Source organism: Triplophysa dalaica, unplaced genomic scaffold, assembly GCF_015846415.1.
Source record: "Triplophysa dalaica isolate WHDGS20190420 unplaced genomic scaffold, ASM1584641v1 Contig7, whole genome shotgun sequence".
NCBI lineage: Eukaryota > Metazoa > Chordata > Actinopteri > Cypriniformes > Nemacheilidae > Triplophysa > Triplophysa dalaica.
In genome coordinates, this window is record NW_026622641.1 from 291422 (window position 1) to 361341 (window position 69920).

Here is a 69920-nt window from a genome sequence, read left to right on the forward strand (position 1 = left end):
AGTCTCCTGAAGTCTGTGATTGTGTGGTTTCTTTTCACTAAGTTGTAGCATTCCATCAGGTAAACATGTATGTCTTGTTTATTGAATGACAACAGGACACTTTGGATCAGTGCCCAACTGAAGTCGGTTTTTCTGAGTTTTCATATTTTTGTTACAGTCTGATGTAACCAGAAAGAAACATTTGGGATTGTGTGGTCATTTGATATTATTTCAGACCAGTGGCGGCTGCTGATCTTTTAAAGGGGGGAAGCTCATTTTCGGCCTAAATCATAAAAATTGTCCATTTATTTATATGTAAATTCTGCCCTACGTTCCTTTTCAAGAAAATGCTCTGTAACCCTGTCATACCAACTAGGCGTCTTTTCCAGTGACTTGACCAGTGTCCTCTCAATGGCCAGCAGAGCTAGGCTGCTTAAACGGCCTTGGGCCATTGTGTTATCGTTTGTTCATTAAGTCATATAGTTCATATAGAAAATGAGCTTCCCCTCTTTAGAAGATCAGCAGCAACGGGAGGAAATGCTAATTATGTTAAACTGAAACAATGAATGTGGTGTGAAATATACGATGAAGGTTGCAGCAGTTTGTCTTTCGACTACATGTTGGAAATGGAGACACAGAGTGATACGCGTCATAATCTGAAGACCACGCACACACCAACCGTCTCTTTGCATTGCGAGAAGCTGCCGCCTCCTTGTCATTTATGATTTATAACAAAAAAAAAATGTCTAAAAGCTGATATGTGACAATGTGTATAGCAAACAAGCTAAATCATGATCATGTACATAAAATCATTTTTGAAAACTCTCTGCCTGCCTTCCTCTGATTTACAATGTTAATGTTATAATAGTGATTGATATATTGAGCTGTACGCTTATGTGTGAAATTTAACATCAGTCGACTTCAACCCATATGAAAATAAATACATAAAGTAAACTGCACCTTCATTTTTTAAACAGAGATGTCGCCAGAGATGCAAAAAATTTACAAATATGTATCCATTTTGTCTTGGTTTCATACACGTTTAATTGAGTTTTAACAGTTAACTTTATAGAATTAAGCTGCAGAATCACATCCTATTACACTCACAACTGTAGGCTATATAAAGAAAAGACCAAAAATGCAAATACTTTGAAATAATATAAAACATTTTTTAAATCCATTTATTTGTCTTATTTCATCATATATTATTATGTCATCATATCATTCTAACACATAGTTTCTTTGTTGTAAAGTCCATGGTATCTGCCTTTGTACTTCCATCTTGTTACTCTTAATAGGTTATTAGACCTCTTCAGACCTCTTGAATCATTTAGGAGCTGAGACCTAATCTTAACACTTATGAACCTTTATGAATAACTCTTAAGTGTAAGAATAACAGCAAAATTACGTCATTTATGTGAAGCATTTTGACAGACTTAAGAGTGGAATTTTACTCTGACGCGCTTTATATTCCTTGTCTCTATTTTCTATGTATTTCTGTAGAGAGAAACAGTGAATTCACGAGTTCACGTCACAGATAATGAAGTGGGACAGACAGTATGTGTGTTTGTCGAGCTCTGAGCTCAGTGTGTGTCCAGATCATACCCCCCGGTGCTGAAGTAAAGACGGGCTCGTGGTGTGGAGGAGGGATGTGGTGAAACCAGAGAATGGAGGTGAGGGGGCTTGACTTCTTTTAGGCTGTTCAGATGATTGAAGTGATTGATTATGGAGAGCCAGACGAGTTCATGTGTGTCATATATGATCATATATAAACAGAGTAAAAGAACACAACAGAGTTCACGTGTGTCAAATGTGATCATATATAAACAGAGTTCATGTGTGTCATATATGATCATATATAAACAGAGTAAAAGAGCACAACAGAGTTCACGTGTGTCATATGTGATCATATATAAACAGAGTTCATGTGTGTCATATATGATCATATATAAACAGAGTAAAAGAGCACAACAGAGTTCACGTGTGTCATATATGATCATATATAAACAGAGTAAAAGAGCACAACAGAGTTCATGTGTCATATATGATCATATATAAACAGAGTAAAAGAACACAACAGAGTTCACGTGTGTCATATATGATCATATATAAACAGAGTTCATGCGTGTCATATATGATCATATATAAACAGAGTAAAAGAGCACAACAGAGTTCACGTGTGTCATATGTGATCATATATAAACAGAGTTCATGTGTGTCATATATGATCATATATAAACAGAGTAAAAGAGCACAACAGAGTTCATGTGTGTCATATATGATCATATATAAACAGAGTTAATGTGTGTCATATATGATCATATATAAACAGAGTAAAAGAGCACAACAGAGTTCATGTGTGTCATATATGATCATATATAATCAGAGTAAAAGAGCACAACAGAGTTCACGCGTGTCATATATGATCATATATAAACAGAGTAAAAGAGCACAACAGAGTTCATGTGTGTCATATATGATCATATATAAACAGAGTAAAAGAGCACAACAGAGTTCACGTGTGTCATATATGATCATATATAAACAGAGTAAAAGAGCACAACAGAGTTCATGTGTGTCATATATGATCATATATAAACAGAGTAAAAGAGCACAACAGAGTTCACGTGTGTCATATGTGATCATATATAAACAGAGTTCATGTGTGTCATATATGATCATATATAAACAGAGTAAAAGAGCACAACAGAGTTCATGTGTGTCATATATGATCATATATAAACAGAGTTAATGTGTGTCATATATGATCATATATAAACAGAGTAAAAGAGCACAACAGAGTTCATGTGTGTCATATATGATCATATATAATCAGAGTAAAAGAGCACAACAGAGTTCACGCGTGTCATATATGATCATATATAAACAGAGTAAAAGAGCACAACAGAGTTCACGTGTGTCATATGTGATCATATATAAACAGAGTAAAAGAGCACAACAGAGTTCACGTGTGTCATATATGATCATATATAAACAGAGTAAAAGAGCACAACAGAGTTCATGTGTGTCATATATGATCATATATAAACAGAGTAAAAGAGCACAACAGAGTTCACGTGTGTCATATGTGATCATATATAAACAGAGTAAAAGAGCACAACAGAGTTCATGTGTGTCATATATGATCGTATATAATCAGAGTAAAAGAGCACAACAGAGTTCATGTGTGTCATATATGATCATATATAAACAGAGTAAAAGAGCACAACAGAGTTCATGTGTGTCATATATGATCATATATAAACAGAGTAAAAGAGCACAACAGAGTTCATGCGTGTCATATATGATCATATATAAACAGAGTAAAAGAGCAGAACAGAGTTCACGTGTGTCATATGTGATCATATATAAACAGAGTAAAAGAGCACAACAGAGTTCATGTGTGTCATATATGATCATATATAAACAGAGTAAAAGAGCACAACAGAGTTCATGTGTGTCATATATGATCATATATAAACAGAGTAAAAGAGCAGAACAGAGTTCACGTGTGTCATATGTGATCATATATAAACAGAGTAAAAGAGCACAACAGAGTTCATGTGTGTCATATATGATCATATATAATCAGAGTAAAAGAGCACAACAGAGTTCATGTGTGTCATATATGATCATATATAAACAGAGTAAAAGAGCACAACAGAGTTCATGTGTGTCATATATGATCATATATAAACAGAGTAAAAGAGCACAACAGAGTTCACGTGTGTCATATGTGATCATATATAAACAGAGTAAAAGAGCACAACAGAGTTCACGTGTGTCATATATGATCATATATAATCAGAGTAAAAGCGCACAACAGAGTTCATGCGTGTCATATGTGATCATATATAAACAGAGTAAAAGAGCACAACAGAGTTCATTTTCAGACACACACACAGATCATAATGTCCAGATGACAGAAAGATTTGACAGTATTTGTGTAATAACTCATGTGGTTATGTGTGTGTCTCTCTTGTGTTTAACAGGAAGCTCTATAGAGGCTGTTTATGTCACACAAACACACTGAGGAGTTAAAACTCACACCAAATCCAGCACAGAGAGGCTCAGTGAATGTTGTGTAGTATGTGTGTAAGTGTGTGAGTGTGTGTGTGTCAGAGACGCTGTAGAAAGACAGAGTGCCGGCCGACTGGTCCACATACACACCTGCTCTACATACACCTGAAGAGACACTAATGTGTGTATAATTATTATTGTGAACTGCAGTGAATCTGTCATCAGTGCACCACAAACTCCATGATTTTACATTGAATCCAAACACACTGTCACTCTCTCCTCTCCTCTCAATGCTTTTATATGACACTGATATATCAACACCTGATCCGCTCCATTCAGTCTCCCAGTAACAGCGTCCAATCAGACTCTCTCTACACAACACCTGAGGATACACACCAGCAAATCTGTCTGGATGATCAGGATACGACTGACGCTCTTCCACACATGTGATCTTTCTGTTCTCTTCAGACACTTTGAGGAAAGTGTGTGTTGTGTTTAGATCCAGTGTGAGATCACAGACATCTGAACAAAAGAAGACACATTTATAACACAACAGCAATATGTGTGTGCCTGTGTGTGCCTTTGTCTGAGTGTGTGTGTGTGTGTCTCAGGTTTGTGCGTGCGTGTCTCAGGTGTGTGTGTAGACTTACACTTGTGTAGTCCTGCTGTTATTCTTCTCTCTCCTCCATGACTCACACTACACAAACACACACACATAAAAGACAGAAAGATGATGTGACATTGGTCTGGTGTGTGTGAATCATGTGTATGTTGTGTGTCATACTTGATTGTGTAGTTTGGATCATTGAGTGTGTGAGAGAGCAGCTGAAGTGTTGTGTGTTGTGGGTGATTGTAGCTCAGATCCAGCTCTCTCAGATGTGACGACTGTGAACTCAGAGCTGAAGCCAAAGAACAACAACCTTCATCTGTCACCATACAACCTGACAACCTACAAACACACACATCAACATGTCAACACACTCTTCACTTTTCTTTTGTGAGATCAGTGTGTAGAGAGAAACACCTCAGTGTGTGTAGTTGACAGTTGTGAGTCTTGAGAGCATCAGAGATCAGCTTCACTCCTGAATCCTTCAGATCATTGTTACTCAGGTCCAGCTCTCTCAGAGACGATGATGATTGTAGACATGAAGACATTTTTACACAACACTCTTCAGTCACATTACACAACGACAATCTAAACACAACCAAAACACAATGACACAAAAGACACAAATATCAGTTTGTAGAGAACATCTAGTGTATATATAAGGCATTATAAATCTGTTATGTTGAATAACTTTGCAGTACAACCACTAAAGCCTTGCTCAGACTACAGGAGTTTTAAAATCCTGACAGATTTTAAATCTGGTTGCAGCTCACACATAAGGAGAATCTTATCAGATTCTCTTATGTAAAATCTTAAACCTGGCATTACATCTACATTTGAATCTCTTTTTCAAGCACTACAAAAATAGGTTTGGCCTTTGTAAACTTGCATTTATGAATGTGAAATGTCCAGAGAAGAAACCTTGGGGGTAAAGTTGTGTTTATAAATAAGACTAAATGTTGCAAGTGCAAAAATAAAAATTAATTGATTGGAATTTTTTATTTAATAATTGCACATCAAAAGACATTTTAAGACACCCAAATACAGGATAATATTAAGATTATCATACCAGAGGAGGCCTCTTACGTCATCTCACCGGGAAACAGAAGTAAACAAAGCGACATCGCAGTTAATTTCACGTGACCTATTTGTCCTATTATGAAAAAAGTGTATTTCCACGATAGATGAAGGAAATGCAACGGCTATGCAACAGGTCTAGAGTGTGTAACTGTACCGTTTTAACTGTAGGGCTACAACGGCGTATCCGCGGTGAAAAGCTAATGTATCTGTAGCAATTAGTAGCAAAAGATTTATACTTTATTGTAGCAAAACTGTAGCAAGGTGTGTAACATTCAATCCTGGAATTCTGAGTCTTTGTCGCTCTGAATGGTTCTCTGTCTGTCAGTCCAAAGCCGCGGGATCATATTTTGAGTAGATGGTGCTATATGATTTTTTTAATAGGGCTGAAGTTATGACTGTGCTCTGGGAGAGCAGCTTAAGTTTAATGTTAATAAATAAAGGAAGAAAACAATTGTCGCTGCCGAGAATAAAGATGAATGCCAACGTAATTATAAGATAAAGCAAAAAAACAAACACATAAACGCATGCATGTGTGCCTATAGCCAAATAACAATCTGATGAACGAAACTACAAGCTGGGCGTTAGCAGTTAATTTACCCGGTACATTTAAAACCGATGTGACTTCTCCCCAGCTCTTGTTCTTATCTGTGCGGTTGCGGTATATTTTTGAGGATACATTATAAAGACGATCCTCCTTCTCCGCTGTACAACGTACCCTTGCAGGAGCTTTTGCGGTCTACATTTTTAAAGGTCTGTCAGTCATCTCCGTCAACTTTCAGATCTGTATCTCATTGGCTGTAGCGTAAGTACCAACGTTCGCTAAGAGTGTCATATACTGGCAAGGCAGATGCTTAGCCACGCCCATAGCAACCAAACAGGTTTGCCTAACAACCATTTTGCAATACCTATATCTCTGCATCAGAACATCGTAGAGACATGGTGGTCGGTTCGTTTGACTCATAGCTAAGAGTGCCATATACTGAAAAGGCAGATGCTAATTCACGCCAATAGCAACCAAACAGGTTAGCCTGGCAACCATTTAACAATACCTATATCTCTGCATCAGAACATCGTAGAGACATGGTGGTCGGTTCGTTTGACTCATAGCTAAGAGTGCCATATACTGAAAAGGCAGATGCTAATTCACGCCAATAGCAACCAAACAGGTTAGCCTGGCAACCATTTAACAAAACCTATATCTCTGCATCAGAACATCGTAGAGACATGGGGGTTGGTTCGTTGCACTCATAGGTAAGAGTGTCATATACTGGCAAGGCAGATGCTAAGCCACACCCATAGCAACCAAACAGGTTAGCCTGGCAACCTTTTAGCCAGAAATATATCTCTGCATCAGAACATTTTACAGACATGGCGATTGGTTAGATTCGTTCATGGCTTTATGTGTCATCACCCTAGTGAATGCCCAGTGCCGCAGTTTGCCATGAAGCCCAACTGACATTTTTCTCAGAAAGTGTATTGCAGAACATTTTTTGACATAATTTTGACGTTATTTTATTGAAGACGTGCTGCATTAATCACCATTTTAAGTCCCATCGCCTTTATGTTTTCCCTTTAAAGGACACAAAAAGCGATGTAGAATGAAACCAAATATCAATGATTCCTAATATCAGCACAATTGTAAAAGTAAATGATGTTCTACAGTTCAATAAAACAAGAAATTTTAATTAGATTTCATTGTCATATAGTAAACAATGAATGTTTTCTCACTATTTCAATGATTCAAATCATTCTAAACAAAGCAGAATTGTTGTGTTACTCTGAACAACACACAACGCTGTTTCGTTTCTAAATGAATCTGTTAGAGATTTAATCGATCTTTACTCCAAAATCAAGAACTTTGATCACATCTGCGTACTTCTCTAGTCGAGTTTATTCACTTGATAAATAATCCTCCATCCTTATGGAAGATTAAACAAAATATTTTTTTGGAAATGTGTGTTTTTTCTTTTTTTCCCTCAGAAATCTAGGAGCGGCGGCAGAAATGAGCTGAAGAGACGAGTTCAGGAGGTGGAACAGGACCTTAAAAACACTTTCTGTCAAACAAAGAGAGAATAATGACATGCACTTAAATCTGAGCTAAAGATCACACTTTTACACCCATAGATCTGAGCAGAAACATACATTTGCTTCTTATTTTATTTCATTTATCACTAATTCCATTATATATTTACTAAATTATATACGTTTAGTACATTAATTTTATCATATTCTTTATATTTATTCATTTATTTGATCATGTTATTATTCTTATTATTTGTCACATTTTGTCCTTATTTTTAATCTTGTTGAATCTTATGTTGGGTGCTGTATTGTGTCTCCATCTCAAGGTTAATGATAACATCACGAGACAATGTTTTAAAAGCTCATTCTTGTGTGGTATAATAATACATAATGAATCTGTTTCTAGTCAGACGAAGCTAAACTGAGCATTTAAGCACAACTTTTCATTTTATTCACATAACTTGGTGTCAAGCTGCTGTTCTTCTCTTCTGCATCTACCTTGTGGTTGATTTGAAGTATAAACTCACAACAGAGATGATATTTAAGTACAGATTTAGTCAGATCTAGTGAAACTGGACTCTTTTCATCTATAAGATCTGCGAGTCACATCTATAGCTGGATCCATCAACACAGAGCTGATGTCATTCAACATCACACGAGGCAATCTCATGATTTCTTTGGTGAGAGGTCATGTAAATGATGAGCATGACTGATCAAACAGATGGAATCTAGAGCAAACATTCATGTTGTAAAGAGAGACGGTGTTTTCTTCACGAAACCTTGAGCTATAAATCAGAGCTTTAAAAGTTCTTCTGAACTCTTACATCTATCTGTCCTTCAGCAGTTTCATCTTCCTAAACTTGATGAACACTATCAGGAGATGCTCAATTGTCCCTTGATGAAGTGAAACTGGTCCTGGACTCAATGCTAAAGAACAAAGGTCCAGACAGTGAGGGAATCCCCCTGAAATCATTTCTGTAATCTGGGATATAGTCTCAGCACTCATTGAGAAGATTTATCAGAATGCTTGAAACACTCTATAGCTCACATTCTCACATTCTTCAGTGTGGTTATGTTTCGCTCTTGGTCGTGATACCCCTCAAGGTCGTCCTCTATGGCCTTTGCTTTTCATTCTGTCAGTGAAGTCATTGGCTGAAGCCGTCATCAACTACACAACCCATTATTTCTGTCAATACCTCACGTCAAATCAAATCTCTCTTTATGATGACAAGATTTTGCTCTGTTTCCAATATTTCTGTGTCTGTTCCTGAATGCTTCAATCTTTCAAACATTTTTGTTTATGTATTTCTATCCCCACAAGTTATTGTCTCTTTTCACTTCTCAGCTGGTTAATAACAGTTGACATCAATCTCTCTGTAGTTGCAGCAGTGCTGTTTTAATATGACAGAGGAGAACTGGCTCTACCGCTTGAGTCTGGTCTCTCTCAAGGGTTTTTCTGTCAATCTAACTGTCAGGCCCCGGGTCTGAGCACCTGTTTGTTGTGTGTGTCTTGTTTATGTTCCTTCTCGCCAAGCACATGGGAGAGACCTTTTTGGCAGGTCTACATGTGCTTGGTATTTACCTTTGGGAGCCCTGCCCCCCTTGTTATCCACTCATCACTGCACCCCAGTTCCTTATCCCGCTAATCACACCACACCTGTTTCTACTCTCACTATCTCATCTCTCCCTTCTTATACTGCCCGAATTCCCTTGTTCCTTGTCAGTTCATTAGAAGTTCTAGTCCTTCTGTCCAAGTCTTGTCCAAGTCTTGTCCAAGTCTTGTCCAAGTCTTCTCCAAGTCTTGTCCAAGTCTTCTCCAAGTCTTGTCCAAGTCTTGTCCAAGTCTTGTCCAAGTCTTGTCCAAGTCTTGTCCAAGTCTTGTCCAAGTCTTGTCCAAGTCTTGTCCAAGTCTTGTCCAAGTCTTGTCCAAGTCTTGTCCAAGTCTTGTCCAAGTCTTGTCCAAGTCTTGTCCAAGTCTTGTCCAAGTCTTCTCCAAGTCTTGTCCTAGTCAGTCCTGTTTGTCTTGAAAATTTGAAAGATAAATATCATACTTTTTACTCCACTATATTTATAAAAGGTCCAAAAGTAGAACATGTTTTTTTTGCAGCGGGTTTTCCTCTGTCAGGACCTTTTACTATTGCCAAGAATTTCCATTTTTCTAAGCTGGCAGATTTCCGGCAAGCTTTGAATGTCAATTTGGCAGATTTTTTTAGGCAATCTAGCAAATCTTGGATCTTCCAGCTAAACTAATGTAAACGTAGGCGCTGCTACACCGTTGAAAGCTCTAAAATGGCAAATAGAACAATCAAAGGAAAAGGCACATGTTATCATCTGTGGGTTACGATCTGTAAAAGATCACAGAAACATTGTCATCAAAATGATCGGTGAATAAGCATCACATACACCTTGAGCTACGCGTGCGTGTTAACTTCTGATCTGCTGCTATATTATTTAAAGCAATTTGAAAAATAATGATGTTTCAACTGAAGTTACTGATTGCATCGCTGCCGGCGGCTAGTTTGTATCCAATCTTTATTTGAGGATAGAATACCTTTTATTGTCACTGTACATGTACAATGAGATTCGATAGCTGGCTCCACAAGCAGTGAAATAAATACTATAAATTACATTACAAGAAAAAAAAAGGGGGTAAGGTTGAGCAGACCTGAGGAACGTGTACATTTGCAATAATTACGAACAGTGCATGTGAGAGTTCAGAATAGTTATTGCTTTTGGGAAGAAACTGTTTTAGAGTCTGTTTGTTCTAGCCTTGAGACACCTGTAGCGCCTCCCTGAGGGGAGCAGTTTGAAGAGGTCAAAACCAGGGTGGGAGCTGTCCTTGGTGATGGCTAGTGCTCTGTTTAGGCAACGGGAGGTGTAAATGTCCTCCAGGGAGGGGGGAGGGCAGCCAATTATCTTTTGTGCTGCCTTTTCAACCCTCTGAAGCCTCTCCCTGTCTGCAACGGTGCAGCTGCCATACCATATTGTGATACAGTATGTCAGCATGCTCTCGATGGATGAACGGTAGAAGGTCATTAGCAGGTTGGAGTTCAGATTGTACTTCCTGAGAACTCTCAGGAAGTGCAGCCGCTGCTGAGCCTTCTTGTAGACTGCCTTGATGTACTCAGTCCAGGAGATGTCGGCGGAGATAAGGACGCCGAGAAACTTTAAAGAGTGAACCCTCTCCACACACTCGCCGTTGATGTATAGGGGGGCTGGGTCGGTCCTGTGCTTCCTGAAGTCGATGATGATCTCTCTGGTCTTCTTGGTGTTCAAAGTGAGATTATTCTCTGAACACCAGACTGCCAATTTACCAACCTCTTCTCTGTAGGCTGCCTCCTCACCTTTATAGATGAGTCCGACCACTGTAGTGTCGTCCGCAAACTTGACAATGAGATTGTCGTTGTTGGCCACACTGCAGTCGTAGGTATAGAGACAGTACAGGAGGGGGCTCAGCACACAGCCCTGTGGGGAGCCGATGCTCAGCATGCGGCATGAGGATAGGTGGGGGCCAAGTCTCACAGTCTGGGGACGTTTGGTTAAAAAGTCCTTTATCCAGGCACATGTGAGAGGGGAAAAACCAAGAGTGGCCAGTTTGGTGATGAGTCTGTCTGGGATTATGGTGTTGAAGGCTGAACTGTAGTCCACAAAGAGCATCCGAACGTAGCTCTGCTGTTTCTCCAGGTGGTTCAGTGCAGAGTGGAGAGCTACGGAGATGGCTTCCTCGGTGGATCTTTTTGCACGGTATGCATACTGGTGTGGGTCAAAATCTGGGGGGAGATGATCCTTTATGTGCTGAAGGACCAGTCTCTCGAAGCACTTCATGATTACCGGGGTAAGGGCCACCGGCCGGTAATCATTCAGACTTGTGATGGGAGTCTTCTTTGGCACTGGAATGATAATGGATGATTTTAAGCACTGCGGGATGACTGCCTGGGCCAGTGAGAGGTTGAAGATCCTGGTGAAGGTGGGGGCAAGCTGGAAGGCGCACCCTATGAGCACCTTGCCAGGTATTCCGTCTGGGCCGGCAGCTTTCTTGGGGTTCACTGCCAAGAGCACCCGTCTTACTTCATGTTCGTACACGGTGAGTGAAGTTATGTGGGAGGTAGTTGCAGGTGAGGGGAGAGCTGGAGCAGATGAGTGCTGCTGAGGTATTTCAAAGCGAGCAAAGAAGCAATTTAGCTCCTCTGCAAGCGGCGCACTCAGGTCATCTGTAGGCGGATCCCTGCCTCTGAAGTTTGTGATGTCCTTTATGCCCCGCCACACCTCCCGTGTTTTGTTGCTGGACAGATGAGACTCGATGCGCAGTCTGTGGTCCGCCTTAGCTCTTTTTATACCCTTTTTAAGGTCGGCTCGAGCCGCTCTGTACAGAGAACTGTCCCCAGACCTAAAGGCAGAGTCGCGGACCCTGAGGAGTGTACGTACCTGGCTGGTCATCCAGGGTTTCTGGTTTGGGAAGACCCGGATGTTTTTTTCCACCGTCACAGTTCCGATACAGAACAGGATATAGTCCAGTACCGTCCCTGTGAATGTCCCCAACTCCTGGTGTACAAATAAGTCCCAGTCTGTCAAATTAAAGCAGTCTTGTAGCATGAAGAGTGCATCGCTAGGCCAGGTTGTAACAGACTTTGTGGTGGGCCTGGCCCTGCGTCTGAGAGGGGTGTAGGCTGGGGAAAGCAGGAGGGAAAGATGGTCTGACTTACCGAGGTGGGGGAGGGGTATGGCTCTGTATGCGTGCTTAATATTGGTGTAGACATGGTCCAGAGTCTTCTCCCCCCTTGTGGAACACTTTACATGCTGGTAGAACTTGGGGAGTACAGTCTTCAAGTTGGCCTTATTGAAGTCCCCTGCAATTATGTGAACACCGTCTGGGTGGGCCCGCTGCTGTTCGTGTATGGTGTTCAGCAGTATAGAGAGGGCTGTGTTTACACTGGCATCGGGTGGAATATACACAGCTGTGACAATCACCACAGTTAGCTCCCTCGGCAGAAAGAAAGGCCGGCATCTTACAGACATGTACTCGACGTCTGGGGAGCAGTGACTGCCTATAACTGTCCCGTTGTTACACCATTTGTCATGCACATAAACACAGAGTCCCCCCCTGCTCTTACCTGAGTCCTTGGTCCTGTCATGACGGAGCAGAGTGCGGCCTACTAGCTGCACGCTTGCATCGGGTATACCCGGCTGAAGCCAGGTTTCGATGATAATCAGGACACAGCAGTCACGAACATAGCGATTTCCAGCAAGTTGTAGTTGCAGCTCATCCGTTTTATACACCAGGGATCTGGCATTGGAGAGATACAGGCTTGGTAGAGGTGGCTTGTGTGGTTGTTTCCTTAGCCTTAGCATAAAACCGGACCTACGGCCCCGCTTCTGCTTCCTCTCCCTCCTCCGTCTGCGCCGCCTCCTCGTCCCGACAACAATCCACGGAGAGCCCGGCGGTCTCGCTATGTCGTTTGGGATGTTATGTGTGTTGTGAAAGTCGCCCGAAACAGATATCTGATGTTGATCCCCGATTTCCAAAAGCGTCTGGCGGGTGTACTGAATGTTCACAGCACCAATAATACTCAAAGTAAAAAAAAAAAATCAACAGAAGAGGGAAAAGAAAAGAGCAAGAGCACTGAAGTGGAGAGCCGTAAGCCGCTGCAACCATGCGCGCCGCCATTACAAAATTAAGAGTGTTAGGACCATAGAAAACACTTTGGATGTGAGCAACTTTAGTGAACACAGCTCGGTTCCGGTTGAAAATGCCCTGCAGCTGGGAAACTTTGTGACTGTGATACAGCATAGTCGCAAGACAATACATCATTCAGCCGTTCCAATTAGAGTCTCGAACAGGTTTGCCCCGCTCAGTGACGCACCGACTGAGAAACATGCCCTAGTGATTCTATTGTCGGAACGTTAACATAGAGGCACCAGCCACCATAGTCAAATGTTTACCGGGAGTGTATGACATCCAATCAAATTTAAATGTCCTGGCTAAGGCTAATCGTAAATTCAGTAAGATTGTTATTCACATCGGCACAAACGATGTAAGCCTCCGTCAATCGAAGATCACTAAAGATAATATTTAAGTGGTGTGTGAGCTCGCAAGCACAGTGTCAGACACTGTAATATTCTCTGGCCCCCTCACTGCTGACCGTAGTGATGAGATTTATAGCAGATTATCATCACTAAATGGCTGGTTGTCTGAGTGGTGCCTGCAGAATAATATAGATTTTATAAATAACTGGAAGAGTTTTGAGGGCAGACCTGACCTGTTGAAACGAGATGGTCTCCATCCCTCTTGGGATGGGGTTTCCCTCCACTCTAGAAATTTGGCACATAGTCTTAATAATGCTAAAGTCTGATTACCTAGGGCCCAGGTCAGGAAGGAGACAGAATGGCTTAACCAACTGTCTGCTTGCCGTCTCGCGTTACAGAATACACAAAATATACAACATGTAAAAATCCCTTCTTACAAACAACATAAATAGAGACTGTGTCTGTCCCCCGGATTAGCAAACATAAGATATTGCGTAAACCTCTTGAAAGTAATTTAATAAACGTTAAACAAATCAAACATGAACAAAATACAGATAATCAACTTTTACGACACAGATTGCTTAATATTAGATCTCTCTCAAATAAAGCACTTTTTGTTAACGATTTGATAACCGATCATAAAATAGACATGCTCTGTTTGACAGAAACATGGCTAAAGCCAGATGATTATATTACTCTAAATGAATCCGTTCCCCAAGATTATTACTATAAACACGAGCCTCGTCTAAAAGGTAGATGGGGAGGTGTCGCTGCACTTTACAATAATTCTCTTATCACCTCTCAGAAGTCTAATTTTAAATACAATTCTTTTGAAGTCATGGTACTTCACGTATCGACACCTAATACTAAGGACAAAACATTTTTAAATTTATTCTAGCTATTGTATATAGGCCTCCAGGGCACCACACAGATTTTATTAAAGAATTTGTTGGGTTCTTATCAGAACTAGTACTGGCCGCAGATAGAGCCCTTGTCGTTGGTGACTTCAACAACCATGTAGACAATGATACAGGTGCCTTGGAAATGACTTTCAAAGACACTCTTAACTCCATGGGCGTTAGTCAACATGTGTCATGACCCACTCACCTTCGTAATCATACTTTAGATTTAATACTATCTTATGGTATAAATGCGGACGATGTTAAAATCCTTCAGCAGAGTGAAGACATTTCGGATCATTTTCTGATATTATTTTTGCTTCACTGGCCTAGGGCTGCAAATCAAATTCCTTGCTACAAATATGGTAGAACGATTACTTCAACTTCCAAAGATTCGTTTGTAATAAATCTCCGTAAAAGGGAAGGAGGCGGGAACCGGCAAACATTTAAACATTTAATAACAGAAATAATAAAAGCCGGCGGCCCCTCACGGCCGACCGCCGGCAAACAAAACATAAATACAAAACACAAGATCATAAATATAAACTCAACATGTATCTGGGCCCGGTCCTCTCTCTGCGACGGTCCGGTCACTTGTTCCTTTTATATGCTCCCTATCTCCTACGTGATTCGAGCCCGGTGTGCGCACAGCTGGCACTCATTCACAATTACTCACCGGACTCGAACCACGGTCTCGCCCCGCCTACTCTACTACAGCGTTTCTCGTTAATCTGGCTGAATTGTCTCAATTCTCTAGCATGAGTTTGAAGATCTTGACATGACTATTGAAAATAGTCACCTTCTCAGAAACATTACACACAGTTGCTCCTCTGCGTTTAAAGAAAATTAAAAATGGCAGCCAAACACCGTGGTATAATGAACACAATCAGGCTCTAAAGAAAGCGTCCCGGAAAATGGAGCGCAACTTTAAGAAAACTAATTAAGAGGTATTTCGTATAGCATGGAAAGATAGTACTCAAAAATACAGGAATGCCATAAAAACGTTTAGATCCTCCTACTTTTCATCACTAATAGAAGGAAACTATCACAACCCTAGGTTTTTATTTAACACAATGGCAAAATTAACAAAAAATAAGTCGTCAGCAAATTCAGATTCTGATTTTCAGCATAACAGTGATGAATTTATGAACTACTTCACTAGTAAAATCAAAGATATTAGAGAAAAAAATATAACAATGCAACCAGAAGTAAAACCCGCTGATCAAACTAACTACAGCACCACTAAGGAGAAATTGCAATTATTTTCTACAGTAGATCACAATGAAATCTCTAAAATCATTAGATCATCTAAATCAACAACATGCATGCTAGACCCTATACCTACAAAACTACTGAAAGAAATGCTCCCAGAAATTATAGATCCTCTTCTTAGTATTATTAACTCATCTCTGACATTAGGACATGTGCCTAAAGCATTTAAGGTGGCTGTTATAAGGCCCCTTGTCAAAAAACCCAAACTCGACCCTAGAGAACTAGGAAATTACAGGCCGATATCGAATTTACCTTTTATATCTAAAGTTCTTGAAAAAGTAGTTTCAACTCAATTATGCTTCTTCCTCCAAAGGAATGACATTAATGAAGAATTCCAGTCTGGATTTCGAGCATGTCACAGGACAGAGACTGCTTTGATCAAAGTTACAAATGATCATGGCTGTATTTTGTTATTGGTGCTGCTACACTTAATGCTGCATTTTACACCATTGACCACAGCATACTCCTACATAGACTTGAAAATTATGTCGGCATTAACGGAATAGCATTGAAATGGTTGAAGTCTTATTTATCCGACCATTTTCAATTTGTAGCAATAAACAATGAGGTGTCCCGCAAATCGCAAGTCCAGTACGGTGTACCACAGGGCTCAGTCTTAGGGCCTCTGCTCTTCGCATTATACATGCTACCTCTAGGACATATAATAAAGTGACACGGAATTAGCTTTCACTTTTATGCTGATGATACTCAACTTTATATTTCATCTACGCCTCATGAAACCCAGCAGTTTCATTGAATAATGGAATGCATAGTTGATTTAAAAAACTGGATGAGTAATCATTTTTACTACTGAACTCGCACAAAACAGAAGTGTTACTTACTGGACCGAAAACCGGCATACGTAACAACCAAGAATATTGCTTAACTATTGACGAATGCTCCATAAAATTCTCGTCGTCAGCTAAGAATCTTGCTGTTGTATTCGATAGTAATCTGTCATGTCGCCATTAACTTTAAGATCATGCTTATTACCTGTATGCAGATCAGTATTCTACTCACAGCCAGTCTTGTCTCTTTGTTCCAAGGTTACCGCAGGATGCAGTTCATGCCCAGACCTGATGGCAGAGCTGAGAATGGGAAGCGATGACCTGACAAGAGCTGAGATGATTGAGCTGGATAAAGGACACGGCAACTTGACATGATTTTTCTACAACACTTCAAATGCTATTAGATTGTTAATGATAATCTTAAATCTTTGATTTACCTTATTAGAAAGTTTATTTATTTTTTATTTAGCCTGTTGAGCTTGTGCAGAGGCAGCAGCTTTTGCCAGAGGGGAACTGGAATCCCCTGGGAATCCCCCTTGGACCTGGGTTCTCCTGAGTTTTTTTTCTCGATTGGAGTTTTGGGTTCCTCGCCACCGTTTGCATATTGTTTTGCACTATTTGCCTGGTCGGGGGGGCTGTTTAGAATTTAGAAGTTTTACATAATAAATATAGGAATTTATATATTTTTTTGGACCTGTGGTTCTCTCTCCCTTCTCTCCTATGTGTGCTTTCACTGAGTGTGCGTGCGAGTGTGTTTGCGTGTGGGCGTTTATGTAAATGTGTGTAAGTATGTATGCTTATTGTGTGTGTGGAGCATTTGTATGTCTGTCTTTTGTGTTTTCACCTTTTTCTTGTTTTTACAGGTATATGCCTTTAGTTGTTTTACTTATATCCAATGTGTCTCATGTACAGCTGCTGTGTAACAATGAAAATTATAAAAAGCGCTATATAAATAAAGTTTAGTTGAGTATAGTTCAAGTATTCCTGTAGAAATAAAAACAATAGAACCCTGCCCACAATACAACAGAAAATGTAATGGATTTAATGGTTATAATGGAAATTGTAGAATGGATAGTTGTTGTCTACTTGTATGTGATTGATTCTATTGGTAGGATGGTAAATCCTATTGGAATAAAACCCAAAACACACTTCAAAGAGGAATTTAAAGTAAAAATCAAATTCTTATTAAAAAAAATCTTTGCTTTTTTCAGTAGGGATGATATATGCATAAATTTACTATTTTCTGTATATAGGAACCATGCTACAATTATTAATCTTTAGTAAAACCTACAGTACTACAGTAGTTTCATTATACTAGCTATAGTATATGTTTGTAGTTCAATTATGGTTATACAAATCGTAATAAATCCAACAAAAACGTGGCTTCTACACTTTACTATTCATAAGAACCTTACTACTTACTGGTAAATTTCTGCTAAAACTCGTAAAGGAAATCTACAAAATAAATACATATAGGCCTAGGGGGCTAATAAGGATAATGAGACTAAATGATCATACAGGATTATATCTAAACTAAACATATAACGCTCTTAAAGGAGAGTTGCTCACTGTAAAATTTACCCCCAGCGACCTTCCACAGTAGGAATAAAAATGACTAAGGAAAGTCAATGGGGGCAAATTTTGAAGAGAACTTATACAACTGATACTTTGAACTACTCAGTGTATTCAGTAAGTTGCTTCAGAGGCATGAGGTATATGACCAAAAAAAAAATTTGCACAACTGACATGAAGTAAATTTACTTTTAATATTTGAGTTCTTTTAAAAGCACGTACTTATTTACTTTTTACTTAAGAAAGAATCTGTCTTTACTTGTACATTTAGTGGAGTCATATTTGACCAGTAGTATCTATACATTCACCAAAGTAAGATAGTTGTGTACTTCGTGAGTTTTGGGTCTGAAAAAAACATCATAAACAAAAATTCATATGAAGACTGTCACACCCTCGTGCTCCACCAGAGGGGACTAAACACATCACTTGGACTATCACATACACTACATTCCCAATAACCCATTACTGGACTCCTGATGCTTGGTGACTAGACACGGGTGATGGTGATCTTGTCCACATGGCCTATTTAAGCTGTTTCCACATTCATTCAATGTGAAGTCTTGTCTTACATTTCTGATGTGTCACTGTTGTTGATGATCTATGTTATTACTTGGACGCCATCTTGTTTTGTGAACCTCTGCCATTGCCTGTTATCTCGTTCATGATGGTTTGCTGCCTGTCCTGACCTTACGCCTGTTATACCTTCAACCCTCAAGTCTCAGAGCAGTGTGGTAACAGAGACAAAGGGAAACGTTCAGATAGACTTTTATCAAGTTATGATGAGTCTATTTTCATCTTAAACAAATGTTCTTCAGTAGAATCATAACCTCTTAAAACCACCAATTAAACAAAACCTCTTTAAAATACCAACACAACAGAATACTGAACATGAAGAAATCTCCTCTTGTTCTAATCTTTATTCAAATGAATAAAATAACACTTGATTTTGACACGTTTTGAACCGTACAGAGTTTTATATTGTTTTTGACTTTGTCAATTGATTTGGTAGCGTAACGCTACATAGTTTTACGTGTTTACAAAAGTCATAGTGTCAACATTTAAAATGTAAACTACGTTTTCACTTTTTTGGGTTTCCAATACTCAAAACAGAGAAACCGTGATCAAAATACCAGAACAACAAATGCTGCGACCCACATGCTGTATAAACGCCTGCCGTACTTTCTACAACTGGAAACTGAGGGTAATGCAAAGCAGCGGATATTAAGTCACTGGTGTGTGACACATACAAGGGAGACAAGGCCATTATTTTAAATAGAAATTTATCTGGTATTTACATTTATGCATTTGGCAGACGCATTTATCCAAATTGACTTACATTGTATTGTCCTATACGTTTATACAAAGGTATTTGCGCTCCCCTGGGATCCAATCCAAAACCTTGTGTTGTTAATGCAATGCTCTTACCACTGAATTACAGGAAAGCACGTTCTTTGCAATCTTTTGGATAATGTAAGTCCACAACTTCATGAAACATATCACACTGTGAAAGTGATTTCTGGATATTTCAAAATTATTCAATATTGTGGCTTTAAGTGAATGAAGAACATCTACTGTATGGCAGTATCATTTATTATTTTTAAGTATTTTCCGTGAAAGTGTCTTACCTTAGTGTGTGTAGTTGACAGTTGTGAGTTTTGAGAGCATCAGAGATCAGCTTCACTCCTGAATCCTTCAGATCATTGTTACTCAGGTCCAGCTCTCTCAGAGACGTTGATGATTGTAGACATGAAGACAAACTCTCACAACATCTAGCAGTCAGATTACAGCTCTGAAGACTGTGTGCAGGAAAAACACAAACAACACATTCAGATTTAACACTTACTGCTATAATTGAAAACAAATACATAAAACACACAAATCATGTGAACAAACTAGGGATGAGTCACGAATTTCAAATATTCGATTAGTTTTTTAATTATAGAATTTCAACTAGTGTGTGCGATCTTAAAAAATCCCCTTGTTTTCATGCGTAACGTATTCATGTAACCAAAGGGTGGCGCTGCCAATAACCACGTACCTTAGACTTACATGCTGTCAATCAAGAGACATTAGAGGAAAACAATTTCTCACAACAATTGTTAACGAAGTTACGCACACTGTAGACCCGCGTGGCATAACGGATACGATAAATTGAGACGGTGTCAAAAATGAGTTCTGTGTGGGGTCCTTTAATAAAATGAGTGAGAATAAAGTGCAGTGCAAACTCTGCAATGCAAAGAGCTGGCTTATCATGGATCGACAACTACGATGCACAGTCATCTGAGGGCGAAGCACCCAGCAGATTCATCCACAGGTCAGCAATCAGTTGCTAGTTTTATGGTCAGAACAAACAATTTGGATGCCAGACGGGCGGAGCAAATAACGGCTTTAATTACTAAGATGATCGCTAAGGATATGATTTCGATCAGCTTTGTCAAAGTAAAGGGTTTTAAAAATCTTACAAGGAAATGTCCTAGCATTATTAGCGGTTGATGCTGATCGACGTACTGTTAATAAGTGCCGTCATTCGGTTGTTAATATATTAATGTTTCAGCGCGTTATCTTAATGTATTGCTTGATGTAAGATTGCCTATTCCATAATACATAAAGCAGTGTGCCGTCATACAGATTTGAAGCGTAAATGTTCTCTCTCTCTCCGTTTATGTGTGTGTAATACTGTTAATGCGTCCATGTGGGGGTGGGGTGCGAATTTCGAATAATCTTCGAATAGTTCTTATCGATCTTCGAATATAATTTTTTCTTTAATTGCCCATCCCTTAAACAAACAGCACGGTAAAGCTAAAATATCACATGTTTCTACAAATAAGAATTGAACACAAATTCATGTTTTTGTTTATATTGAGATTGTTCATATATTCTGATAACTTTACCCGCTGATGTCAATCTACAGACAAACTAATGTAACCATATTATACTTTTGATGTACATACAGCAGAACCTACATTTAATTCAAACATTTAGGGAAAAAACATTGTCCAGGTTTACAAATATCTTATTCTACTGTAATACATGTTGTTTGATGTAAAATTGCATTAGATCAGATTACTCAAGTGTGTCAGTGTTGTGTTGATATGAATGAATGTAGAGATGAATCTTACAGCGCTCTTCTGGTGTTTCTGATCACTGGCAGAAGTCGAATCACAGCTTCTTTAGATCTTCTGTATTTCTGCATCTCAAACATCTCTTGAGTCTCTTCAGACATCAGCAGCACAAACACCAGAGCAGACCACTGACCAGAAGAGAGATCTTGTGCTGAAAGATCTTCTGAATTCAGATACTTCTGGATTTCTATTATCAGGGAATCATCTTTCAGTTCATTCAGACAGTGGAAAAGATTTATGCTCTTCTCTGATGATTCAGATTTCTTAATTGTCTGTTTGATATATTCAACAGTCTGTCTCATGTCTTCTGCTGTGATGTTCAGTGAGGGCAGAAGATCTTTCAGCTCATTCTGATTTGACTCCAGAGAGAGACCCATGAGGAACCGCAGGAAAAGATCCAGGTGTCCGTTCTTACTCTGAAGAGCATTTTTAACAGCAGTCTTATGAAGGTCAACCAGTGAATTTTTCTTGACTGTCCTTTTTAGTTTGTTTCGCAGAGAGAGACAGAATGGGTTTGTTTTTTTGTTTTTGTAAATGAAAAGCACGTAAAGAGCAGCAAGGAATTCCTGAACACTGAGATGTACAAAACTGAAGACCTTTCTCCCAGAAACTGGCTTTTCTGCCTGAAACATCTGAGTGCATAACCCAGATAAAACTATACCATCATCGACATACAGCCCACATTCCTCAAGATCTTCTCTATAGAAAATCAGATTTCCTTTCTGAAGCTGTTTGAAGGCAAGTTCCCCGAGCTTCAGAACAACATCTTCAAAAGACTGAGGAAGGCTGGCACTTTGTTTTTTTGCTTTCATCTGTTCCATCTGTGAGAGTAAGAAGTAGATGTACATCCCTGTGAGAGTTGTGGGAGTTTTGTCCTGATTCTCTCGAGTCATCAGAGGCTGGAGAACACTGAGACAGATCCAGCAGAAGACGGGAATATGACACATGATGTGCAGACTTCTGGATCTCTTGATGTGTGAGACGATTCTTTCTGACATGTCAGGTTTGCTGTTTCTGGAGAAGTATTTCTCCTTCTGCTCATCATTGAATCCTCTGATCTCTGTCACCTGATCAATGTGTTCTGGAGATATCAGATGGGCTGCTGCTGGTCTGGAGGTGATCCAGATGAGAGCGGACGGAAGCAGATTTCTTTCGATCAGGTTTGTTATTATGACATCTACTGTAGTTTCTTTAGTAACATCTGTAAATCCCTCACTGTTCTTAAAGCTGAAAGAGAAGCGACACTCGTCCAGACCATCAAAGATGAACATCACTTTATCTTCTTCTTTAGGCAGTGATGACAGTTGTTTATCAGAACCAAAGAACTTTTTATTTATCAATCCCATTAGACTGCGGTTTCCTGAAATCAGATTCAGTTGACGGAAGGCCAGAGGAAAAATAAAGATGATTTCCTGATTTTCTTTTCCTTCAGCCCAGTCAAGGATGAATTTACTGACAGAGACAGTTTTGCCCACACCTGCGATGCCCAGCGTCAGCACTTTTCTATTTTGTCGACCTGTATCATGCTGGACTTTAAATATGTCATTACACTTGACTGACGTTTCCTCAGCAGCAGTTCTGTTTAATTCAATATGTCTCACTTCATGTTCATTCACTACTCCACCAGTCTTATTCTTCACTATATAGAGATCAGTGTAGATATCAGTCAAGTATGTCTTCTGGTGTGAATTACCATCCAATATTCTCTCATAATCCCGTTTTAATAACCTCTTCAGTGTGTTGCTGAACTCACTGTGATCATCATCAACAGCTTTACTGTCAACTGCAGATGCACCTACAAAACAGTAATGAAATACATTTACATTTATGCAATTGGCAATCACGTTTATTCCAAGCGACTTACATTGCATTATCATAAACATTTATACTTAGGCATATGCAATCCCCTGGGATCGAACCCACAACCTTGCACTCATACCACTGAGCTACAGGAACAGGTCTTAAATGATCGAGGATTTAATCTTCTTATTGTGTCAGCATTACTGTTCATTTATTCAATGAGAGGGATTTCCCTTCCCATCATGCTTTGCGTAAAACTGCATTCTCTTTAAAAGCTATTGAGCTTTAAATTATGGTATATTTTGTGTATGAGCCCATACAGTAAACTCTAAAAAATGGTTCTTAAAAGGTTCTTTAATGATGATAAATGTATTATTTAGAAGCATGTCTTCTGAAGAACCTCTTTTCAGCTGAAATGGTTCTTTGTATTGGGAAAGGGTTCTTTATTCCCGCCTTTTTTGGTTTAAATTAAATCAGTTATGTAGAAGCTGCCTCCTGATTGGTTGTTTGTCCTGAATCAATTTTTTTATCTATGCAAGATATTTTATGGGTAAATAATTAATGGGAATCTGCTTTACCAATTAATTAGGACAGTTAAAATGTATATACTCTACTCAATATTTATCACAAATATTATATCATCAATCATTATTTACTTCTACTGGTTGAATGTCAATTTTTCTAAAATATTTTCATGAACAGTATCTTCATGTTTCTTCAACAGTATGTGTGTTCAAGTTGTATTTATGTTTATTTATTGATATTTCAGAGTTTTGTATATGACCTTGTGCTGGGAGTGAACTTGAAAGAGACGGGTATTTCTCGCGGTATCAGCTCAGAAGTCTGACAACTGTGTCATACTGAATGTTTTAAAGGCGATATGTTAATGTTTCTTTTAAAGTTGATATCCTTAATTGCAATTTACATTTTAAATAATTTTGGAAATTAAGTTTTGTGTGTTCTTAAAGTACATATATGTACTTGTCTCTATTTCATGTGACTTATAAGCAAAGCTCTAAACCACTGCAGGTCTGACTTTGACGGTTGAGGTAAATTCAGTGACACATTCAAAAGGTAAGTAATCAAAATTTACGAATGAATCTTTAGCCAAACATTATCTTTATTACCAAATAACATGATTATACTGCAGGAGTCGGCTCAACAAAACTTCTGCCAAGACATTATTTTAACATGTGAGAGTGACCTCCACACTAACTACTTGTTTTGTCTCCATGTCTCATCTTCAGGCTCCTGAAAACACCTGACAGACACAGCTCTGGTTAAGTCTAATGCTCAAGGGTGATGAGCACAGCCATAGATGGAAAGTGGTGGGAATCTGCGATGATCATGGCCTGCAAATCTGTGCTCCATGGCAGACCAAGATCCTACTTTTGTTTGGCTAGAAACTTAAATAAATAATAATAATGGATGTAGTTATCTGCCACTTAATACAGAAAACAATACAATATTTAATCATTGTATTGCCTGTCTGAGTTCTTGGCTGTAGTGCTTGCTGTATAATCTTGCTGACCAGTTAACTTTAAATAATAATCAGGTATTTTTACATTTTTCCTGGTTATATACAGTTGAAAGAAAAAGTATGTGAACCCTTTGGGCTTACTTGGATTTCTTCATAAATTGGTCATAAAATGTGTTCTGATCTTCATCTAAGTCACAACAATAGAGAAACACAGTCTCCTTAAACTAATACCGCACAAACATTATACGTTTTAATGTTTTTATTGAACACAACATGTAAACATTCATAGTGAAGGGTGGAAAAAGTATGTGAAACCCTAGGCTAAAGACTTCTCCAAGAGCTAATTGGAGCCAGGAGTCAGCCAACCTGGGGTCCAATCAATGTGATGAGATTGGATGTGTTGATTAAAGCTGGCCTGTCCAATAAAAAACACACACCAGTTTTGAGTTTGCTGTTCTGAAGAAGCGTTGTCTGATGTGAACCATGCCTCGCACAAAAGAGCTCTCAGAAGACCTACGATCAAGAATTGTTGACTTACATAAAGCTGGAAAGGGCTACAAAAGTATATCTAAAAGCCTTGATATCCATGTGTCCCCGGTAAGACAGATTGTCTACAAATGGAGAAAGTTCAGCACTGTTGCTACACTCCCTAGGCGTGGTCGTCCTGTAAAGATGACTGCAAGAGCACAGCGCAGAATGCTCAATGAAGGGAAGAAGAATCCTAGAGTGTCAGCTAAACACTTACAGAAATCTCTGGCACATGCTAACATTTTTGTTCCACAGCACTACTGGCAAAACATTCTGTGGACAGATGAAACCAAAATTGAGTTGATTGGAAAGAACACACAACACGATGTGTGGAGAACAAAAGGCACAGCACACCAACATCAAAACCTCATCCCAACTGTAAAATATGGTGGAGGGGGCATCATGGTTTGGGGCTGCTTTGCTGCCTCAGGCCCTGGACAGATTACTGTCATCGATGGAAAAATGAATTCCAAAGTTTATCAAGACATTTTGCAGGAGAACTTAAGACCATCTATCCGCCAACTGAAGCTTAACAGAGGACGATGCAACAGGACAACGACCCAAAGCATAGAAGTAAATCAACAACAGAATGGCTTCAACAGAAGAAAATATGCCTTCTGGAGTGGCCCAGTCAGAGTCCTGACCTCAACCCGATTGAGATGCTGTGGCATGACCTCAAGAGAGCGATTCACACCAGACATCGCAAGAATATTGCTGAACTGAAACACTTTTGTAAAGAGGAATGGTCCAAAATTTCTCCTGACCGTTGTGCAGGTCTGATCTGCAACTATAGGAATCGTTTGGTTGAGGTTATTGCTGCCAAAGGAGGTTTAACCAGTTATTAAACCCAAAGGTTCACATACTTTTTCCACCCTACAATATGAATGTTTACATGTTGTGTTCAATAAAAACATGAAAACGTATAATGTTTGTGCGGTATTAGTTTAAGAAGACTGTGTTTCTCTATTGTTGTGACTTAGATGAAGATCAGAACACATTTTATGACCAATTTATGAAGAAATCCAAGTAAGCCCAAAGGGTTCACATACTTTTTCTTTCAACTGTATATACTTTTATTTTTGTTCTCACATTTCTACTACTTTTCTGCTAAAATGGGCTTAAACTTATTTCTTTACTTTTCCTATGTCTCTGTTTTGGGCTGTTTTTTTCTGTAAAGCTGCTTTGCACCAATGCAAGATTATGAAAGGCATTAATATGTTCAAATATATTGAATGTTGCTTGACATTTAATGATGTGACCAATAGGAAATAAAAGTATTACTTGATTTACATGTCTTGCTTATTGTTTTTATAAGGTAAAATGGAAATAGACAATCGTTATATCTGTAAAAAAATTAATGAATGAATTAATAAAAAAAACAAAATTACCCCCCACTATTTTCTGATAAAGATATGGTTCTTTATAGCACCCCTGAGGTTCTATAAAACCTAAAATGGGTTCTATATAGCACTAAATTGGGTTGTGCTATTGCTTTTTTGGTGCAATTTAGAACCATGTGAAGTGAAACAGCAACATTTACATATTATTTGACATATATTTAAATAAAAACTCAATAATCATGTATTTTTCATTTCATGGGTCATTACCGGTTGCAAAGTACTATTTAAATGAAATTAATTGCTTTCAGTGTGCTGGATTCTCGTTTTGTTCATAAAAAATTAACACATAAATTAGTACTGACAAGACTAGGACGATAGTGTTTTAAGTTACTACACTTGCTCAGATGTTCTAAAGGATACCAACACCTCTTATATGTGATAAGGTCGAGGAAAATTTGGTCGTCATGTCTTGACTCTTTTAATGCTTCAACCTCACAGTCATTTATTTCTTCATCAAATTGATTCCTTATCAATAGCACTGAGTGAAACACTTCTGTTGCTGAGAGAGAATTCATTTCATTTCAGTTCTGTTCTGGTTCAGTTATAAGTTATTTTCTCGGCTGATATTTGGCTCAGTTGTGGCTCATGTTTGTGTTTAATCCAGATCTGAGTCACCTGAAGGTCGTCATTCTTTACTGTATGTGATCTGAGGGAAACTGGTTGTGTGGACTGAAGATGGGACAGAACCATAATGTGATGCGTGTATGTGAGATGTCACTGCTCCATCAGTCTCGTTCTCCAGCATGTAGAGATCAGTTTTAACATTATTCAGACTGATACAGTTCAGTCTCTACATCACCATTCAATAAGCGCTCATGTTTCTGTTTTAAGATGTTCTTCAGTCCGTTTCTGAACTCATTTTAATCACAATCAACAGCTTCACTTTCAAATGAAGGAGAGAGATTAACAGACTCATGAACTTTAACATAAGATGAAACTCTTTTTCTTTACCTTTCTTTACTTTGAGTTTGTTCTCTAGTTCTTCAGCCAGCTGGTTCTTGTTCATCTTCCTTAGGATGTCTAGTGTGACGTTCACGGCTCCTTCTTGTTTCTCACGCTCCACCATCTTATCTACTGTATCTAAGACATCTGCTTCCTCCAGTCCAGAAGCTGGAAACTTATAATCATTCCTCAGGTAACACCGAAACCTTTTCAGTTGAGCTTTATCCAAATCATCCAGTGAGTCTATGAGGAGCTTCTTAACAGACGCCATCATCCAGCACTGAGTCACTTCTGCAGGACGAGAAGAAAAACATCTCAGAGAGTTTCTGGAGATCAGATGATGTTGCTGTGTAAATAATAAACCAAGAATCTGGTTCACAGAAGACAACAGTGAGCTGTTGATTTTCTGCATGTGTTTCTGTCTCTTCATAATGAACCCATTCAACATGTTTGTCAGATGGTGGAGAGATTTGATGATGTGAATCAAATACTGTAGTAAAGTTGATTTCCGTGTACACCTGTGTTCTCTGTCTGATCTGACCCACACACCATAAACTGACTATAGACCTAATGAAACTGTTCTATTGTGAGTAGACATGATGAGTGCTGGACAGAAATGATTAAATGAATGACTGACACCCACTATGTGTTCATAAAAGGAGAAACATTACTGTAAGAAAAGCCATCTGAACAGATCATCTTATTGTTTTATCTGAGTTAAAGGGATATTTTACATATGAGAGTCACATTTGTAACCTTCTATGACACTAAACAGTAAACAGCACATAAATACTGGTGACCAAAACTTTATGGAGTCCCATTATCAAATCTGTCTGAGGTCATAGTTCAAACGTGCGGCCTGACCTGAAGAATAAAGTTTTCTGTTGCAAAATATGACTTGTGAAGTAAACTAATAAAGACCAAACAAGTGTTTTTAGACTTAAACCTGTCATACTAAATTTACATTTATGCAATTGGGAGATGCTTTTAACCAAAGCGACTTACATTGCATTATCCTATACATTTAAACATATGTATGTGCAATCCCCTGAGCTACAGGAAATACTAACAAAATGAAAGACAAACACTTTGGATTATAATAAATTCTTCAAATACAGAAGCACGTCACACAGATTTTATCTCTGAAAAAATAAAGACTTTGGACCAACCTTAACAAATACTGTCTATCCTAATAACTTATATTTACCATTAAAACCAACTGTAGCTGTTTTATTACACTTTGCTTAATACTCAGAGTTGTCATAAAAATAACAGTCAATCAATGCATTTGCAGTACCAATATAATGTCTTCTGATCAAAGCAACATTTCAAAATATTTGTATTATACCAAAGTACCAAAAACCTTTAAAAATACCAACAGAACAAAATACAAAACATTGATAACCCCAATAATAAACAAGCATTGAGTCAATGTTAAAATGGTCAGTATCACTTTTGCACCCACAATTACTGCTGAACAATGTTGAAACTTCAACAAACCCGCAATGTTTGCTTTAGTTGGGCTCTTGACTCTTGTGTTTAAACGAGCCATTCTTTTGCTGTTTTTGAGCATTTGATGATGTTTTTTGGGTGTTTAACAATGGATGTTTATGGTTATTGTTTAAAAAGATGAAGAACAACAGATGAAAATCTCTTTTTTTCAGTGTTGAAGTGCGATAATCGGGTCCCCTATGCGTCCAGCAACCCAGAAAAGGTGAAAAACAAGAACCCTGTAAGTGTGTTTTGGTGTGCCTATACCTGCAAGCATGTGAGAAATTGAACCGTTCAGATTTCCCTCCTGTTGTGAAGTAAAAGCAGGCTCTTATTATAATGTTACCGCCCCTTAATCTACACAATTCCACCCACAATGCTGTTGTTGTTTTCACAAGCGACAGCAGTGTACGTGACACCATAAAGTCTTTGTTTAGAGTCCCAGCCTCAGAAGACACGAGACAGAAGTGGATTTATTTTATTTTTTACTGGAAATCCATCAGAAACCATCAGTAAAAACCTTCTTGTTTACTCAAATCACTTCAAACAGGAGTGCTTTTCAACCAAGGACAGTAGAAGCAGGATTTGCTTCAAAGTTGTTCCTCAAAAGGGATCCTGACAAACTGAACGAGACAAAACTGTCGATATGAGTAATATTTATCAACAGTATAGGAAGATGACGTCAGCATATGATAGCGAAGGGAGCTAAGTAACAGGCTAAATAGAACATTCAAACCTGTGTTAAACTTATTGTATACAGTATAAGTGCAGATAGACACTTGGAGTTTAACTGTATGTGTGTTAATATCTGTTTAATGTCTATTAATATATGTTTGTTTTGCTAATAAACAGGGGTGAAAACTGCAGGTTAGTTTCGTTTTAAACGTCCTTGGGCTAAAAAAATCTGTCACACACCAATACAGGGCATACTAGTTATGCTCTCACGTTGAGTGTTTATAACTTGTCAATGACAAGCACTAAAATCCACGTAATTCTTTTGAGATCTGCAGGTGCCCATTCTATCTTGTGCAAGCATACACGCACAACATGTGTTACGGTTCTGTCCCGGTTTTGACAGGGCAGAAGAGAGGAAGAACCCAAGTGCAGGCACACGGCGGTAGTAAGGGGTTTAATTAGATATTTATTTTAAATAATACAAAAAGGAAAAACAAAACCCACGAGGGGGGAAAACAAGACAGGATAACTATTGAATAAAACAAGGACACGGACTAACTAGATTAAGAAAACAAACACTTGGTACAACACTAAACTATACTACAAGACACAAGGTAACAGGACGTTGACAAGATTAGGCGATATACAAACAAGTCACTAGACATAGTGACAATTGTAAGCATTGTTTCCTCAGAAGTTCTTCCTTTGGAAGTTTAAATAAGACGCATTTAGTTTCACGTAGAACACAGGATTTAGACGGCAAACGCATCATGAACAAGCAACAGTGTTTTTGGGAGGAGAGTGAAGTTTTAACGGCAGTCCCAGCAAAACGTAGGCGGGTACTATGACTGGTGACATATAGACATGACGGTTAGAGACACGTCTCATTTGCATGATTCAGAGTCGACTCCCTTTTTTACGAGCCAATGACTTTGTTATTTATTCACCTTAGGACTTACAACTTGGCAGACTGCTTACTTTCATACTAGGCAACAAAACACACCGCATGAAATGTAATTTTCATGATCTAATCCTACTTACTCTTTAACATCATTCATGAGAGTAAACCAACACACTTAAAATGAAAACTGATGGATTTTTGAAAGATAAGTTCTCAAATCATTTAGTTGCTGCTTTGAAATAATGTTGTTTGAAATGGTGAGACCTAAATAACCAAAAACAAATCTTAGGGCTCCGGACAAAAAATCAGTTAAGGAGCCATTTGCTACTATAGAGGCGAAAAACACAGGCGACAAATTATTTTTTAAAAAGCCACATAACATGAACATGAACATTTTTAAATGGCTTACTTTTATTTATCCTGTGTTGTGTATATCTTCCCCCTAATAGGTTTTGGTCACATAAAGTTTTTTCAAGTTGTTTTTCCTCATAAGCAGGCCCCTATGCAATCTGCAGAATTCCGCGGAATGGTCTTAGATTTATATTTGTGGACAAATGTAAACACATCTGTATAATTGTGTTCAAATAGTATTACAATGCTGCCAGTATATTTGAATGGAGTTGATAGCAGTTTTTGTTCTACTTATTTAAAAAGAGGCAGAGAAGGGTTGTTATCGATTGTCTTGATGCTAAAACAACTGTTGAACTCTAAATAATCTGAATTAATTTAAACCAACAGAAAAGATGCATGTCAAGACCATATTCATATATTCTATAGCATGGGCGTTGCTAGCACTTTTTATTCGGGGCTGTAGCCCCGATTGTTTGTAATCTAGCCCCGAATGTTTTGGACTGGAAATATTATAATAGGAATTCAGTAACTGGACGTTTAAAATTCAATGTTCAATGTTGAAAAGGTATTAACTTTAGTGTGCGTGTACACACAGACAAAAATGGACTATAATTCATGATATCAAAATCCAGATTATCTCAACAAGCCCGCACAGTTTTTCGTGATTCTACTATTGTGAACAAAAAATCTTAATCCAAATTCCCTACATTAGCCCCTGATAGTTTTATATCCTAGATACACCCCTGTTTATAGGCTTTATGAAAGAGCAGTGATGTGCGGTCAGACTCACTTTTCATCATGAAAAAAACGAATAATGAGAACATAAAATAAACTTGAATAAATGAAACCTGTTCTGTGCTATAAATTCCAATGATTCCAATAATTTGATCATTGTTATAGTCAAAATCGCTTAATTTACACATTTCCTGCTCTGAAAAAGGGAGAAGGGGGATGTGCCGAAGTGAATTGTTGAGCCTCACCTCAGACTGCACTATCACTCACACACTGGGTTGTGTTGCTCTCTCTCTCTGCATGTCGCCAATATAACGTTTGCAGGCACGTTTATTAAACACCCTCACTTTCAACAGTCTGGATAATATCTTTCATGAAAAGAGTTGTATGTAGCCCCGATTGTTTGTAATCTAGCCCCGAATGTTTTGGACTGGAAATATTATAATAGGAATTCAGTAACTGGACGTTTAAAATTCAATGTTGACGCTGTGTACATGATGCCGACTGCAGCCTCTCTCACACACGCCGAGTCTGAAACACACAGGCACATACACACACCATGTGACTGATTTCAACCTATCATAGAACATAACCATTGCAGTTGAGCTGCTCGACAAAATAAAATATAACAGTGTGAGGGCAGAGAGGACTACAGAACGGCAATAGCACGTGCCAAGAAACAAACAAATCTTCTTTAATTTTGGCACTGCAAAACACTCTTCTACTTAAGTATCACGGTAATATGAAGCTTCACCACGATCTGAAAATACTTTGGGATCGGAGCAACTACGAAGCTGCAGAGTAAGGATTTCAACAAAGCTGGTGCGCAGATGTTTGTCATCTGCATTTAAACCCTACATAAGACCCGACTCCAAAATCATCATGGAAGTCCAACAAGCTCTTTCAAGTCAAGATCAAGGATCGGAGCAGCCACAACCGGGCTGAACGCGGAATTCTAATGGAAAACCTCATAACAGCTCAACAAGCCTCATCCGGTCAAGATCCAGGCGTCAGCTCGATGTGCGCCCCTCCTGTATACCGACACTCCTTCAGGATCAGAGCAAGTACTACCGCAGTCGAACGCGGAAGTCCAATGGGAACCATTAAATGGACAGGTAGATGGTCATCCTCTGCTTATGAGTCTTAATAAGACCAGACTCCTCTACCATCACGGCAGCTCAACGAGCCTATCCGTCTAATATCCAGGTAAATCTTGCAAATACTGGTGGTGGTGTGTCACGGCCTACCAAGGCCTGTTCAGTATCGTGGCCTACCAAGGCCTGTTCAGTGTTGTGGCCCATTAAGGCTGCGTTTCTATGTTGTGGCCCATCGTGGCCTTGTCAGTGTTGTGGCCTAGCAGGCCTTCCGTCACTGGGGCCTCTAGTCGGCCTTGTCAGTGGTTGTGGCCCGTCGGGGCCTTGTCAAAAAGAAGGGGCTGGATGTACCTCATAATGTCGTGGCCTTCCGGGGTCTTGTCAGTGTTGTGGCCCAGCGGGCCTCGTCTCAGTGTTGTGCCCTATTAGGGCTGCGTTCCTATGTTGTGGCCCATCGCGGCCTTGTCAGTGGTTGCTGCCCATCGGGGTCTTGTCTCAAGTGTCGTGCCTTCCGGGCTATGTATCAGAGTTGTGGCCCATCAAAGCCTCGTCAGTGTTGAGGCCTATCGGGACCTCTGTCACTGGGGCCCCTCGTCAGCCTCGTCAGTGCTGTGGCCCATCGAGGCCTCGTGTATATGTTGTGGCCTATCGGGCCCCGTCTCAGTGTTACTCACGACCAGCGACCGGTAAATTGTTTTATCACTAACATTTGCAATTAATATCGTTCTGCAGGTTCTGCTAGAGACTCCAACCAGCAGGTGAGTAGAAATAATTTCTTTTGGGGGGGTAGGCCCCACTCCAGAGGTAAGCCCACGATCATTCTCTGGGGTTGGCTACGCCCCCGCCTTACCATCTCAAGGCGGGAAGTGGAGGACTTCTTGGCCCTCTGGATGCGAGCCACGGACAGGGCCTACTCCAAAGAACTGTCACCATCTTATTATATCCATATATATTCTGTCTATCAGCTGTCAAATAAATGTTGTATACTCAACTTTGGCCTCCGAGTCTTTCTGGTAGAAATGTTGCTTCAGCGCTAGTTCTGCCAGGAAGACTCAATCTTATATCACTCATTGCCAATCAACACCCAACCAATCACCTTCCGACATGAAACATAAAAGATCGCCACTTACCCCTTCCTATGTCCGCAGTCGGAGCTACGTGATTCGCCCCCCATCCTCCCCACCACCACCAGGAGGTCCCTGTCAATATAACCCCAAGGGGGTTGGCTACGCCCCCGCCTTACCATCTCAAGGCGGGAAGTGGAGGACTTCTTGGTCCTCTGGATGCGAGCCACGGACAGGGCCTACTCCAAAGAACTGTCACCATCTTATTATATCCATATATATTCTGTCTATCAGCTGTCAAATAAATGTTGTATACTCAACTTTGGCCTCCGAGTCTTTCTGGTAGAATTGTATTTAAAGAGAAAGATCGTGGTATAAAGTTTAGTCAAACAGCAATTATTTTGTCTAATTCAAAGACGGCGCCGTCAGCGGAGCATTTTAGTGTATTTCATCCGTGAAAAGCTGTCTACACTTTATACTCCAACTATAATTGTAGAAAAGTGAACCTGCACCGGCAGTAAAATAAGCAGCTTTTGGATCTCACTTTGTCAAGAAAAACTCAGCAGAGCAGCCCATAAGTTCAGACCTCGAGCTTGGCTGGAACTTCAACACGACAACAAGTGAAATAAAAACATGATCATATTGAAACATTATATGAGACACTGAAGTGAAGTTTATCATTTAGTTCATACCGTGTAGTTTGTGTTTGTTTGACGATGAATTTGAGCCCACTTCCTTCTTCCCGTTCTTAAACACAGTACCATTAAATGTTAAATAGCATATGTAAAATCATTAAGAATAAGTTTACATTTACAAATTGTGAGCACTTGAATGGTGATTATAATGATTTTCAAGATGAGCAAAATCAAAAACAAAGTTAGAAATGCATTTACTCCATATTGTAGGTTTGAGAATTGTCCACAGATGATATTTCAACTACAGAAGAGGACAAAAGACTGGAGGCTGTTTTGTGATGGGTTACCTTTAACATATTCCAGTGGAGTCTCATTTTATTTGACCAGTGTGCTGAAAGGCCCTGTTTTAATAAACACTCACTTCAATGTACAGCTGCTTTGTAACAATGAAAATTGTAAAAAGCGCTATATAAATAAAGTTGAGTTGAGTCAATGTAGGCCTACAGTATGTCTGCAGAGGCGTTCTGTGTATGGCAGGGGCTCTCGCGGCTGTCTGGTCAGGTCAATTCAAATTAATATTTTATTACAGGATTTATTGCAGAACCATCGGAAGAATGAAAAATGTAAGTGACTCCTCACAGAGAAAAGATTGTAAAAACAATACTACTTTATCAGCAGCTTCTGTGGTGAAGGACGCGTGACAAATGATTTTGACTCTGCTGTGAAGTATACTGGGCTCGAATCTGCCTAACTCACTTCTCAACTTTTTCACATCACAAATCAGATCTGCTTCCATTTGTTTTTTAACTATAGATTATTTAAAGTGTTGTGCTTTGTTTTATTATATGTGAGGATGGCTGCTGCAGTTTGCAGCATGTATGATAGGGTCAGGATTATGTCTCTCGTGCAGCTGCTATGTAACAATGAAAATTGTAAAAAGCACTATATAAATAAAGTTTTGTTGAGTTGTGGATTAATAAATTCTGACGTCACTGTTGTCAGGATTCCATCACCATCTCCCTCCACTCATTCCCTCACTCCGCCCACTCAGTCATTCACACGCTCATTGTCACCCGATTACTAATCACTATCACCTGGACCTCATCAGCAGTGCACCCATTTATACCACAGACCAACATTCACTCATTGTCTGATCTCGTCTACACATGACACAGTTTCTATACCATACGTACCTGTATTCCTACCTACTGTCCCAATCTTCTCAGCGAATCTTCTTCCCGCCTGTAAAGGAATTCATCATCAGCTTTATCAGCAAGATAAAGAGAGAGACTTGGTTACACTACGGATAAGTTTCCATCTGTTTTGTCATCTTACCGGATATTCACCTATTTCATTGTACCGATCCATTCTGCAAATTAAACGTATAAACTTACCATTCTGTCTGTTTCGTCTCTGCCAAAACCTGACAACTGTATGTCTGATCCTTTTAATTCATTTTTGTAATGGCATTTTATTGCATGTCATTAATGTTTATCGAGGCAAACAATGCAAGAATTGATGTAATATACATTTGGTTTGTGAAATTACTTAGTTCTCATCTGTCGATTAAAACTTTTTTCATATCCTTGTTCTGCTTTTTCCCAGGCCTCCAACAATCTCACGTTCACATTCGGTTCAGGAATATTCCACTGATACACCATTTAATGGCAAATTAGAGCAAATTACTTCATTCTGCAGACACTGTTCATATTTCCATCCAAAACTATTTCCTCCATTCTTTTTATATTCCCATCACTCATTTAAAATTGAGCGTGTACGATTATTCTTATCACTACCCTGTAAATTAACCCAAAATATCACTGCTAGCTTTTCTCTTCTTAAATCTGATTTCATCTCTCCCATTTCAACCCTGCACTGTAAAAAAAAATGCTGTTAAAAAACGGGCAAACCTGGCTACGTGAAAACCTGGCTACACTTTATACTCCAACTATACTTATAGAAAAGTGTACCTGCACCGGCACCAAAATCAGTAGCTTTTGGATCTCACATTGTCAAGACAAACATAAATCAGCCCATAAATTCAGACCTCGAGCTCGTCTGCAACTTCAACATGTCATCGGTTTTAAATAAGCGTTCAGATTGATTAACACGACAACAAGTGTAATAAAAACATGATCATATTGAAACATTATATCAGAAACTGAAGTGAAGTTTATTGTTTAGTTCTTACCGTGTAGTTTGTGTTTTTTTGACGACAGTTTGAGGCACTAAATGGCAAATTGTCATGGATGCTTTTACTTTCGATTTTGAGACCACTTCCTTCTTCCCATTTACACATGTGTCGGTGCTACGAGATTTTTGGTTGCCAATATTTTCTCAGAGGGCAGAGTTACATGAATATTTATGAGCTTCTGTGTCATGTCAGGATTTTCAGTTTCTGCATGTCTAATGTTTAACAAGAAGGTAAATAAATACAGACGTTTCAACTGCATTCGTTAGGCGTAACGTTTTAGGGTATACAGGTCACCTGACCAAATGATTTTGATGCACTCACATCATTTTAAAAGTCTATTTAAAATAACACATTAAAGTAAAGATTCTGAGATAAAACAAGTTTATTTAGCCCACTGTTTCCGCTATGTATTGAACTATGAATGTGGATTATAAACAGTGACAAACTAAAGTTCTTAAATCAAAGTACCATTGAATGTTAAATAGCATATTTAAAATCATTAAAAATAAGTTTACATTAACAACTTGTGAGCACTGAAATGGTTATAATAATGATTTTCAATATAAGCATAATCAAAAACAAAGTTAGAAATGCATTTACTCCATATTGTAGGTTGGATGATTTTCATTCTGTTCACTTTCTGTCTGTCTCTCGACGTTGTGTCGAGAACGACAGATGGGGTTCGCCATTGAGAACCAATCAACTCTGACTACTATAGAAAATGCCAATGAAATTTGGCGAATGAAATTTGCATGCCGGTCTCCGCCCCCGGATGGCCGGTATAAAACGAAGCCGGCGTGCAGCATTCACTTACCTTTTGTTCTTCAGAGCCTTCGCTCATGACTCCAAACATAACGAATTCAACAAATTCTTATTCTTCTACATTGCCGGATCTACGACGTAGAGCACTGGATCGTCCCTACCTGCAGCGACCTTCCCCTGGGCGTCTCGCCAGTTCCGGAGGTGTAAGAGATTTTTTCTAAGAGGTCCTTTTCAGGACTGACTGAGCATTCTCCAGCGCGGCATGTCCTGCTGTTCTATTGGGTGTGGCACCCTCATCGAGGAGGGGGATGGACATGATCGCTTCATTAGGTGTCTGGGCAACCAGCACGCTGAAGCAGCGTTCATTGACACATCTCGCCCGCACTGCGGGCAGATTGTCATTCAGAAGTTGCGGTTACGGGGGCTGTCTTCCCACGGGAACCAGCCACCATTTCGTCTGCTACCTGGGCTGTACATCTGTGGCTACGGCCCCGATGACCACCCAGCGTTAGTGATATGGGGAACTCTGTGAACGTAAACCCGCCAGCCAAGTGCTCACGGGCTCTTCTAAACATTCCCCAACCGGCGGTGGCATACCTTCCGGATCCTCACGCACACACTCGGATACGATATGTGACGTAGATGAGATGTCGCTCGCAGCATCGGAGGGAGACTGACATCCGACTCTGACGAATCCGAGCTCCACCCCCAGCGGTCGAGTTCTGGAGGAAGGAGAAGTGATGTCATCCGTGCTAACCCGGGGATACCTGGTTCCTGAAGTCGGAGCGCGGTGCAAACCGCGCCCACCCCAGGTGCCATGTTTTTCCCGGAGGTGCATGAGGAGCTGTGTAAAACTTGGAACTCACGGATCATTCCAGTGAAACCAGCTCCGGCTCCCTTACTTCCCTCGACGGTGGGGCAGCCAAGGATTATGTCGAGATCCCCGGGTGGAATGTCCGCCCAAGCAGTTCGGACATCGGGACCCCTTCGACGGCACCCCGGTAGCAGAGGTCGAGGGGGAAATCTCCACCCTGTCAGCAACCTTCTCTCGAGAAGGGACACTGATGGGAAGACCCCAGGGAGAACAACATCGGGCCTGAACCTTCACAGCCACGTCTCTGATCGGTCGGTACGGGACGACTCCTGCCTCGTCACCAAAGCCTTTTCAGGGCCTGGCGCCCTCGCAGAGTTTACTCGCAGAGTTTTTCCGTTCTCCCCGGGTGTACTTGCAGCCGATCACACACTCCACTGGACTGTGCTGGGTGAACCGACCTCACACCCTGGCGAGGTGTGAGGTTGTACACATACGACAGCTGCCACCACTCTCAAACAGACAGTGCGTGCCATTGACCCGCCAGGCAGGTAAAAAGGCGGAGCCAACCTTCCCTCCTGGGACCCCCTGCGACAGATGGTTAGCTACGCCAGCCGACGAACCACCCCCCGTGGGAATGATGAAGTAGACCGTCCCCTTGGTCACCCTGTCACAGTCCCTGGGAGCTCGAGAGCTGGCCACACTGTCTCGCTGGCCAATGCGGGTGGTCCGTCTTGGTTACTCAATCCAGTTCGCCAGAGACTGATCTTACCCTCTGTAAGAGGTAGGGACGCCTCCATACTTCGGGTAGAGGTCTCCACCCTTCTTGCAAAACAGGCATCGAGTTCATCCCTCAAAACCAAGATGTTCTGTGGGTCACGACCCGCACTTCATCGTTCCCAAGATGGTGGGTTGCACCCCATAGGTCTGCGTACCCTGAACTAAGCACCTTCACCAGCTGCTGTTCAGAGTGCTCATGCAGATACACATCCTGACATCTATGAGGTGTCAGGATTGGTTCGTGGCAATCGACCTGAAGGACGCTTACTTTCATGTCTCGATCCCCCTCGACACCGGCCGTTCCTACGGTTCACGTTCGAGGGGCGGGCATATCAGTACAGAGTCCTCCCTTTCGGTCTGTCCCTGTGGGTACTAAACTATCTCGACGACTGGCTTATCTTAGCACACTCGCGAGATCTGTTGTGTACACAGAGGGACCTGATGCTCCCGCATCTAGATCGATTGGGATTTCAGGTAAACTGAGAAAAGAGCAAACTCTCCCCAGTGCAGAGCATCCTCTTTCTCGGTATGGAACTAAACTTTGTGACCATGACGGCGCAGCTGTCAGAGTTGAACTGGAGGCTCCTGGGACACATGGCATCCTCTGCTGGGGTAATACCCCTCGAGTAATGCACATGAGACAGTTTCAACACTGGCTACAGAGTCGAGTTCCGAGGACAGCGTGGCACACCGACAGCAGGCCCATGGTGATGTCGCCCTGCTGCCGACGCACCCTAACCCGTTTGCTCTTCCATGACCTCCCTCCGAGCGGGGTTCCCCTCGGGCAGGTTACGAGGCACGTCGTGGTGACGACGGATTCTTCGCTGCAGGGGTGGAGTGCAGTGTGCAACGGGCACACAGTAGCGGGGTGCTGGACGGGCCCCCGTCTGCGCTGGCATGCAATTGCCTAGAGTTGTGGGCTGTGGGGCTTGCGCTGAGAAGGCTCTGGACTCTACTGCAGAGCCAGCACGTGTTGGTCCTCCCGGACAGCACGACAGCTGTAGCGTACATCGACAGGGTGGCGTACGCTCACGGCACCTAACACGACTTGCCGGACGCCTCCTCCTGGGGAGTTAGCAGGTGATCCGCTCCCTGCGGGCCACACACATCCCAGGCGAACTGAACCAAACAGCCGACGCGCTCTCTCGTCAGTTTACGCTTTGCGGAGAGTGGCGACTCCACCCCCTGTCCAGCTTATTTGGGTGCTGTTCGGACAGGCACAGATAGACCTCTGCCTCCCGCGACACAACCCATTGTCCGCTTTGGTACTCCCTGACCGAGGCCCCCTTCGGCACGGATGCCCTGGCGCACAGCTGACCGCGGGCGGAAGCACACCTTCCCCCCCACAGGAGCCTCCTTGCACAGGCACTGTGTTTTGTATTGTGTAACTATTTACAGTATGTGTTGCTTTTAGTTTATTGTTTGACATTATTTGTTGCGTATTTTCCATAGTATTTTTATGTTTCTGTTGTATTGTGTTACTTTGTTTTTGTTGTTCTTTTTCTGTTGTCTTAATTAATTAGTTTGATTGTTTTTTGGCACCTCTTTTGACATTGTATTTATTTCTGCTGCATTTGAGTAGATTTTATTGTCAGCATCAATTAAACACAATACTTGCATTTGCTTGGTGTCTGTGTTTATTTTTCCAATTATTCAATATATAATCATGCATTTCTGGGAGAAATAAGGTTTTTATTTGCTATCTGGGCAGTAGAGTAAATATAAAATAACATAGCCATTACGGTGAAATAACAGTAGGCATAAAACAGAAAACTGTACACCTACTGTAAATCGCTGCCAGTACTTTGCTGTGGAATTACAGCACAACTGTTACATGAAAAACGGCTGCAAACCTGTAAAATTACAGTTAATGGCTGGAACCACTGCTGCCAGTACTTTAATGTAAATTTACAGGGATTTTTTTACAGTGCACATTTATGATCAAAACTTGTTTAATAAGGTACTTACTTTGTTTGGTGTTATGTTCATGGGGGGTCAAGAAATATTTTTGACAATAAAATGCATTAGATATAAGTTCATGCTGAGTGGAAATTCGTGTCCACCATCACGAACCAATAGATTACATTTTGTGACTACATCACGAACTGCCGTGACTTTATGTTAACAAATTGTTTAGAAACTTTTATTAGATAATGTTCTTGCAGTACCCATTCTAAAGTTGAGCCTAGTCATCGTTAATGTTAATGTTTATAAATGCTTACGATTGATCTATAAATCTTATATGCTTAACGTACAGACATTAACAACACATAATAACAAGAAGAAAACCAGTGTTTATTGTGTCAACACATAGTACAGTATAGTTTCCTTAATCATGAAGCAGATGGCATGATACATTAAGAAGAGAAACAAATAAATATTACAATGTCATAAGAACAAATTTAGAGCTAGTTCAACATTCGCTGCCATCGAAACAATTGTGTTTCTGTCAACACACACTGCCTTTATGCAGACACAAAAGATTTGGTTTTCATGTAGCGTTTCAGAACTGCTCTGTACCTTCTAACAACTTCATCAGGGTCTCTTGCTGTGCAGAAAGAAAAATATTAACACATAGTCATGCTAGGAACAGTGCCAATAGTAAATATGTTCTGCCTAATAGTGAAACATATTTTAGATGCTGTGATTTACCTCTTTGATTTATTTTCTCAGTTTTACGTCTCTTCTTACTCTTCTTTTTCACTTTTCTTAAGCTTCTCAGTTGAGTTAGATGAATCTGAAGAGGTAGAATGTGAGGTGCTGGAGCTTGAATCTGTAGAAGATGGCTCTGTGTTTAGTATAACTACATGGTGTGTTATTAACATTGTAACCCCCATATCAACGTTTAAATGTGGTCATTTAAGTGTAAATGTTACCTAATGATAACTTCTCAAGTAATTCATCACGCTCTTTAGTTAGCTCTGCAATCTTTAATTCTGCTTTGCTCTTTTCTCTGTCAATAACCGCAAAATATTCTTGCTTAACTTCTACATTAACCCCAAGAAGATATGTAAGTCAATGCATGTGTATTTTAACGGAGGCACTTTTGCTAACATTGTCCCCTGATAGCGTCCTCTTTCGCCCCGCTTTAGAGGCAGATCAATTAGTTTCCGTTGGCCAGAGCGTGTGAAATGACTTTCATCCACGCTTTAAAAACACAAATGATATTATAATCTCTGGGTGCACAATTTAATGCAGCATTATTAATACAGTAAAATCAAATTGATAAATAATACCCGTTACGCCTCGAGTTGCAGATTTCTAACAAACAAGGTTGTCGGATTTCCCACAATTCTGAGGGGCGCTGTTGTTGAGACAATCTTTTCGCCTTTTACATGATCATTTCTCTGTATAACTTATCCACTCTTCATTAAATGTTTAGCATAATGCGGGTTTACTGCAAGATCTGCAGAAACTGCTCGAAAAGGGAAAATCCAGAAAACGACACTTATCTAATCTCACAAGTTACTGTAATCATTCTCTCTAGTTGTATCAGTGCTGTTTTAATATGACAGAGGAGAAACGGCTCTGACGGTTGAGTCTGGCCTCTTCCAAGGGGTTTTATCTACACTTTCACTTACCATAGACAAATCTATAGTGGAGTTTTGGTTACTTACCACTCACTGGGAGATTGCTGAGTTTGTTTAGATTATCCATAAATATAAACAACTCGCATTTAACAACACACATGCATGCTAACAAATTTGAACTTGATCTCCACGTTTTTCTATTATTACAAATTGTTCTGGTAAATTGAAATTCAAGCCTCCCAGTCCTGATAACAGTATTTAAAATAATAATATATCTAAATTAAATATACTTTGATTATCACCCCTGGTCCTGTTTTCCCCATATTACACCGGGATAATCTTTTCCCACGCTCCCTGACGTGTCCACCAGTCCCTCATAGACATTCACACCTGCTCTCGATAATCCACACCCTTTATATTCAGCACTCACCAATTCAGTGCTGTCAGGTCTAGCTAGATGTTTGTTCTTAAGTTTACGCTGTACCTGTGGAGGTTCTTTGTTTGCACTACTATATAAATTGGATTTCCTTTATCTGAGGTTGTCATAGTGTCTGTCATCAGTGCACACCCTTACATCTGGTATTTTTACATTTTGGGCTCCCTGTCCTGATAACAATATTGAAAAATAATAATATACCTAACTTAAATATACTTTGATAATTTATTGTTTCTGAAAATGGACTGACATCAGTGTAGATTGTAAAGAGAAAATTTTGCAATGACACCATGTATTTTAATACTGTATATACGCTTAATTTTCCTACAGTATTAATCATTTTCTTTTGTGTGTAAAGCTGCTTTGCAACAATGAAAATTGTAAAAAGCGCCATATAAATAAAATTGAATTGAATAAATACAGTACACTTAAAAGAGAGTTTTTATGTATAAGCAATAACATCAAGAATCACTAGAACTTATTTTTCTATATCAAACTAGATTGCAATCAAACAGTCATGCGATAAATGCGATCTAAATAAATAGCGTTGTTCAGCCCTATTTTAAATACAGTATTTCTCTTCAGTGATGAAGAAATTAATTCTGCCCCATTTTCTGCCAAACACAAAGCCTAAAATGATAATGGAATGTTTTGATACTACAAGACACTTACCTGTGGCTCTATGCACCATGGTTTTTTTTTTTTCTTGAGAAGTACTTTTGCAATTAGGTTCAAACTTGTATGCACTGTACAGAGGAATTTTATGAAAAGCAGAATAGAGTGTAGCGTAAGAAAATATATCGTATTTCCACATCTGACAGATTTTCTTGAGATTCTGATCCATCCCTTTTGGTTCTATGCCTTCTTAGAAAAATTCACTACAATCTTGGAAGCTGACGACCACTTTCGCCTGAGCATTACAAGTGCTCAGCGCGAGACATGTGAACAAAAACAGAAGAAACATTTTTTGCTGAGTGTCTCCTATTACAGAGCATTATCAATGAGAAAGTCTGCTTTTAATACACAGAATGTATTTTGGGGAGGGGGGCTGGGGTGTGACTTTAGACAAATGAGGAACAAATTATGTAAAATATGTAACGGGGTATTTAGACCCGTCTAGTAAGGGCTGCCCTGGAAGACTGAGTAATCTCGTACCTTATTGATACATATCACTACGGACCAGTAATGTCACGAAATGACTTCTTGAAGTAGCAGTGTAGGGCCAGATGAGATGTTTAGAAGGATTTCTTAAACCATTAAAAAGTAAAAAGGATTTAAGAGATGAGTTGAGTGTCGTCTTTGTTACGTGTGTAAACTCTGCTTTCGTGATGGAGGAAAGCGGACGTTATGTCGAACCGACAGATGGGGTTTGATCTTGAGAACCAATTACTTCCGATTGTGCTTTTAAAAGGCCAATCAAATTGGCGAATGGCGTGGCATGCCAGTCTCCGTCCAGCACATACGGGTATAAAAGGAAGATGGCGTGCCCATTCATTCACCTTTTGGGCTGAGGAACCTGAGAAGTAACTCCCGGTCGCTGCAGCGGGCGAAGCATAGTGGTATAAAGGACACAACATCTCGTTCCCTCCATCAGGGAACCGAAGTTACATATGTAACCAAGACGTTCCCTTTCTGTCGGTCTCCCGACGTTGTGTCGAACAGACAGATGGGGTTCCTATACGAAACGCCACTGTGCTTCGTCACAGGTGGAGGCCTTGCGACTCTAGATGCGAGATGGCCGCCTGGCGCGTGAGGGACACTGGAACCTCGAAGGAGGAAAATGCACTACGGAGGCCACATTTTCTACCTTATGGAGGTGATATGTGGAAATTACCTACATGGTCTCAACTCCTGGGAGTATAGTGCGGGGCACCAACCAGGGGGCACAGAAAGGTGGAGTACACCAGCGGGAAACCAAGAGTGAGGAAATCATCAGATGGGACGACCCAATGGGGAGTCACTATGTGTGGAACATCACCAAACAGTCCACCCTGAGTGACAGGGACATCGAGAAAGCGCACTTTCTGAGCGTCTCACATCTAATCGGCGTCTCTCTCAGAGAACCGGAGTGGACATTGGCCAACCCAGCACTCACTGTCACCTATTCGGCCGAAGTGTGAAGTCAGTGGTGGCGCGCAGCTGAATCGTGTCTCCCCTCAAGTGGGGGCAATTTGAACTACGGCAGTGCAAGAGTTCAGCACGAATGTCGAAGAGCTAACATGCTTTGGAAGGGTGTATATCCCTTTAAATGCCCGATGTCGAGGAGAGTCAAGGCATTAGCACTTGAAGTAAAACGTGCCGAAAAGTAGGCGTTCCTGGTCTTCGTGAGCTCGTCATGCACCTCCGGAAGAAAGGCACTGGGGCAGGGCCCCGCACTATACTCCCAGGAGTTGAGACCATGTAGGTAATTTCCACATATCATAAGGTAGAAAATGTGGCCTCCGTAGTGCATTACAATGTAAGTTGCTTTGGATAAAAGCGTCTGCCAAATGCATAAATGTAAAATGATGTAGGCGATGTTGTGGCTGCGTCCCGCAGATAACAGCCAGCCGTGACCGCAACACCCTCGAGGACAAGTCCATCGCATCCAAGGTTACAGCGTGATAAATGTTCAGCATATAGCAAATGCTTTGCAGGTTCCGAAGAAAAAAAGGTGAATGAATGGCCAAGCCATTCGACAATTTAATTTGCCTTTTAAAAGTACAATCAGAAGTGATAGGTTCTCAATATCAAACCCCATTGGAGACCGACAGAAAGGGAACATGCATACATCAAGAATCAGCATATTAAACTCAACAATGGTGCGAGTCAACAAACGAAAGCTTTGTGCTGTAATGCATGCTAGGTAACATCATAGTAAAAAACTCATTCATGACTGATTCATGAGCTTCTCAGTTGATTTATACCAGGGCTTCTCAAAGTCTACTTTCAAAGGTCCAAATCTGAATTCACGAGAATGTCAAAGGTCCGGACAATTGGTTGTTTCAAAATTAGTTTTTTTTACACATCCTTATTACTTTTTATAATGAATTAACATTACTTTTTTGAAAACAATAAAGAGTCTTTTGCATTTAAAAAATCCAAAAGTGGCAAAACATACCAAGAGGTATAGGCCAAAAATAAAATGGTGCAAAATACAGAGCAGCCTTATGTGATAAATGGCACTGTCTGTTCTCAATCAGCTGCCTTAACCGTGGCACAAAAGGTGTGGTTGTTAGTACATAGTGCCGTTCGACATTTCCACTTTTTATAATTTCAACTATCTCGTTACAAATTAAACAGAACGGCTTTGTGCTGGGGGGAAAAATGAATCCTTACCTCTCTGTCCAGTCATCTTGAAAAGCTTTGTTTTCTTCGACTTTTCTTTTTTTAGTAACGGACATCCTCGTCTATAGAACCGCGCACGCACCTCGGTAAAGTGTCGTTTTATTAACCCGCTCGATTAGGTCAAACGTCATACGCTTACTGGATTTCACGGAAGCAATTGACATCGCGAGAGCGATTCAAAACCATACAGAGCAGGCGGGTCTAGTCTCTCTCTCTCGCGGTCATGTGCTGTCATTCGTCGATTGGTCTGAGCGAAGCGGCGCCACAAACAAGCAGGTCTGGAATTAATTCCCTCCGGATCCGGACCAGAGTCCGGACTTTGAGTAGCCCTGATTTATACCATTATTGAGATACATACACTGATTATTGATGTAGTTGTGTGTAAATAAGGGTATTGTCATTTAGAAGACCTTAATAATATCTGATTGTCTCAAAACAGCTGGATATCACTCTCTACTATCAAACTGTAACGAGATTCAAGGCTAGGAGGGAAGGAGGCGGGAACCGGAAGACATTTAAACATTTAATTAAATCATAACACAAGTAAAAAGACAGCCGGCCGAGTAAAACGAATAAAACATAAATACAAATACAAATGATAACCACGTTCGGAGCCGGTCCTCTCTCTTCGAAGGTCCGGTCGCTCGTTCTCTTATATGCTCCCGATCTCCCACGTGATTCAAGACCAGAGCACGCACAGCTGGCGCTCAGTAACAATTACTCACCGAACTCGAACCCCGGTCTCGCCCCGCCTACTCCACTACACAGACATTTAACAGTATAACACTATTGTCATCAACATTTACCCATTATAATACTGCTATCAAAGACTCCTTTGGCATTACTCAATTTAATAAATGTGCTCTATACAGTTACAGCAGCCAGAAGTAGAGAAGTAGAGAAGTAACAACACTGATCAACATAATGTTGACTTCAAATGACAAACCAGCAACATCTAACCACTAAGCTCACAGTACAATGGTTAGATCACAGTTTGAGAACACAGTGAGAAAGATTTTACATGAACAGAAGTTATTGGCATACGTATCCGTTGGTGCATTTGAGCGCGGGCCTGCAAGGCAAAACCCAGGTTATTCTGCAGGTTCTGCAATGGATCTTGTTGTGAACTAAACCGATACATAAAAACAAACTAGCTATGACCCGCTTGCTTAGTGTCACAATGTGCGAAGGTTTTACCTTTATTGATAAATTACTAATTTCATTTACACAAGCAAATAACATACGATATGGAAATTTTTTAAAATAAGTTTTGAGTTATTTCCTTATAAAAGTAAGATCCAACATTTGTTTTTACTCAATTGATTTAAAAGTTAGTTATAATATCAGTTGTTATACAAAATACTGATAAGATTATTTATTCAGTATTTATTGTCATCTATAAAAACACCTATGACTGTTTTAAATAAATGCTTTTATATGAGAATGTAAATCGCATAAATCCGTTTTGCGCGAATTATTGGTTACTATGATAATTATTAGGCATAGCGACAACACACTGATTGGCCGAAGTTAACCGCAGAATTTTCAGTCAGAGCAGAGAGAGGGATGTTGGATGCGAGCGTTTCTTGTTGTGTCTTTTTAAGTTCACAATAACAGTTTGGATTTGAATTATCAAACTATAATTGTACAACATTTGAAGGTGAGGTTTTAGTTTTATGGTTATATTTAGTTCAATGTTAGACACCTGGTTAAATTCTCTCACTGTCGTGTGCGCCTATGGGCCAAACGGCAGTGTAGAATACCCGGCCTTCTTGGAGACTATGGGAGGGGTGCTGGAAACCGCTCCGACTGGGGACTCCATCGTTCTGCTGGGGGACTTCAACGCCCACGTGGGCAACGACCACGTGGGCAACGACCACGTGGGCAACGACAGTGACACCTCGAGGGGCATGATTGGGAGGAACGGCCCCACCGATCTGAACCCGAGTGGTGTTCTGTTATTGGACTTCTGTGCTAGTTACAGCTTGTCCATAACGAACACCATGTTCAAGACCATACGATGGGGACCATACGATTTCATCTCTGCTCTTTGCGGAGCTCAGCGTAGAGCCGCTGCTTCTCCACATCGAGAGGGGCCAGCTGAGGTGGCTCGGGCATCTTTTCCGGATGCCTCCTGGACGCCTTCCCGGGAAGGCGTTCCGGGCATGTCACACCGGGAGGAGACCCAGGGGAAGACCTAGGACAAGCTGAAGGGACTATGTTTCCCGGCTGGCCTGGGAACGCCTTGGTGTACCCCCGGAAGAGCTGGAGGAAGTTTCTAGGGAGAGGGAAGTCTGGGCACCCCTGCTTAGACTGCTGCCCCCGCGACCCGGCCCAGGTTAAGCGGAAGAAGATGGATGGATGATTAGTCAACCGGTTAAATTTGAGCGTTCACGTAACGTTAGGCCTACATATATACCCAATGCTGTCAGATATATTATTTTACACTTTTTAAGCATTCCTGGACTTTTAATAACTTTAAAATTAGGTTAGCGCGGGTGCATAGACAGTAGGGTGATGACTTCAACCATGAACTTCGCTTACTTTAAGGCATTGCAAGCGCTACGAGATTGGCCGAAGTCACTGCCGCCATTACGGAAATTTCCGTCAGAACAGAGAGCGAGACACCAACTACAAGCATCAACTAAGGCATGGCTTTGGCGTCTTTATCATCGGAGGAACTTCTGTCAAAATTAACAGAGGCTGTGCTTGAATTATCAGAGGAAGAGAAGAGAGAATTTAAAGGTGAGTTTTATATTTTATCTTAGCACCTTTTAAGTACGGCGGCAAATACTTTCATGATTCCACTATCATGTCATGTTTATTTGTGTTATTTGAGTGGAGTCATGGCATAACCTATGGTTTTATGTGGGGAAGACATAGTTCTTTCTCGTGTCTCGTCATTGTTCCCTCAACCATCCTCTGCAGCCTCTTCTCCACCACCGACTGGTCTCCGCGGCAAGCGGGGAAGGAGAACGTCTTCGGGGTCTTCCTCGGAGGCCTCCAACCCGGATCCAGCAGAGTCCTTCACCTCCTTCCTTCAGCTGACCACCAGACGGGTAGCTCGGCTGAAAAAGAAGAGGCAGCGGAGGGCAGCTGGGAACCAGGTGGTCCCGAGTCCGGTGGTCCCGAGTCCGGTGGTCCCAAGTCTGGTGGTCCCGAGTCTGGTGGTCCCGAGTCCGGTCCAGCAACCGGCACCTAGCCCGGTCCAGCAGCCGGCGTCAAGCCCTGTCCGTCCGGCCCAGCAGCCGGTGTCAAGCCCTGTCCGTCCGGCCCAGCAGCCGGCGTCAAGACGTCAAGCCCTGTCCGTCCGGCCCAGCAGCCGGTGTCAAGCCCTGTCCGTCCGGCCCAGCAGCCGGCGTCAAGACGTCAAGCCCTGTCCGTCCGGCCCAGCAGCCGGTGTCAAGCCCTGTCCGTCCGGCCCAGCAGCCGGCGTCAAGACGTCAAGCCCTGTCCAGCCGGCCCAGCAGCCGGCGTCAAGCCTTGTCCATCCGGCCTAGCAGCCGGCGTCAAGACGTCAAGCCCTGTCCAGCCGGCCCAGCAGCCGGCGTCAAGCCCTGTCCATCTGGCCTAGCAGCCGGCATCAAGACGTCAAGCCCTGTCCAGCCGGCCCAGCAGCCGGCGTCAAGCCCTGTCCATCCGGCCTAGCAGCCGGCGACAAGACGTCAAGCCCTGTCCAGCCGGCCCAGCAGCCGGCGTCAAGCCCTGTCCAGCCGGCCCAGCAGCCGGCGTCAAGCCCTATCCTGCCGGCCTTTCGACCGGCGCCAAGCCCTGTCAAGCCCCCTGGGGCTCCGCGCTCTGGCGCGTCCCCCAGGGCTAGGACTTCCCCTCCCAGCCCTACCCCTTCTGGACTTCTCCCTATGTTTCCTTGTTTGCCCCCACCCCCCCTCCCATGTTTGTTATTTTTATTGTCTCACCCTGACCCATTTGTGATTATGTCTTGTATGCCTCTTGTTATGTTCACCTTGTCCGTCTGGTTTTTGTTTCCCAGTCGGTCTTGTCTTGTTAGTTCCCCTTGATGAACACCTGGACACATGCCTCTAGACTCGGAACATGCCACGGCCCTATGCTTGTCCAAAGTCTTCACATCGACATTCTTCTGCAGTAAAACTAATTAAACATATAGGCTTGATTCATGCTCATTAGCCTAATTTTCTATCTGCTGCGGACTTGATAGGTGTCAGCCTTTCTTTTGCAAAAACGAGTCTGTTGTGCATACAGAGGAAGTTCCAATATTCTTTCAGGATAACTATGTTTTCAACATAGACACATTGTTGATACTGTGAGGAAAACTGTTGCTTCCACATTTGTTTGATTCTCATTTTCATGCTTTTCAAGTGATTCATATGACAAGGACTGGTTTTGTATGATGCTAGGATATGAATTGGACTACACAGCACTTGAACACTATATTGTTGATGATGTTTTTTGTATGTAGGAGCTAGATATTTGTAGTTACTTAACAGGTTTTTGTAGAATTGTTACAATGTTTTTTGGATGTTTTTGAGTCATACCATTATTTCTAATACAAACGAATTCGGTGTAACACTTTATAATAACTGCACGCTATGAATCATTAGTTAAGCATCAGTACATAGTTAATTAATCATTTGTGAAGAATTGGCCCCACATTAATAGACATTAGTAAGCAGTTTATAAATACAGCTATAAATGCTTTGTTCTTGATTTATAAGCATGTATATAATATGCTTAATAATCAAATTTTCATACTTTATTAAAGATTAATTCATCATTTCTAAATTAAGGATTACATTACTTACAAACCAGTTAGTTAGGAGTTGTCAGTGGTTCATGAGATCATTTAGAAAGTGTAAGTAAATGATTAATAAACTCTTTGAATGCACATTTATACATCTTATTATTCTGACATATAGTAACAGTCACGTAATTTGATAATAAATGCTTTTTAACACACATTACTGCTGTAATTCATGATTAAATAAGGCAGTTATAAAACATTTACTAGTTGTTAGAGAACTATTTTTGTGAGCTCATCTAAAGTGAGGACTATGTATGCCTTGTAAAGCATTTACAAATGAGAGTTGCATATCACTTCACAGTTATATTTTTTCTGGAGGTGTGCAGGAATTCATGTTTTTTCAGAAGTTTATTTTTCATTTTATATCAATTCATTTAATGTTAATTTATATGTTCGGTTGTACAATTTTAATTTTGCAGAGGTTTATTTTTTATTTTATATTAAATCGTTTTATATTCATTAATATAAACAGCTGTACAGTTTAATTTCTTTTGCATCTTGAAATAAATATTTCTTTGTTCTGTATCCCTCCGTGTTGTGTTTTTCCTATTTCTGTTTAGAAGATAACTGAGCCTTTAACTCTCATTTGTAGATGCTTTACAAGGCATACATAGTCCTCATAAATGATTAATTAACTGTGTACTGATGCTTAACTAATGATTCATAGCGTGCAGATATTATAAAGTGTTACCGAAATAATTTATGCTTTAAAATGTTAATGTTACAATTGTAATGTTGATGGTATAGTTCAGGCAATAATGACAATCGTGTCAAGTTGAACCTGTATACATTTCTTTGTTCTGCTGTACTCAAAGGAAGGTATTTGAAAGAATGTGAGTAACCAAACAGATCTCGCCCAGCATTCACAGTGATAGTATATTTTTCTACTATATAGTCCATGGTGGTCGAGACCTGTTTGGTTACCATCATTCTTCCAAATATCTTACTTTGAGTACAGCAGAACAAAGAAATGTAGCTACCATGTAGCTCAGTGGTAAGAGCATGGTCGTGGGTTCGATCCCAGGGGATGGCACATCCGACTATATAAAATGTATAGGAAAACGCAATGTAAGTTGCTTTGGATAAACGCGTCTGCCATGTGCATAAATGTAAATGTATACAGCAGAACAAATAAATGTATACTGGTTTGGATCATTTTGAGGGTGAGGGAATGACGACGCAATTTACATTTTTGCCTAAACCATAACTTTAATGACTTGAAAAGCGTGAAGGCATGAAAAGCGATATAAAAAATATTAAATTTGTTAAATTGTATTATAAACAGTTTTGACAAGTATTATATTGTTGATGGGAAATTGTATTTTACATTATATATGCATGTTTTAGTTAAATTGTTTGCATCCAAAAGAGAAATGTTTTTAAAAGTACTAGTACTGTACTAGTGCTTAAAGGAACACATTTGCCATAGTTAAGGTACAAAAGTGCTCATCACTGGTGAGGTACCTTCAAGGCCAATATTTGTACCTTCGTTTCAGGTACAATATTATACCAGCAAGGTTCAAAGTACAAAAGGTACATTTTGGTTACTAATGGTACAAATCATGTCCTTAAAGGTACAAACTGGAATGGTACAAATCTGTTTCTCTATATTAAGGTACAAATGTGTACCATTAAAAGGTACTGCCCCAGTGACAATGGCTTGTACCTTCTTTGGTACAAAATTGTACTTTGTTTTCCGAGAGTGTATGGGGCTGAGGGCAACAGCCGAAGAAGATTGTTCATAGGGTTAAGGCTTAAACCACACACTCTACAGCGCCCTGCCCGACCAAAACAATTAAAACACACGTGAATATCACGGCAACCCAAATCACACCAAAAGAATGAATAAGAAACCCATACCATATGGCCAGCTCCTTGGATGGCCCATGGCGCGAATAACGCTGCCCTCCCACAAAACACTAATAGAACAGGAGAGGATATTACATCTATTGATCAATGCATAGTCAGAAGAACTGGAACAATGAGGAAAACCAGGATATACTCTTCAGATAGCACTAGGAAAACAAAACAAAGCAATACATGACAAGCCCAAATGAAACAAAACCAAGAAAAAGCAAAGTAAAACAAACAAATCAAAATAAAGCTAAACAAAACCACAGCGTAGCGTGGGTCCGCACGGGCTACCAAATGAACCGCTTTAGGGTTTGTAAAATACTTGGACAGTAAAATATTACTGAAAATTGATAAGTAATGCCTTACACTACTGAGTCACAGCACAAAGCAATACTTTACTGTAATACATTACTTTTGTGACGCATTACTCCTAACACTGGTTACAAAAGACACATTCTAAAAAACGGTAACCTATACTCTCTAAAAATGTTCATAAACATTAACTAATAATCTTTAAATCTCATTTCTTACATTATCATGTTTCTCTTAGATTTTATATAAGAGAATCTTTCTTCAAGTACACATACTGTGGAAAACCTTTTGAAATCGTATTCTTCTTATTTTACATCCTTCTCATTATAGATGAATAACTCCATGTGAAATAATCCATTCACATGTCTCTAACCGCCAATAATAGAATCACAGATAAAACTTTATATGAAGTGTAAAATTCGATTGCATAAACCTCTAAAGTGAAGCGACATCCCTAATGAAACAAATGAGCAAGATAAAAATAAGCTGACACTGCTCTTCCCCAATTGGACCAAAATGAAAAACAACAGAAAGCAGAAATGAAACTCAATTCTTCTGTAAAAAGAGATATATGTCTCTCATCGAAAATTTTCTTGTAAAACAGTAGTCTATGCAACAATAATGGAGGGTTACTTTACAGGCCCTGTTAACGGAGTTTTAAAATGAAAAAGATCCTTGTCTTTACTTGTGTTTCCACCACCTGTAACACCAGAGGGTGCTCTCACTGAGCCTTGACAACTTTTTTCCCTCTGCAGTGACTTTCTGGCCTTATTTTACCGACCATGCCAACAAGACATTGCGAAGTAGTGCCAGTTTTACCTGCCTTACTGCCTTTACTTTCACCACATCGTAACGGAGCAGCGTAAGCTACTGTTCGTATTGTGATGAAGGCTTCAGGCTCTTGATTTCGCAAACTCCCCCTATAAGAGACTCCAGGAAAGGCTGTGCCAGGTCAACAGGTTCTGCTGTGTCCCTGAAATGAGACCTGCAGAATCAGCATTAAAGCATCCTGCCATTAATGTTTTAATTGACCCCTAATTGTTTTACCATTTGAGGAACAGGCAGGATGACCAAAAAAGAGGCCCTGACTATAAGTTTTCCTTGTAGTTGTGCGATCTTTCCCGTGCTTTAACAGGGAAGATCTAGTGGGGGGTGTCCTGGCAGGCTGCTGAGGGTGCCCCTACAATCTCCAGCTAGAATGAACCAGCTAGACTTCACCAGCCAGCATGTACAAGGTGAAGTTGATCTGCTAATTATTAGGGTAGAAAAGAGGGAGTGGAGAGTAGCAGCAGCACGCAGCCCTGAGCACTGAAACTTGTTATTCGGAATGATAAAGCGTTTGTCCAGAATCAAGCTTGCTACAAAAAATTAATTAAGATATAACCGATGAGCTTTTATATTTTCCTTTTGTATGGAGCTGGATTTTTTGCTTGTTGCACACTGATATGACACAGCTTAAACAAATGTTATTGTTCGTTAAAGATGTAATGCAATGTGTATACACGATTCAAGGTTAAAAAACGTTGTATTTTCTACATACAGTGGATGTTTGTATCTCCTCTTTGCACCGCCTCTCTGAAACTGTTTTACCTTTTATATACGACGTTATAAAGACTATAAACAACCAACCATATACTTCATACAGAGTTTGTGTGAGATAGAAACAAGCTGGCATTACAGCAGGGAATGGTAACATAATAAATAACACCAGCGCTCTGACTCTTCTTGATCAACCAGTGTTAGGCCACGTCTCATCACCAGTCAACAAAGACAATAAACCCTAAATAAATACTTAATAAAAGACAATATAAACACCACATTTGTTGCCTCTAGTGGAACATTATTACTGATTATTAGGACTCATGTTGTCTTTTTTCACGTTGTGCGCCTGTCTGCATTTGCAGATCACAAACATACAACAAACTCAACCCGCCAAGTCCGTAACAAAGTGTTTTAAAATGAAATTTACTTACAGGCTGTGAATCTGGGGCCCGTTTCAGAAAGCAGGGTAAGTGCAAACTCAGAGTAAGTCAACCCCAGAAAACGGAATACTCAGGGTTTTTGGTTTCAGAACGCGAGGTCTGTCAAACCCGCGACCGCGGGGTAAGTCAAGCCCATTTCAGAAATCGAGGTATCTTATACTCCGAGTGAGTAACCAGAGTAACCTACTCCGTGAACCTAACCTGGTCGGGAGCAGGTTTTATTCCGCAAACCCAGGGTTTGTTACAATCTCCACCCCCATTTCGAAGCGCGAGCGGTGTTGAAATTCCATACGCCATTTGTTTGTTCATTCACGTTCCTAATCGCGCTCGATAAAGTTACACAGACCTTAAAATGGCATGTCCGTTTATTCATGAACCCGTAGATGAGGAAGCTGCATTAATTCGCAGAGAGTTACATTTACGTCGAGAGAGAATTGTGAGGCCCCGTTTGGATGTTTTATCATATCCGGAGGATTTTTTATTTGAGCGATACCGATTTTCTTTACAGTCCATAACATATATACACACTCTGCTTCATCCTTACATCACAAACCTCACTCGTCGTGGCCGTGCTCTTACATCTGAGCAGATTTTGTGTATGGCATTACGTTTCTTTGCTAATGGTAGCTTTCTTTATAACACCGGGGATGCAGAACACGTTAGCAAGGCAACTGTATGCAGAGCGATAAGAAAAGTGTGCCTCGCTCTCAAGCACTTTTTGCACATTTTTGTTAAGTTTCCTGGCCACAAACCTGTGAGAGCCATCAAAGAGGAGTTTCACATGATTGCAGGTGAATGGTCTACATCTTTCTAAATTAGGCTGATCAAATAAATGTTGTTCTGCTAATAACATCTTGCTGCCGCCTCTGGAGGTAAGCTAATAATTAAAATCCCCTTTAGGATTTCCCAATGTGATTGGGTGCCTAGATGGCACCCATATACCCATCATCGCTCCTTCACAAAATGAGGCAGATTATGTCAATCGGAAGTCCATCCACAGCATTAATGTGCAGGTACACTGACATGGCCTAATGTTTCCTAATCTCAAAGCCTTTTTCCAAGTACAGTAACACTAATGTCTTTTTTTGTCACTGTAAAGATCATATGTGATGCTGCACACATAATTACAAATGTGGAGGCTAAGTGGCCAGGCTCAGTTCATGATTCACGGATATATCGTGAGTCATCTCTGAGCAACAGAATGGGCCAAGGTAAGTAAATGTATGCACTGACTGAACACATGGTCATGTCTGTTTGTGGAAAAAACTAAACCAATGTGACCTTACAGGAGAGATGGATGGCCTTCTGCTGGGTGATAGGGGTTACCCATGCCAACCTACACTCATGACCCCTTACCCAGAACCTGAGCCAGGCCCCCAGCAGCACTTCAATATGGCACACAACAGGACACGAGCCCGGGTGGAGATGACCATAGGCCTGTTGAAATCACGTTTCCAGTGCCTGCGCCACCTCAGGGTGACCCCTGAAAGGGCTTGTGACATTATTGTGGCATGTGTTGTTCTTCATAATATTGCCATTATTAGAGGGGAGCAACACCCTGCCCTACAAACTCAAGATCCTGAAGCAGACCTCATACACACTGGGGATTCCAGGATGGAAGGGTGGTCAGAGACCTCATATGCCGTAATGTCTTTGCAAATTAATGAACCACACCAACACAGGACTGTTAAATAAACTCAATTTATTCACAATTCATTTTGTCTTCTTTATGTCCTACAAATACAAAAGCAACAGTTAAATTCCCTATAAGGTTGTAAGACTGTTCCATTATTTTGTACACCCACCTCTAGTTTGTGCCTAAGGAGCTCAATTTCCAAATCTGTTTTTAGAATCTGACGGTCCAAGTACACAAGTTCTTTATCCGTCTTTTGTAATTTTTTTATTAGATGGAGCTTATATAGCTCCTTAACTGGCAACTGAAAAACACAAGACTGAGGTTAGATGTTGATGTTCGAAAAAATTCTGCAGATTCAAACAATGACATTTACTGAACATTACTCAACTGCATTAATTTGGGTGTCAGAATTTGATGGACCCTCCTCCTGTTCTGCCATGCTCTGTTCAAAAAATGAGAAGCATGTCAGTTCGTGCACATCTACCAACTAGCACTCTAGAGGTCTACTACGGAGTGTGTGATTTGGAAATACATGATATGAACATTACCTCTGTAGGCCTCTCTGTGTCAGCGGATAAGGTTTCTTCATCCCCTTCATCCTGTGAAGATGTGCATTTTGTGTAGTATTCACTTTTAAGAATGCCCTGAAATTTTTCAGCATGGGTTAGGCCACTTACAACTGCCTGGGGTTCTGTTGTGACAAGAGGTTCCACAAGGCTAACCTTACCATCAGAATCTGCTGAGACAAAGAAAAAGGCCAAAGAGAAATTATGGTAACTATAAGAGCCTGTACAAACCAAGATAGTCAAGCCTCTTACATATTATATAAGCACTTGTATCCTGGGGAGAAACAGGTTCTGATGAACTCCCTCCTGGAATTCCCTCAGCCACTGGTCGTCCAGTGTTGAGGCTCAAGGCCATCTCCTCTGCATCCGTCAGAGGTGGTGGTGCAGGACCTCCTCCTGTTTTACGTGCCTCTGCCCTCTTTCTATTGGCTGAGTAGACATGAAATAGTCAAATTATTGTCATTACTCTAATTAAGATATGCAGAGAGAATTTTCTCTGGTAGGCCATTACAACTGTTGATTACTTTCATTGGATGTGGTTTCACGGACTATCAAATCCAGTGCATAGCTGTTATACAGACATTATTTAGAATACCATAGTGCTCGGTTCTCCTCATAACTTTTAAGGCTTGTTTAAGTAATATATCAAACATATCCCAGTCAGGCATCCTATACTAGTAAGAGCATTTTATTTCTTTAAACTCACCTGACTGAATGATGTTTTTATATTTCATTTTCAGCTGCTGCCAAGTTCTTTTAATTGCAGAAGGATTGCACCTATATGAAAAAAACGTAGATGTGTGTGTGTGTACAATATATATAATATACTTTTAAATTAATTTTGTTGAAACTGTCAAAATTGTAATTATATTGAGCTCTACTAAATGTCTCCCTCTCTCTTTATATAAAGAGAGAGAGAGAGAGAGATTTAGTAGAGCTCAATATAATTACAATTTTGACAGTTTCAACAAAATTAATTTAAAAGTGATTGACATTTAAACTTACGCATTAACACGTGAAGCAATTTTCTCCCACGCCAACGCTCTTTCTTTTGCTGCTGCGGCTGTGTTGCTCTTTTTTCTAAATATCGGCTCATATTCACCGTAAGCTTGTAATAGTACCTCCAATTCCATTGGCGAGAAATAAACAGAGCGCTGTTTGTCACGTGCCGTTGCCATGGTGAATCGTGCTATCTTCGCTCAATTGATGATGGCTTTTTATAGCCATGGTGCACGGGCGTAACCCAGAGTGAACTTACTCAGGGTTGATTAAACTAACTCAAATCAGCTGTTCTGAAACTGAAAACTCAGAGTAACGATTCTCTGAGTAAATCAACTCAGGGTTCAGATTTTAACTCGGTGTTGGTTGAACTTCCTTATTGAAACGGGCCCCTGAAGCGCCAGACTGTCATTGCAGAGTTGTATTGGTTGGAATGGACCCCACTTTTAACCAAAGCTTCCGTGCACAGGCGGTCTTGATCTCTCACAGGTTCAGGAAGCAATGTTCGGTGAAATCCTCTGCACAAACTGGAACATTTGAATTGTACTTTTCTGGAACAGTGATGTAAATAAAATGTAACCATTTGTTTTTGGTCGTATCATCTTTTGGCAACGCAAACAAAACATAACACACATCATCTCCGCGACATGGCTGTGCCGGCAACGGTACAATGAGATTTACAAGTACGCCCACCTTACTTGCATTTAGATTTGGGTGGTCTTTGTCAAATCATGTTACGAAATGACGTACATTCGTGGGGGTGTGGTTACAAGAGGCGTTTCAGGCAGGTCTGGGTGAGCATTTGCTTTAAGATAGAATGCATATTTCGATCCGAGACTTACATTTTTTGCAATTCTTACAAGTCTAATCCATGCATGGGCAACTTATAACACACCAAAGACACATAAAACATGTAACCGCACCATATCAACCCTTTAAAATATTCAAATCATGTAAAAAATATTAAATTATGTTTTCAAATGTTCAAATATGAAATCATTATAACTTAAAATTTTACATTTACAAATGTGGCAGATGCTTTTATTCAAAGCGACTTACATTGCATTGTATTATACATTGTTTCTGATTATGTGCAATCCCCGGGGAAACGCAATCAAGGGAAACAGAATCAGGTGAGGGACTTATTAACTCATAAAGACATTAGAAATAGAAGGAAAACAAGGAGACAAAACAGTCCAATTGTGACACTGAGCCACAGGAAAGCTCATTATGTATTGTGTAATTTATTTATTCTTAAAGTGGCTAAAGTCTGCTGTCTTTTTATTTATTAGGATGAATTTTCAAAATAACAGAAAATAGGAGAGCAAAAGTGTGGTCAATGAGTGAAAATCAGTAGGATTGTTCTTGTAATGTCTTTTAACTTGTGAGTGTTCTGCATATTGAAAACCTTGCAAACAGCTAGGAAGAACTTGTTAACCACACATTCATTTTAATAAAAGATCAGAAAGTTACCAAACAGTTACAAAAGACACGTTCTATGGGATGGTAACCTAAACTCTCAAAATGTTTTGTGTTTTTACACCACGGAGGTGCTTTAAGAATTTCCTTGTTTGCTCTGCTTACAATGACAATAAAAAGCTATTCTATTCTATAAACATTAACTTACATTATAATGTTTCTCTTAGATTTTATCTCTTAGAATCTTTCTTCAAGTACACATACTGTGGAAATCTTTTGAAATCGTATTCTTCTTATTTTACGTCCTTCTCATTATAGATGAATAACTCCATGTGAAATAATCCATTCACATGTCTCTAACTGCCAATAATAGAATCACAGATAAAACTTTATATGAAGTGTAAAATTCGATTGAGTTGAAGGCGATCTCTAAAGTGAAGCGACATCCCTAATGAAACAAATGAGCAAGATAAAAATATGCTGACACTGCTCTTCCCCAATTGGACCAAAATGACAAACAGCAGAAAGCAGAAAATCAGAAATGAAACTCCATGCTTCAGTAAAAAGTGATACATGTCTCTCATCTGAAAATTTTGGATTATTGGAGAACAGCATACAGCAAAAATGGAAGGTTAATTTACAGGCCCTGTTTACTGAGTTTTGAAATGAAAAAGATCCTCCGTCATGAATGGGGACAGATTTGTTTCATTATTCTGAATAAATAAACTAAGATTCGCAAATAAATACAGAGAATTTCACAAACATTTTTTAAATCCACATATGCACAAAAACCATAAATACATGTTAGACGTTCCACAAATAAATACAATGAGATTTGCAAATAAAACATATTTACAAATTTTTTTTAACCGCATTTATTTGTGGATCGCTTTGTTCACATTTGTGGATCAGTGTACGCATTTGTGGATCAGTGCACGCATTTGTGGATCAGTGCACGCATTTGTGGATCAGTGCACGGATTTGTGGATCAGTGCACGCATTTGTGGATCTGTGCATGCATTTGTGGTTCAGTGCACGCATTTGTGGATCAGTGTACGCATTTGTGGATCAGTGCATGCATTTGTGGATCAGTGCACGCATTTGTGGATCAGTGCACGCATTTGTGGATCAGTGCATGCATTTGTGGATGGCTGTTTTTGCACTCGTGGATTTTGGAACATTTCTCATTTCAAATCGTGTGCACAATCCACAAAAAGGGGGACTCCACCCACTTTTGTTGTCCAATAGGCCACGTTTTAACTTCAGCCAATCACGTTTTGCTCTGCACTAAGATTCAGGGAGCTAACATGGTGACTAGTGGCCGTCTAAAATGTGTGTTATACTAAGAAATGATAATGGCCTCTTCTTTATACTATGAAATGATCGCTTGTTTCCGTATTGTTACATAAATGCTGTATTTAAACGTTTATGACTTGATAACAGCGTGCACGGACTGCAGTGGAAAATCCTGGTGACTAGGGAGTCGGGACTGATTTGGTCTGCCAGTCAGCCGTTTTATTGTGTTTATGTACCAAAGGGCTAAATTCTGATTTTTTGCAACTATCGGTGTCCTACCAGTATAACGATTGCAGAATTAATGTGGGGAAATCATCAGCATTGTGAATTTCTACGTCATTCATAATTCAAAATAAAACGTAATTTCTACAGTCATCTCGGTTTATCCCATTCCTGAATGATCTCTGCTGCTATGTCTAAACTGTTCTGTATAGCTCTACTCTCACACATACGTTTCTTGATGTACATGACGCGGAAAAACTTTTTTTTGTTAAGGAGTACCTAGCATATGGTTTTTAAGGTCCTGCTTTGGTTTATGGAGTGTCCAACAACAAGTTTATGTACAGAGAAGGTGTAAAAACACTATAATGTCGTAATAATAGGCAGTTATTCGTACCTTACTTCTTGTCTAACTCTCAAATGATTCGTTCCGGTATTCATCTAGTCCCTTCCTACCACTAGCCTTTTATTATGTGATTGGTCAGATGGTGTATTCTGTTGTTATTGGTCAAGCGCGTTCATCATTTGTTGCAAATGGAACCCCACTACCATCATTACAGGATTACGATTTACATGTGGTTGGATGTCACTTATATTATATTAGTAGCTAGAGATAACGGTACATGCTAATGTTAGCGTTGTATGCATTAACTAAACACAAACATCCATCCATCCATCCATTTTCTACCGCTTATCCGGGGCCGGGTCGCGGGGGCAGCAGTCTAAGCAGGGATGCCCAGACTTCCCTCTCCCTAGCCACTTCCTCCAGCTCTTCCGGGGGGACACCGAGGCGTTCCCAGGCCAGCCGGGAGACATAGTCCCTCCAGCGTGTCCTAGGTCTTCCCCGGGGTCTTCTCCCGGTGGGACATGCCCGGAACACCTTACCGGGAAGGCGTCCAGGGGGCATCCGGAAAAGATGCCCGAGCCACCTCAGCTGGCCCCTCTCGATGTGGAGGAGCAGCGGATCTACTCTGAGCTCCTCCCGAGTGACCGAGCTTCTCACCCTATCTCTAAGGGATCGCCCGGCCACCCTGCGGAGAAAGCTCATTTCGGCCGCCTGTATCCGGGATCTTGTCCTTTCGGTCATGACCCACAGCTCATGACCATATGTGAGAGTAGGAACGTAGATTGACCGGTAAATCGAGAGCTTCGCTTTGCGGCTCAGCTCCTTCTTCACCACGACAGACTGGTACAGCGACTGCATTACTGCAGAAGCTGCCCCGATCCGTCTGTCAATCTCCCGCTCCATCCTTCCCTCACTCGTGAACAAGACCCCCAGATACTTGAACTCCTCCACTTGAGGCAGGAACTCTCCACCTACCTGAAGTGAGCAAGCCACCCTTTTCCGGCTGAGAACCATGGCCTCAGATTTGGAGGTGCTGATTCTCATCCCAGCCGCTTCACACTCGGCTGCAAACCGTCCCAGTGCATGCTGAAGGTCCTGGTCTGATGGGGCCAGCACGATGACATCATCCGCAAAGAGCAGAGATGCAATCGTGTGGTCACCAAACCCGACGCCCTCCGGCCCCTGGCTGCGCCTAGAAATTCTGTCCATAAAAATTATGAACAGAACCGGCGACAAAGGGCAGCCCTGCCGGAGTCCAACATGCACCGGAAACAAGTCTGACTTACTGCCGGCAATGCGAACCAAGCTCCTGCTCCGGTCGTACAGGGACCGGATGGCCCTTAGCAAAGGGTCCCGAATCCCATACTCCCGGAGCACCCTCCACAAGATGCTGCGAGGGACACAGTCGAATGCCTTCTCCAAATCCACAAAACACATGTGGATTGGTTGGGCAAACTCCCATGAACCCTCCAGCACCCTGAAGAGGGTATAGAGCTGGTCCAGTGTTCCACGACCGGGACGGAAACCACACTGTTCCTCCTGAATCCGAGGTTCTACTATCGGCCGGATTCTCCTCTCCAGTACCCTGGCATAGACTTTCCCGGGGAGGCTGAGAAGTGTGATCCCCCGGTAATTGGAGCACACCCTCCGGTCCCCCTTCTTAAAAAGGGGGACCACCACCCCGGTCTGCCAGTCCAAGGGCACTGTCCCCGACCGCCACGCGATGCTGCAGAGGCGTGTCAGCCAAGACAGCCCCACAACATCCAGAGACTTGAGGTACTCAGGACGGATCTCATCCACCCCCGGTGCCCTGCCACCGAGGAGTTTCTTGACTACCTCGGTGACCTCTTCCCGGGTGATGGGCGAGTCCGCCTCTGAGCCCTCGGCCTCTGCTTCCTCAATGGAAGACGTGACGTCGGGATTGAGGAGATCCTCGAAGTATTCCTTCCACCGCCCGATGATATCCCCGGTCGAGGTCAACAGCTGCCCCCCTCCACTGTAAACAGCGTTGGTGGGGCATTGCTTCCCCCTCCTGAGGCGTCGGACGGTTTGCCAGAATCTCTTCGAGGCCGACCGATAGTCCTTCTCCATGGCCTCGCCGAACTCCTCCCAGGCCCGAATTTTTGCCTCCCCAACCACCCGGGCTGCAGTCCGCTTGGCCTGTCGGTACCTGTCAGCTGCCTCGGGAGTCCCACAAGCCAGCCAGGCCCGATAGGACTCCTTCTTCAGCTTGACGGCATCCCTTACTTCCGGTGTCCACCACCGGGTTCGGGGATTGCCGCCTCGACAGGCACCGGAGACCTTACGGCCACAGCTCCGAGTGGCTGCGTTGACAATGGAGGTGGAGAACATGGTCCACTCGGACTCAATATCTCCAGACTCCCTCGGGATCTGGTCGAAGCTCTGCCGGAGGTGGAAGTTGAAGATCTCTCTGACAGGCGATTCGGCCAAACGTTCCCAACAGACCCTCACAGTACGTTTGGGTCTGCCAAGTCTGTCCAGCTTCCTCCCCCGCCATCGGATCCAACTCACCACCAGGTGGTGATCGGTTGACAGCTCCGCCCCTCTCTTCACCCGAGTGTCCAAGACATACGGCCGTAGGTCAGATGAAACAACAACAAAGTCGATCATTGACCTCCGGCCAAGGGTGTCCTGGTGCCATGTGCACTGATAATGTACAAAAATATTTCTTGAAGTTAAGACAAAAATGAAAGCCATTGCCATTAAATAATGGAAATAAACAGTACTTTAAAGCTGTCCTATATGTCATTTAAAAGGCAGCAATATATACATAATTATATCCCAACAATAATTATTTATTTAGCACCAGGTAAAATGGAGACGTTTAACATGAAAACTTACCGCAGATGTGTGAGCGTCAGCCCGGGATGATTTCAGCACTGATTGAAGGTCAAACGTTTCCTCATCTGCACTTAGAGGCGCACACACACATGTCTGAATCATTAGCCATTGGTGATGTTATGATGAGAGCAGTGAGTTATGCAGTAAGGGCAATATTCAGTAAATAAAGCCTGATAATGCTAACAGCCTGAGGGCTAATATAGGGATGGATTGTTCGACACACGTATCGAGTTTTCGACAAACTAGTGCTTCAAAATAGGGTTCCGGAGCATTGCTTGAAATGAGTCTGTCATGTGACCTGAGGAAACAAAGCGTTGTGATCTCACTGACACATCATGCAGGGATCAAACACAAAGCATAGGAATATATTATAATTATTTATTTAATTGATATTATTTTACGTAATGTATTGCTAATTGAAGTACTTCTATGTCAAAAAGTAAAAGGCAGGTTTTACACTGTTCCCAAAAAGTATAAAAAAGTGTTTCATCAACCACAAACTGGTTTCCTGGGTTCTCTGCAGCTTACACGTGTGTTAGAAGTGTGTTTGATCTATAAACGAAGAATACACACAATAGACCCTGTTCTCAAGTGTGGGAACACTTCAGTCTCCACACTCCTAATAAAGTGTCACGTCTGATATGAGAGCAAACTTTGTCTTATTCCTATAATACATCCTCAATGCTTCGTCACAAACATCCAAACGCTCTGGGCAACGATACTCAAACAACAGAGCGCCTGTCTGCACCATCTGGGGAATGTACATAAAATAAATAATAAAGGGTAAAATACATATTAATAATAAAGACATCTCCTTTGGGACAATAAAAACAATCTATTTCCTTCAACAAATGAGCAATAAACGAATTAAAATGCAAAAGTCACCTGTTTTGAGTATTGATTTTCATATTCTATTCCATTTTTATGTGTTGTAAAAGATTACACTATCTGAGAACACTGAGTATTTCAGTATCCATTAGTTTGGTGGGTTATTCTAATGTATTTTAGGTTTACAGGCTGTTGGATTTAAGGTCAACACCAATCAAACACTTTAAAATTGTGTCCAGATTCACACTATATCATTATTTATTATATATATACTGTACAGTATATTGAGTTTGGTTCCAAACGTTTTTTATATATTTTTTTGCATTACATTGCTGTATTTTTTTCGAGTTATTATGGCTAAAGCCAACTACAGTTTAATTGATATTAAGTGGAATCCACCATAAAAAACATTATTAGTGAAATGTTTGAAAAATAGAAATATGGAAGTCTTCATATATATTCAATTATTAATCATGTTTCTTATGTTAAGAACTGGATGTGCTTATTTTTCTTTGTTACTTTAAGTTCTAATGCTGTATATTATTAAATGATATATTAAATATACAAATAAAGCTTATAATAACTTTTTAATTAAAAAAACATCCGGTGAAGGAATTTTTATTGACCACGAGATGATGAAGTAGAGCACTGTGTCAAAAGCTTTGAAGCACCGATGCAGTTTGTTGAAAAAGCCTCACTGATTCAGAAGCTTCATTCAGCACATCACTAGGCTAATAGCGAATGATCGTATAAAACAGATTTATCTGTGCGTTTTATGAGGATTTTGGTACGGGATACACTTAAGAATAAGTTTTGCCCTCTGTGAAATATCAATTTAAAACATAAATCTTAAAGCGGCCCTTCAACGATGTGTCATGCATTCAGACTTGCTGTTGCCTGTCCCACTAAAATCCATTCAAATAGGTTGACAGCACGGATTTGTTTGGAACTATTGAGCACCCCATGAACCATGTGACCCCACGATAGCGAGATCAATTGTTGCAACTCTAATATTCAACGGCTCTGGTTTTAACTACCCAGATAGCGTGGTGACACTGGTATAGTGTTGATCATTTTATTTCAGACGGACATCACAATATTTGAAGTATTTTTCATCAACATACATAACATTGATTCAATAACATTATTGTAGATTTTGTTTATGTATTGTTACAACATTGATTGCAGGTGAAAATGGATCTTGAACCGACACCACTTTGTAATGTTAACTCAATACAATTAGCATTCACACATCAACACTGACTCAAAATACTCAAGCAGTAAACAGAGAAAATGATTCTGCCACTGTTGTCACCGAGTTCGGTCACTGGCCCAGAGGGGTCGATATTCTCAACAGCTGTGTTAGCTGTACTTGTATTTGGGCGCAAATTTGTTGAGGTGGTTACCATTTCTTAAATCCCTTATTTATTTTCGGTTGCAAACACACTTTGCACTCGTCTCGCTATCTCATTGATCATTTAGCTGCTCTTCTGATTTACGCAGTTACGTAGGGCCAGCGGCAGCATATGTAATTGGCTCCCTATGTTAGCACTGCGTTATGGGTCAGAACATTTTTTATTTTAAATAAAATTATACTGTTTATTATGTAACAAAAATTCAGGGCACAACCAACTTAAGTTATAAAACAGTTTTTTTTATTATTAAGTTGAAGTAATATTGTGAGAAGTAAGGGGGCACAGTGACTTAAGTGGCTGGGCCAAGCCCCCAATGGCCGCCTCGTTGCCCCAATGGCCGCCTCGTTGCTCCAACACTGACCAAAGATTTACAACAGAAATGTAACCATTAGTAAAAGTTATATAGCGTTGATTCAAATGCTATCTGATTATACTGATAGACAGGAAAAAGACTGGGATGCAAAGATAAAACGACGGACAGGCAAGTCTAAGAGGAGTTAAGAGTCAGACAATCTGGTATTCAAAGAAGAATACGTTTAAATAGCGCTTCAGTAACAAGCTGTTTTTACATTTACATTTAGTCATTTAGAAGACGCTTTTATCCAAAGCGACTTACAGGTGGGGTAGGCAATGGAAGCAATTGGGACAGGATAAGGACAACAAAAGCATAAGTGCATCAAAAAAGAAGACTGGTCTCATATAACCTAACACAGTATACAGAACCATTCTTTTTTTTTTTTAAAGAGTAGAGAAGAAAATAGAGTCAGAACAGATCAGTCAGGTGATGACGGAAGAGATGTGTTTTCAGACTGTCAGGGTTCCGTCATTCATGTTTCGAGTTTGCATGCTTTGTGGACGGGACCTTGAAAGTACCATGTCTTGTTTGTGTTTTGTTATATGTGGAGACACGTGGCGGTATGTTTTGATTATTCGCCGCGTGTCCTCCTGTCTTCCGTGTAGCTCCGCCCCCTTGTTTCTCCGTTAGTGTTTCATATGCGTCAACTGTCTTCCTTTAATGTTTAGTATTGTCACCTGCACGTCTCCTTCGCTGTGTAATCTCCCCTCGTTATCTGGTCCCTAATTAGTCCCTCTGTTTTCCCCTCACACCTCGCAGGTTCATTGTAAATGTTACTGTGTTTGTGTTACGTTTGTGATTCATTGCATCAAGTTCTAGTATTGTCTTTTCGAGTCTAGCCCCGAGTTAACCTTCCTGAGGTTTTGTGGATTTACCCTTTTTTGGATTTACCTTTTTCCAGTTTTCCGTTTTGGATGTGTTTCCTGGCCGAGAATCCCGTCTCTGGATTTTGTGTGGACTTATTATTTATTTTCTGTTTTGTGAGTACGAGTCTCTGTTTTGCCCCATAGTGGGTTTTGTTTTGCTTTTATTTAATTTAAACTATTTTTGTTACCTCCACCTGCCTGCATTTGGGTTCTGCCTTACACCATCCTGACACAGACTTTTCTTAAAGATGGCTACAGAATCTTTTTCTCAATCAACTTCATATTAATAATACTATCAATTGTAATATATTGCATCTATATGTAGTCCTGCTGGCCCTGAGTCACTAACATCAAATTAGGTTTTAATAAACAGGAAACTACCACTTACTCGTTGGTGTCACTGCCATGATTGAAATCAGGTAAGTCAGCAAGTGTTTCAGACAAACCAGATGTGCTGGATTGAGGAGTGTTCTCTTCTGGAACCAGACTATCCTGAAAGTAAAATAACATAACTATAGTCATAACAACTATTTCTTTTAGTTAAGTCTAATACTTTATAGTAATATAGAAATCTCACTTCCATGCTTGAGCGTGCAGGATTCATTTATGTAATCAATTATTCTGCCTCTTGTTGTGCTTCTTATAGCTGAAGCCTGAGTTCTCTGAATAAAGAAACCTCTGTGACCATCTCAACCGATCCGGCAAAGTCAAAAAGGTGCTGCAAAAATAGAAAACAAGAAATTAAGTTAAAGTGTTGCCCATACAAATCTTTTCCAAAAATTTGAAAACCGATTGTTTTCTTCTCAAGACTCAACACTCATGGAGGTTGCTAGTTTAAGGACAGGAATGGGCACAATTGACAATGGAAGTTATAATACAAGTTAATGAGTTAATTTATCCACGGTATACTTTAGATGAATGCAGAGGTTCTTCAGATTGGGTAGAATCTGACCAAGGTTGTTAGCTAGCTTTCATGGTTGCCACACGCTTTGTTTCTCACCAACCCAGGGTGAAATACTATTGGGTAAACTGGCTGTGGGAGGCATCACAGACCAAAATACAACAGACGCTGGAACACAGAACACGAATATCAAAGCAGTGGTCCTCTGGTTTGGTCCTGGAGGGTCCAGAATTTAGCTCCAATCCTAATCAAACATACCAGAACCAGCTAATTAAGATCCTACTAGGCATAGTAGAAACTTACAGACAGGTATGTTATGGCAGGTTGTAGCTAAACTGTGCAGGACACCAGCCCTTCAGGAACAAGTTTGAGGACCCCTGGCTTACATAGAAATAAGTAGTATATTGCCTAAACATCTGAAAACATAATGTGACATTTTATAGTGTACAGTAGGGGTTTACAAAGACGTTCCTGGAGCCCCCCAACAATGCAGATTTAGCATCTCTCCTCTGTCTGACATTTCAAGTCTTGGAACATGTAGTAATGAGCTGAAGACATAAATCAGGTGTGTTTGATTAATTAGCAGTATTAGAAACCTTTAGAATGTGTGAAATAATTCCTGCACCTACATTAGCAATTATGTAGCACCAGAATGTCCATAGATTTGAACTAAATTTCATTTTACCTGAATTGGCTGCATGAGGTGAAACCTTCTCCTTAAAACATGGCCATCTGGAAATTTAATATGTAAAGGGACACCATCCTGCGGCTCAACCAGTCTGCTTGAATTAAAACGACGTCTTTCCAAAGCCTGCATAGAGCACAAAAAAAAAAAAAAAAAATCCGTCTATGAAAAAATAAAAATAAGTGACAATTTGCCTCTGCCCGTCTATGCACGTTCCTGTGGAAGACAGATTTTCCCAGATTTTTATGCTTGCTCACATATACATTTCTTTTAGAGATTCT

At 40.6% G+C, this 69920-nt stretch overlaps 2 protein-coding genes across 6 annotated transcripts; both read right to left on the reverse strand.

The window, feature by feature from the left end:
• Nucleotides 1–3586: 3586 nt before the first annotated feature.
• On the reverse strand, nt 3587–36724 carry LOC130417005 (NACHT, LRR and PYD domains-containing protein 3-like). The gene is made up of 8 exons (XM_056742348.1): nt 36670–36724; nt 27545–27826; nt 21383–23180; nt 19889–20059; nt 5024–5194; nt 4784–4948; nt 4650–4696; nt 3587–4521 (listed from the first exon to the last, which is right to left on the reverse strand). The coding sequence occupies exons 2-8, from the start codon at nt 27807–27809 to the stop codon at nt 3965–3967; spliced, it is 3174 nt and encodes a 1057-aa protein (XP_056598326.1). The 5' UTR covers nt 27810–27826; nt 36670–36724; the 3' UTR covers nt 3587–3964.
• Nucleotides 36725–56933: 20209 nt separating this feature from the next.
• LOC130417011 (uncharacterized) lies at nt 56934–58831 on the reverse strand. 5 transcript variants are annotated; one of them, XM_056742356.1, is made up of 7 exons: nt 58454–58831; nt 58155–58225; nt 57701–57877; nt 57560–57618; nt 57431–57481; nt 57271–57324; nt 56934–57183 (listed from the first exon to the last, which is right to left on the reverse strand). In XM_056742356.1, the coding sequence occupies exons 1-7, from the start codon at nt 58624–58626 to the stop codon at nt 56974–56976; spliced, it is 795 nt and encodes a 264-aa protein (XP_056598334.1). In that variant the 5' UTR covers nt 58627–58831; the 3' UTR covers nt 56934–56973. The 5 variants fall into 5 exon arrangements, with proteins under 5 accessions (XP_056598334.1, XP_056598333.1, XP_056598332.1 ...); XM_056742355.1 differs by having other exon boundaries at nt 57560–57621; XM_056742354.1 differs by having other exon boundaries at nt 56934–56980; nt 57052–57183; nt 57431–57621.
• Between the last annotated feature and the right edge of the window lie 11089 nt (nt 58832–69920).

What these genes read in the sequence shown, in the direction of transcription:
- LOC130417005 (XM_056742348.1), bottom strand. Translation starts at nt 27,809, where the DNA reads ATGATGGCGTCTGTTAAGAAGCTCCTCATAGACTCACTGGATGATTTG. An exon ending in TGTCAACTACACACACTGAG is followed by an intron (nt 4,949 to 5,023) that starts GTGTTTCTCTCT and finishes GTGTGTTTGTAG; the next exon opens with GTTGTCAGGTTGTATGGTGA. An exon ending in AACAGCAGGACTACACAAGT is followed by an intron (nt 4,522 to 4,649) that starts GTAAGTCTACAC and finishes TCTTTTGTTCAG; the next exon opens with ATGTCTGTGATCTCACACTG.
- LOC130417011 (XM_056742352.1), bottom strand. Translation starts at nt 58,626, where the DNA reads ATGGCAACGGCACGTGACAAACAGCGCTCTGTTTATTTCTCGCCAATG. An exon ending in TACAAGTGCTTATATAATAT is followed by an intron (nt 57,622 to 57,700) that starts GTAAGAGGCTTG and finishes TCTTTGTCTCAG; the next exon opens with CAGATTCTGATGGTAAGGTT. An exon ending in ACACAGAGAGGCCTACAGAG is followed by an intron (nt 57,325 to 57,430) that starts GTAATGTTCATA and finishes TTTTTTGAACAG; the next exon opens with AGCATGGCAGAACAGGAGGA.